This window comes from Chlorocebus sabaeus, chromosome 10 (genome assembly GCF_047675955.1).
Source record: "Chlorocebus sabaeus isolate Y175 chromosome 10, mChlSab1.0.hap1, whole genome shotgun sequence".
Lineage (NCBI taxonomy): Eukaryota > Metazoa > Chordata > Mammalia > Primates > Cercopithecidae > Chlorocebus > Chlorocebus sabaeus.
The window spans coordinates 21,303,433-21,364,891 of NC_132913.1; the positions used below are offsets into that span (position 1 = coordinate 21,303,433).

Here is a 61,459-nt window from a genome sequence, read left to right on the forward strand (position 1 = left end):
AGAGCAGTAATTCCCTAGTGCCACCCAAAGACAAGGCAGTGGCTAGGAATTGGGGCACTCTTGCTAATGAAGGACTGTCAGCAAGTGATTGGTCATAATGGACAGGAATGTCACTGCCACAGAGGCAGAATTCAGAAGGCCTGGGACTGATTTTCTTCTGCCAGAGTGCAAAACCCAAACTGAAGGTGTTTGGGTGTTAAGTTTTTAAACATCCAAAGTGTGTTTTTCAGCATTATTAACCTTGTTTCTCAACTATTTTTGGGTTTTCAGGGTCAGCCTGGCAGCAGGCATGGAAACCGAGGAAGGAGACAAGCTAAAAAAGCTGCGTCCACCGACCTTGGAGCAGGAGAAACAGGTATGTCTCTGAGGGGCAACTGGATATGGGTCTACAAACCGGTGACAGTCTTTAAGAACACACCACAGCACAGAAATGGGTTTTCCTCTCCCTAGAATCCTGCAAAAAGTCATAATAATTGTTGCTGTCTCTGATTTAGGATTCTTGGATATATTCCTATGACCCTATGTCATTTGAGATATGAGAGTATATATGGTAAGATGCAGGTAGGTTTAGGAGGGACAGAGGGGCCAAATAGAAATGTGTGAGAGGAACAAGTAGAGTGAAACTCTTAGCCTCTTAGTTCTTTGAGAAAGGGTTTGTCCTTACATCCATGTGGGAGAGAGTCTGAGTGAACAAATATATTGCCTCTCTGTGGTACAGTGCCTTCAAGTTTGTGCTTTAACTTTCTACTCAGCAGCCTTGTGGTGTGGTTAGGGCAAGTGCTTTTATTTTATTTTACAATGGAAATGTGAAGTTCAGAAAAATGTTTGAGATCACCTAATTTAGAGAAGCCACCATACAATGCTTCTTTTTATTTGTGCAACTACCAGTAAAGACTGACATCAGTAGCTTAATTTTACTTTATTTATGTATTATTTTTGAGATGGAGTTTCATTCTTGTTGCCCATGCTGGAGCACAGTGGTATGGTCTCAGCTCACTGCAACCTCTACCTCCCAGGTTCAAGCAATTCTCCTGCCTCAGCCTCCGAATAGCTGGGATTACAGTCGCCCACAACCATGCCCGGCTAATTTTTTGTGTTTTTATTAGAGACGGGGTTTCACCATGTTGGTCAGGCTGGTCTCAAACTCCAGACCTCAGGTGATGCACCCACATCAGCCTCCCAAAGTGCTGGGATCACAGGCACACCCAGCTCAGTAGCTTTAACACTATTAGCTCTCTACCCCTTGCCTACGGGGTAAGTAGGAATGATTTAAAAGATGGATGTCCCTGGCCGGGTGCACTGCCTCATGCCTGTAATCCTAGCACTTTGGGAGGCTGAGGTAGGTGGATTGCCTGAGCTCAGGAGTCCGAGACCAGCCTGGCCAACATGGTGAAACCCCATCCGTCTCTACGGAAAACACAAAAAATTAGCTGAGCATGGTGGCGGGCGCCTGTAATCCCAGCTACTTGGGAGGCTGAGGCAGGAGAATCGTTTGAACCTGCGAGGTGGAGGTTGCAGTGAGCCGAGATCACGCCACTGCACTCCAGCCTGGGCAACAGAGTAAGACTCCATCTCCCAAAAAAAAGAACAGATAGCCCTAAAAGTTTTAATTTTGTGTATTCGCATGGTCATTTCCCATGTCATATTTGAGTCTGCAGTGCTTTTTTACCCAACTTTTTTGGTAACAGGAATGTGTTACTTCTGTACCTTTTCTATTCTAGTTGTTGGGAAGGTCTTGGAAATTACTGAACTACCAGATGGAATAACTCGCATGGAAGCTGAAAAGCTTTTTGGGGAACTCTTTAAAATTGGCGCCAAGATCCGGTGGCTCCGGGACCCCCAGTCGCAACCACGTCGTCACCCCCTCTGCTGTGGCAGCGGGGACAACACTGTCAACCCTGAACGCTCTAAACCCAGTGACTTGGCCTCCACCTACACCGTCTTAGCCACATTCCCCTCCATTTCAGCTGCACAGAATGCATTGAAGAAACAAATTAACTCAGTTAACAAGTTTAAGCTGAGAACAAGCAAGAAGCACTATGACTTTCACATTTTGGAAAGGGCAAGTTCTCAGTAACAGCCACCTTTGGACCCTTCGCCTTTATGGTTCCCCTGCCCTCTCCCATCTTTGATTGGCTTGGTGTTTGGAGCTTCTGTTAACATTATAGAGACTCCTAGGATGTGTGTTCATGGCGTTATAGCTTTTGAAGAAAGGCCAGTGATCCAGCAAAGGGGAAAAATATATGCATTTCACCCCACATGACTGTAGGAATCCACGTCAGAATGATACAGAGTTAGCAGGTTTTTCTAAGGAAATGCCGTTCAAATGCCTCCTAACTTTTATAGTTATTTTGTTTTATATTTCTAAATTCTTGTATCAGATCCAAAGCTCTATTGTACAGCAAATTATTCTTCAAAATGATTATAACCAGTTGCAACCTGTATTTCTTTTTGCAGCCAGCACAATGTGACCCAACTTAAAATTTGAGGGAAAAAGAATGCAGGAGTGAAATAACCAAGTCAAAACCATGTACTATCTCCTTCGGGGTTAGGGATGCTAAGAAGAGCCCACAAATAGAGGATTACTCTTCCCCCCAAATCTCTAAACTCAGAAACAATTGCCAAAAAATACATAACTCTTCCCTGTAGGACCCTTTCCTTATTCATTTAGGTAGTGTGAACATTAAGTATAAAATAAATTATGTTCTTAATGCCTCTTAAACCACTTACATTCAGAGGGGAACAGAAATCATTCTAAGCAGGAAAATACTTCCACTTTTTTTTTTTTTTTCAAGTATCTCTCTAATAACTAAATGCCACTTATTTGCATTCCCCTCCTTGTGGATTTTTTGTCACCTAAGGAAATGCATTTGATGAGTGCTGGAAACTTCTTAAGTGCTTAACAGTTTGTTTTCATTGTTTGCAGCGGATCACTGGACATCAAAGATTCATTGCACTTATGAACAAGGAACCTTCTTTTCAATTTCTGTGTAATTTGCAAGGCTGTACAATGTGTGCTGATGCAAGCCTTTTTCAGTTCAAGAGAATAAATGTTTACAAATATAGGCTCACTTTGTCTTTTTTTTAATTAAAAGCAGCTTCTAAATGAGTGTCAGCTTTGAAGACAGTAACCTTTTTGGAAGATTTAAGTCAATTTCAAACTTACAGAAGATGAAAAACAGTAAACCACCTCATTTTACAAATGTCCCAAACATCCCTTTCTCTGTGGCAGTGATTCCTGGTGGATATGATTCTTGTTACTGTATTCTCTATCATAAAGTTATTACAAACTATAGAAATTTAGAGTATGAACATACTTTATTGTCAGGCAGCTAAAAATAGAAGATTATGTTTGGTGAGATAAATTTGTTTTTAGCTTATATATTGCACACCCAATTGTCCACTTAGACTCAAATGCTTTTTAGACATCTTTTCCCTTTGGTAAGCCAAGCAAAGTCACCCTGTTGGGAAATCAAAAAGTTAGGGGTCTGCCAGCTGCCACTTGCCTGAAACTTGGTTATCTTCCAGCCCAGACTAGGGCTTTTACTATGAAATTGAAGAGCACTAGGTGTCACCAGACTCTGGTGCAGATATGCACTCACTTTAGCACATTTGCAAGGTCCCACTGGTCCCAGAGAATGCCAGGCTTCCCCACCAACTAGCATATCCCAATTGTGAATATTGTACTCCTGGGATCAAAAATTAGAGCTTAGAACCATTTTAGATTAAGGAGCCATAGTCAGGGGAAAGAGTAAGAGTGTGAGGTCTGTGAAAATCTCTTGCTTCCAAGTCTTGTTCAATTTTAATTATTTTTGACCTGCAGAGAATCAAAGATGGAGAGGACACATAAGTAAGGCTAGCATTTCAGCAACAATTCTTCAATCATACATGGGGATGGAGACCAAAAAAGTCACAACCTCCCATCCTGGCCAACATGTGAAATGCTGTCTCTACTAAAATACAAAAAATTAGCTGGGCATGGTGGTGCACACCTATAATCCCAGCTACTGGGAAGGCTGAGGCAGGGGAATTGCTTGAACCCGGGAGGCGGAGGTTGCAGTGAGCCGAGATCGTGTCACTGCACTCCAGCCTGGTGACAGAGCAAGACTCCTCAAAAAAAAAAAAAAAAAAGAAGTCACAACCTCATGGTTTCTTGCAGTTATTTTTTTTTTTTTTTTTTAGACCAGAGCCACTCTGTCACCCAGGCTGGAGTACAGTGGCACAATCCCGGCTCATTGCAACCTCAGACTCCTGGGTTCAAGCAATTCTTCCTCAGCCTCTCAAGTAGCCGGGATTACAGGCACCTGCCACCATGCCCCACTAATTTTTGTATTTTTAGCAGAAACAGGGTTTCACCATATTGGCCATGCTGATCTCGAACTCCTGATCTCAGGTGATCCACCCGCCTTGGCCTCCTAAAGTGCTGGGATTACAGACGTGAGCCACTACACCTGGCCTGCAATTAATTTCTCTTGAATATTCCCTTTAGACCAGGCACGGTGGCTCATGCCTATAATCCCAGCACTTTGGGAGGCCAAGGTGGGCAGATCACTTGAGGTCAGGAGTTTGAAACCAGCCTTGCCAACATGGCGAAACCCCGTCTCTACTAAAAACACAAAAATTAGCCGGGTGTGGTGGTGGGTGCCTACACAATCCCAGCTGCTCGGGAGGCTGAGGGAGGAGAATCATTGAACCTGGGGAGCAGAAGTTGCAGTGAGCTGAGGTTGCACCACTTCATTCTAGCCTGGCCAGAAGAGCGAAACTCCATCTCAGGGAAAAAAAAAAAAAAAAAAAAAAAAAAAAATTATCTTTAACTCCTGCAGTAGGAATTCTGGTAAACCAGTTTTTGCTTTAAACTCTTAGTATACTTTGTAGGAGTTGAATACCGTGCAAAGTAAATAGGTAAGACATTACAGCTAAAAAAGATCAGAGGCTATTGTAGAGTTAACACCTAGCCACCACCACCACATTCCCTGACAATCACATGGAAATAACAATGAAATTGCCAATCCCACCACCATTGCAAAAATATGCACATGTTCCCTAATCTGTACATTCCCCCCCCTTTTTTTTTTTTTTTTTTTGATCTTTTAAAATCTGATTTCACCTGTATAAAAATGGTGGCAGGTAGAAGTGCACACAGGAAGCATTTAAGATGTGATTTGGTCTAGACTGGTAATCTCAAAGACAGCTTCAGATGTCCCACAGCCCTGGCAATAATCCATATCATGGGTTTTTCCAGACCACTGACCATTTTTAGGGGCGGATACTACTTTTACCAACAAAGTGTTATTCTGTCTTGTGCCATTGTTAGCAGCTCCAGCAGTTCTTTCTTTGGGAATGATAGAGGTCAATTCATAACATTCTGTTTATGCTACTTAATATTAGAAAACAGAATATAGCTTATGGTTTGAAGCTCTTGGTTTGCAAAGAACATGGATATATTGGATATGTGTTTGTGATATAGAGTACAAGGTGTGTTTGCCATGGTGCCGCAGGTAATTAAAAATTATTAGATTGGCGTCAGAGCTGGCAACAAAATAGGGATGTGAGCCTTTCCCAAGCTAGCAAAATGTTATCCTGATCCCACTAGGGAGAATCTTATGGCCTATAAATAGTGTGGAAACACAGGCCTCTGAGTAGAACCCACAGTTCCGGATTAGCTTGGGAAGAGTAAAGAAAGCATATCTGCAGCTGCGTCAGGAAACAACTGAGTTGGATTCTCTACCTGTTATCAACAACAGAAAACATGCAAACTTAAGACTTAAGCAGAGGCAAGACCCCTAATCCCAGCCCACTGCCTGCCCAACAGATAATATGTTATCTATAGTCTTCAAAGGCTAAGGGCAGGAGTTCTGTCTTCTAGGGCCCAGTGAAGTGATAGCACAAAGGCATTATATACCAGGTGGGATTCACAGCTGGCCCCTGGTTGCTTGGGATTCTACAAGCCTTTAATAGCTGGTGCTAAAAGAACTTGAGGCTCTTGCACACACATTCAGCCCATGACCTTCACCAGCTTGAGAAACAGATACAGCTGCCCTTGAATCCACCCCCATGTCCACATATGCTCAGGCTACACAGTGCATATTTGTTCATTATTTTTCCCCTCAGGAATGTCTCTACTTGTATTCATTTTGGTTTGATTTCACCCACATAAGAATACTGGAGGGCTGTAAAGAAAAGGCAGTGGGAACTTCTGAATCAGAAAGAAAAATGATAAATGTTTGTTCTTTGGGGGTTGGGGAAGAGGAAGCATTGAAATAGATACATTAAATAATTTTTTAATTAATTAATTATTTTTTGAGACAGAGTCTTGCTCTGTTGCCCAGGCTAGAATGCAATGGCTCAATCTCAGCTCACTGCAACTTCTGCCTCCCAGGTTCAAGCGATCGTCTTGCCTCAGCCTCCCGAGTAGCTGAGACTACAGGCACATGCCACCATACCCGGCTAATTTTTTGTATTTTTAGTAGAGACGGGGTTTTACCATGTTGTCCAGGCTGGTCTCAAACTCCTGACTTCAGGTGATCTAGCCAGACTAGCTCATTTCTGCAAGTAATAAACTAATAAGATCCTGTACTTCCTCTTCAAAGCATTTATCACAATGGTAATTACATAAGTAATTGGCCAATTAGTTGCTTACTGTTTTTCTACCTATCAGAATGTAATCTTTAGGACAGGGAAAATGTCTAATGTAATAATTGCCACTTTTGATTTGGTTTATTCACCTGGATCTCTATGAGAAGCCAGGGAGGAGTGCCATCCTATCTTACATGTGAAAATTTGATTGTTGTGAGTGAAGCTTGGAAATTATTTATTTATTTAGAGATGGAGTCTTGCTCTTGTCACCCAGACTGGAGTGCAGTGGCACGATCTCGGATCACTGCAACCTCTGCCTGCCCGGCTAATTTTTGTATTTTTAGTAGAGACGGGGTTTCTCCATGTTGACCAGGCTGGTCTTAAATTCCTGACCTTGTGATCCACCCGCCTCGGCCTCCCAAAGTACTGGGATTACAGGCGTGAGCCACCACACCTGGCCCTGGAACCTATTTAAATGCTGCTTCTCTTCCTTTTTATTTTATGCGTACCCATGAACCTTATGTGGTAATTAACCTATTCTCCTACTGGTCTACAGGTGAGTGATGTTGCTCTGTATACTCTATCGTATTTAGGTTTTTTTTTTTTTTTTTTTGAGACAGAGTTTTGCTGTGTCGCCCAGGCTGGAGTGCAATGGCACGATTTCGGCTCACTGCAACCTCCACCTCCTGGTTTCAAGTGATTCTCCTGCTACAGCCTCCTAAGTAGCTGGGATTACAGGCGCCTGCCACCACGACCACTAATTTTTTTTTTTTTTTTTTTTTTTTTTTTTTTGAGACGGAGTCTTGCTCTGTAGCCCGGGCTGGACTGCAGTGGCCGGATCTCAGCTCACTGCAAGCTCCGCCTCCCGGGTTTACGCCATTCTCCTGCCTCAGCCTCCCGAGTAGCTGGGACTACAGGCGCCCGCCACCTCGCCCGGCTAGTTTTTTGTATTTTTAGTAGAGACGGGGTTTCACCGTGTTAGCCAGGATGGTCTCGATCTCCTGACCTCGTGATCCGCCCGTCTCGGCCTCCCAAAGTGCTGGGATTACAGGCTTGAGCCACCGCGCCCGGCCGACCAGCTAATTTTTTGAATTTTTAGCAGAGATGGAGTTTCACCATGTTGGCCAGGCTGGTCTCAAAACTCCTGACCTCAAGTGATCCACCCACCTTGACCTCCCAAAGTGCTGGGATTACAGGCGTGAGCCATCGCACCTGGCCATATTTAGCCTTTTTTACACTTCTCACTTTTACTCAAGAAAAAACAAGAACAGACAATAATATTTTTCCTTTACATGGTTTTTATACAACCAGCTTTGCAACATGTAAGTTATAAAGCCTTCTCTGGTGGTAAGCAGGTACAGGCTTCTGTGAGACAGAAAATGTTTTATTTTTTTTTAAAGCATGATGTGATACTTTATATTTCAAGGTGATGTTACCAATCCAGTTTCAGTAAGAAATGCCCTTTGATTTCTTTTGAATGACTACAGTTAAGAATTCAGTTTGTGGTAGATTTTTCTCTGTGCAAATTGAAATAGAACCTTAGTAGTGGGAAACCTTTGGCCTCAATGACACTAGTAACTCATTCATTTGGCAAAAAATACAAGACACTGAAAATAGAAAAAAGACTGAGGCTGGGCGTGGTGGGTCACACCTGTAATGGCAACACCTTGGGAGACCAAGGCAGGTGGATCAATTGAGGTCAGGAGTTTGAGACCAGCCTGGCCATCATAGTGAAACCTTGTGTCTACTAAAAAAAAAAAAAAAAAAATTTCCTGGTCATGGTGGTGCACGCCTGTAATCTCAGCTACTCCATTTCAAATAAATAAATAAATAAAAGAAGATTGAGTAAAGCTATTGTTTCTTTTTTTTTTTTTGAGACGGAGACTAGCTCTTGTCACCTAGGCTGGAGTGCAATGGTGCGATCTGGGCTCACTGCAGCCTCTGCCTCCTGGGTTCAAGTGGTTCTCCTGCCTCAGCCTCCAGAGTAGCTAGGATTACAGGAACCTGCCACCAGACCTGGCAACTTTTTTTGTATTTTTAGTAGAGACGGGGTTTTACCATGTTGGCCAGGCTGGTTTTGAACTCCTGACCTCAGGTGATCCACATGCCTTGGCCTCCCGAAGTGCTGGAATTATAGGCATGAGCCACCGCGCCCGGCCAAAGCTATTGTTTCCAAACTCTCTTCTTGGGGAAGGGAGAAGTTATAAACCCAGAACTTTAAGTAACTATATAAAATAAAATGTTCACAGGATATAAATGACCATGAGAAACTGCGCTCTTCCCCGAAATGCGATGGAAGCCAGTACTGAGCAGGTATGTGACACACCGGCCAATGCTGTGAGTACACTGATGCCTGCCTGGCCAATGCCAGCTTCACATGTACAGAAGGGACCGCAAACTCAAATACTCACTATAGCCTGAGTGTAAGTAAATGAGTGAAGCTTAGTAGTGGGAGGGGCTGTGGCAAAGGAGAATGCACATGACCGTTTTACAACCTTTTGCAGGCCCAGTAAGAACATCAGGAGACCAGACAGTTCATGGGCTCTAGCGCAAGTGGGGTCAAAACATCTGAACATCCCACGCTGCCAAGACATGAAGAGAGTTAGAGGCCCTGTGTGAGGTAAACAGCTGCAGGGCCTCCACGGAGCAAACCAGAAACAGCACACAGTGATTGGTCACAGAGGAAAACAGGGAGATTTCAAAGGTGGAAGGCCAGGGGCTTTGTGGCAAGCCACATGGCATGGTTCCCCATCTTGTCCTGGAACCACCATGAACAACCTCTCTGGCTTGGAAGACAAAAAGCAGGACTTTGAGAATGCACATTGGGGTCAAGCTGATGTGGTAAGGGTTCTTCCAACGGTCACAGAGACACCAACTGAAACCTGACCTTCCTCTTCAGCAGCTCTAGACCTGGTAACCAGCCTAAGATCCCAGACCCCTCAGAGAAGAGCTCATTGCAATGAAACCACTCATTGTGTATCAAAGAAGCCCACAAAACCTCGGGACTCAGCTCATGGGGAGTCTTTTATCTCTAGAATTAAGGGGTTGCACTGGGAAGGAAAATAACAATACAAACCCTGCCATATTTTTCCTGCTGCACAGCAGTGAACAAACTTTTGTGGTAAGGGCCTGAGTGTAAAAAGTTGCTGTAGTTTGTGATTCAGGTCTATTTGAAAAATAGCATTGATGCCACTTCCCTCAACAGGCCACCCCTCACCCCTCCTTTCCCTCTACAATAACCAGTACATGGCTCTTTCATTTTATCCAAGCCAAAGAATTATGGTTCTTATACCTATTCATGTATCAATCTCTCTCACTGACTAGACTACGGGTTTTTTGAGGACAAAAATAGTATCTGTCAATCAATCGACCAATAGTTCAATCCCAGAACCTAATCTATTGCCTGTCCCAAAAAGGCATTCAAATATTTTTTTAATAAGTGAAGAGAAAGGCTGGTCGCGGTGGCTCACACCTGTAATCCCAGCACTTTGGGAGGCCAAGGCAGGAGGATCACTTGAGGTCAGGAGTTCGAGACCAGCCTGGCCAACATAGTGAAACCTCGTCTCTACTAAAAATACAAAAATTAGACAGGTGTGGTAGCACACACCTGTAATCCCAGCTACTCAGGAGGCTGAAGCAGGAGAATCACTTGAACCTGGGGGGCGGAGCTTGCAGTGAGCTGAGATCACACCACAGTACTCCAGCCTGGGCAACAGAGCGAGCGTCCGTCTGAAAAACAAAATAATAATAAGTGAAGGGAGAGAATTCCATGCAAGAGTGGACCATGCAAGCAGCAGCATGGTGTGAACAAAAACAGAGTTGGCAAAGAGTATGCCCTGGTAGGTGAATAATAGTACTGTCGGTTTAGAGGACCCAAGCGGGAAAGAGAAGAAATGAATGTTGGAAAAGCAAGTTGGAGCCAGACTGTTGAGGATTTTGAATGGCTACAATTGTGTTCTTTGTTTTTGGAGGCACTACAGAGGCACTGAAGGTTTTTGGCTTTGGTTTTTTTTTTGTTTTTTTTTTTGAGATGGAGTCTTAGAGACGGGGTTTCACCGTGTTAGCCAGGATGGTCTCGATCTCCTGACCTTGTGATCCGCCCGTCTTGGCCTCCCAAAGTGCTGGGATTACAGGCGTGAGCCACCGCGCCCGGCCTTTTTTTTTTTTTTTTTGAGACAGAGTGTCACTCTGTCGCCTAGGCTGGAGTGCAGTGGCAGAATCTCAGCTCACTGCAACCTCCACGTCCTGGGTTCAAGCAGTTCTCCTACCTCAGCCTCCTGAGTAGCTGGGATTACAGGTGCACACCACCGTGCCCCGCTAATTTTTGTATTTTTAGTAGGCCAAAATGAGGCAAGGGGCCCAGGCCTTCGTGTCCTCAGTGGAGCACCACTCCTGAAAAGGACACAGCTTTGGATAGTCTCAACTGCTGGGGAGAGAGAGTTCAAGAGTCCTGAAGATGGGACACCACGGTATCCGTTACAGTGGAAATTAAAAGGATTTAAGACTAATACAAAACAACTGGAAAGTTGCCGTGACTGGTCTCATACAGGTAAAGGGAAGACTCTGGCTTCACTCTATGTGACAGAAGACAGAAGGGTGTGTTGATTCGAGAAGGGATATGTTCTTTTTTTTTTGAGACAGAGTCTCTGTAGCCCAAGCTGAAGTGCAGTAGTGCAATCTTGGCTCACTGCAACCTCTACCTCCCTGGCTTAAGAGATTCTTGTGCCTCAGCCTCCCAAGTAGCTGGGACTATAGGCGCCCGCCATCATGCCTGGCTAATTTTTTGTATTTTAGTAGACACAAGGTTTTACCGTGTTGCCCAGGGTGGTCTCGAATTCCTGAACTCAGGTGATCCACTCCCCTTGGCCTCCCAAAGTGCTGAGATTACAGGCATGAGCCACCATGCCCAGTCGAGAGGGGGTATGTTCTAATTGAATTTCATAGTATCAGACTTCAGGACTCAAGAATCTTCTCCATAATTTCTGACTGCTTTCCCTCCCAGAAAGCATAACATTTTGTTTTTTTATTTTATTATTTGAGACAGAGTCTCAGTCTGTCACCCAGGCTGGAGTGCAGTGGCAGGATTTCAGCTGACTACAGCCTCCACCTCCTGAGTTCAAGCGATTCTCTTCCCTCAGTCTCCCAAGTAGCTGGGATTACAGACATGTGCCATCACGCCCGGCTAATTTTTGTATTTTTAGTAGAGATGGTGTTTCACAATGTTGGCCAGGCTGGTCTCAAACTCCTGACCTCAAGTGATCTGCCAGCCTCGACCTCCCAAAGTGCTGGGATTATAGTTGTGAGCCACCGTGTCTGGCCACGTTTTATTTTTATTTATTTGTTTGTTTATTACTTTGAGACAGAGTTTCACTCTTGTCACCCAGGCTGAGTACAATGATGGGATCTTGGCTCACTGCCACCTCTTCCTCCCGGGTTCAAGTGATTCTCCTGCCTCAGCCTCCCAAGTAGCTGGGACTATAGGCGCCCACCAACATGCCCAGTTAATTTTTGCATTTTTAGTAGAGACAGGGTTTTGCCGTGTTAGCCAGGCTGGTACTGAAATCCTACTTCAGGTGATCCATCTGCCTCAGCCTCCCAAAGTGCTGAGATTACAGGCGTTGAGCCACCACACCCGGCCAACATTTTAAAACTCCATATTACTGACCTGTTTCCTGCCCACTCTGAACCCTCCAGGCCACTGCCTCCCCTGAACCATTTTGTTTGTTTTTTTCTCCTTTCTGAATTTCTTTCCCTCCTCAATTTATTGTATGTATGTATGCATGTATGTATGTATGTATGTATGTATGTATTTTTGAGACCAAGTCTCACTCTGTTCCCTAGGCTGGAGTACAGTGTTGTGATCTCAGCTCACTATAACCTCCACCTCCCGGATTCAAGTGATTCTCATGCTTCAGCCTCCCAAGTAGCTGGGACTACAGGCATGAGCCACCATGCCTGGCTAATTTTTATATTTTCAGTAGAAATGGGCTTTCACCATATTTGCCAGGCTGGCCTTGAACTCCTGACCTCAGGTGATCCACCTGTCTCAGCCTCCCAAAGTGAGCCACCGCGCCCATCCCCCAACCCAGTTTAGATTCTATGTTCCATCACATTGTTTGTTCCATTGCTAATCTCCTAAATTCCTTTATCATTTGTTCTTTTTCCCACTGCCTAGCACCTCAAACCCTGGATAAAAACAAGTCTCGGCCGGGCGCGGTGGCTCAAGCCTGTAATCCCAGCACTTTGGGAGGCCGAGACGGGCGGATCATGAGGTCAGGAGATCAAGACCATCCTGGCTAACACGGTGAAACCCCGTCTCTACTAAAAAAAATACAAAAATCTAGCCAGGCGAGGTGGCGGGCGCCTGTAGTCCCAGCTACTCGGGAGGCTGAGGCAGGAGCATGGCGGGAACCCGGGAGGCGGAGCTTGCAGTGAGCTGAGATCCGGCCACTGCACTCCAGCCTGGGCGACAGAGCGAGACTCCGCCTAAAAAAAAAAAAAAAAACAAGTCTCCACTTTCTCCACGCCTGCCCTCAGGGATTAAGTGACGGCTGAAGAAAATTACACAATTGGGCAAATTCAGGACCACCAATTTCACAGCCCCTTCTGCACTTTCTGGCACACTGTTTCCCTAGTCCACTTGCCCTCCAACACTCAACAACATTACTTCAAACCTTGTTTCCTTGTACTCAAGGCACCAATTTCCTTACTTCCCCCCTTACTCTCAGCAAATAACCTCTCCTTCAAAGAAAAAAAAAAGTTAAAGCTTTCACATAAAATCTTCCTCAAATTATTGTTTTGAAATGTATACACAGATTTATATCTGTTTTTTTTAAATAAACTTATTTATATCTGAAGTTACTTTTTTTGGCCGGGAGTGGTGACTCACGCCAGTAATCCCAGCACTCTGGGAGGCCGAAGTGGGTGGATTGCTTGAGCTCAGGAGTTTGAGACCAGCCTGGGCAACATGGTAAGACCCTGTCTCTACTAAAAATACAAAACAAAACAAAACAACAACAACAACAAAACCCAAAAATACATAAATAAGTATTTTTTCTTTCCTCTGTCTGTTAAAATGGGAAGGGTATCTCTTCTATCCGCCTGTGTTCTGGATCCCACCCCAGATTGTTTAGAATGGTGGCTATTACAAGAAGCCAGATCCAACTTCCAGTAGCCTAACTAGTGAGGACAGTTACTATCTCACAAAACAAGATGTATGGAGGCTGAGTAGTCCCAGGGTTGGTTCAGGAGCTCTGTGAGGTCATCATAGACACAAGTGCTTTCTAGTTCCATTCTGCCATTCTTAAAGCATAAGCAGCTGGGCACAGCAGCTCACGCCTGTAATCCCAGCACTTTGGGAGGCCGAGGCGGGCAGATCACAAGGTCAGGAGATCGAGACCATCCTGGCTAACATGGTGAAACGCCATCTCTACTAAAAATACAAAAAATTAGCCGGGCGGTGGTGGTGGGCGCCGGTAGTCCCAGCTACTCGGGAGGCTGAGGCAGGAAAATGGCGTGAACCCGGGAGGCGGAGCTTGCAGTGAGCCGAGATGGCGCCACTGCACTCCAGCCTCGGCAACAGAGCAAGACTCTGTTTCAAAAAAAAAAAAAAGAAAGTGAACTCTGTCAGGAGGGAATAAAAAAGCATGGTAGAAGAATGACTGCTGGATCGGCCATCAACAGAATGTGCTATGTACTCCATTTTCCCTCCCATCTCCAGAGGGGCCTTCTGTCTTCTCATTTGTTTAATCTAAGACCAGCTCCTTTCCACCAGCATTTAATTTTGTGCAACTCTCACCCATCTTTAAAAAGGTTGTCTTTCCCAATCCAAATTCCTGTCCAGCTAATGTTCCTTTCTTCCTCCTCACCTTCACACTCACTGACTCTTTACCTCCCCTTACTTTTCAACCTTCTGCCATCTGGCTTCTGTAAACAAGAACCATGAGAATTGCTCTTGCTAAGCTTAAAATGACCTCTGTGTTACTAAAAACAATGGACATTTTTTAGTCTCTCATCTTAATTGACCCAACAGCAGCATTCCACACCACTGCTTCTCCTTTCTTAAGACTCTTTCTACCCTTGGCTTCCTTGATATCACACACTCTCCCATTTTCTTCCACCACCCCACACTCTGCCTTTCCTGCTAAGTCTCTTTTACTGGTTTATACTTTTTAATACAATCCTATAAACGTTGGAGGCCCTAAGACCTCAATCATGCTCTTACCTCACTTTGCACCATCTCCCTACATAATGGTATCGTTATCCTCCAGCGCCTCACTGATCCCCTGTATATAGAGAAGTCTCAGTTTTCTATCTCTACTTAAGAACTGTTATCTGAGCTCCAAGACTAATAGCTATCTGCCTACTTAACACTTCCATATGAGTATCTCTCTAGTAGTACTCCAAACACACGTTCAATATTGAACTCACACCTTCATGAACAACCTCCCCACCATTCTGCGCTTCTTTCAGTGTTGCCTATCTCAGTACCATCTTCTTTACAATTTCTCAAGGCAGATACCCCAAATTTCTCTCTCTCTCTCTCTCTCTTTTCTTTAGAGACAGGGTCTTACTCTGTCGCCCAAGCTGGAGTGCAGTGGTGCAGTCAGGGCTCACTGCAGCCTCAAACTCCTGGGTTCAAGCAATCCTCCTGCCTTGGCCTCCCAAAGTGCTTGGATTATAGGCACGAGCTACCACACCTGGCTGCAAAATCCCTTCTTGAGTACTTCTTCCTCAACCTCCACATGGAATCAACAAAATATATTGGGTCTGTCTCCAGAATATCAAAAGTATCCACTTCACTATCTCCCTCATGTTAATACATGAATAAGTGCCTCTTATCTGGTCTCTTCACATTCAGCCTCTCCACTTCAAATCCAATCTATTCAATTGCCATGCTACAATTTAAAAATGGAAGTCTTATATGTATCTGTTTAATTTTGTTTTGTTTTTGTTTATTTTTTGAGATGTAGTCTTGCTCTTTCACCCAGGCTAGAGGGCAGTGGTGCGATCTTGGCTCACTGCAATCTCCGCCTCCCATTCTCCTGCCTCAGCCTCCTGAGTGCTGGGATTACAGGCATGCGCCACCATGCCTGGCTAATTTTTGTATTTTTAGTAGAGACAGGGTTTCACCATGTTGGTCAGGCTGGTCTCGAACTCCTGACCTCGTGATCTGCCCGCCTCGGCCCCCCAAAGTGCTGGGATTACAGCCGTGAGCCATTGTGCCTGGCCAGCTCTTCTGTTTAAAAATTTTCAATGGCTTCCTGTAATCCTTAGAAAAATGTCTTAAAATTTTTAACATGATTTTCAAGACTCTGTATCATCTGATCCTTGCCTAGCTTTCCAGTCTCACTTGTACCACACTCCTCTTTCTATGTTATAGCCACACTGGGCATTTTTTAGTTCTGCAAGTGCACTGTGTTTGCTTGCTTCAGAACCTCACACTGCTGCTTGCTCCATGTGGAATGGCTTTCTCTTTCACCTACCTAGAGTTCCCCGACATGTCTTTGCCTCACGAAGGCCCTTTCTGATTCCATTAGTCCGTGTTCGGTCCCATCTTCATACACTTCTGTAGCACTCTGAGTTACCCTTCTGTGACATTCATCATCACTAATAATCACTTATTCAATGTCTGTCTTCCTTACTAGACTGCACAGCCACAAAGACAGGGCCTTTTTCTGACTCCCTCACCTCCTTATCAGCGCCAGGCACAATGCCTCGCTCATAATAGATGAGCGATAAACACTTGACAAATGAATATAAAACTATGAAGGATTCTTATTTAATTCTAAAATTAGAGATAATTAAAGACATAACTCTATTGGAATAATTTCTAGATTGATTGAATGTCAAGAAGTCCGTTAAAGTTGATGTTAAAGGTCAACTCTAATTTTTCTATAGGACTGGTGTCCTATAGAAGCAACTGTCCCTAATCAGCATTATGTCTCAGTTTATAATAACACTATATATGAAAGGCCTGATTGGGAGAAAAAGTACAAAAATCAAAGCTCAAATAATTAGCTATTTTTAGGGAAAATATCTGTAGGAAAGGTGGTATATTCAGATGTATCACTTCCTTTATCTTGCAAAGATTGTCAGATAGTTGTACTGCTGGAAGATAAATTTAACTGATGTAGAATTTAACATAATAGTATATGCAACTGTAAATAAACCATGCAAGCCTTTAGCTAACAGTTATTACGGACCATGTCATTTCATGAAAGAATTAAATATGGATCAGTTTTCATTTAATGGCAGCCAACCACAAAGCGCCACATCTTGATTATAGGACATGCTCCCAGAAAATTGGAAAATAAATCACTATCTAGTCTCTTTTGTATTACCATGGAAAGTAGCTGGAAAATAATCTATTTTCTGCTTTTGTGTTACTTTAAAAAGTAGCTGTGGCAATAGCCTAACGGGTTTTGAAGTTTTGGAATGATCTCTATCCAGTGTCTAGGAAATTGCTGGAGGCCTGGGTGCCACCAATTCCTCCGCTTAGGCACATGGACTACAGGTTATTACAGAAGGTGACTTGCGGTTTTTATCCTGTGTTTGTACAAAGTTGGGCTACGTTCAGAAAAAATCAAAGCCTCGGAGTTAATCCCTACAAAGCTCATTTAGTTCCATGCGAGGACGATTTCCTCCACAGTGGGAGTCTCAACGAGGCCGAGAATAGCATATGCCAGTCGGAGTGACACTTCTCTTTCTCCCTCTCCCCTTTATAGACTGTGTAGTGGCCCTCACTACTGCCCCCTTTAGCCGTGCCTCAGAACCCACAGTTACATGCTCCACAATATGGAGGCGAATAAGTCTAAGTGGACTACAATTCCCATCATGCCTCACTGCAGGCGCCGCCGACGTGTCGTAGCGGTTAGTCATCCTTCCCACTGCCTTCCTCCACTTCCTGGACTGCGCGCCCGGAGGCCTAGCGGGCGCGCGCACGCACCACCGACTCGCCAACGAGAGAAGGCCCTGGGGCACGAACAGCGACGGGTTGCGTCATGTGACGTGGGGTGTTCTCGCGTGCGCTAGCGCGCGTCTCCGGTTGCCGCTGACTGGCCTGCGCGCTTGTGCTGAGCCGGAGGTGGGGGCCGCACCAGCCGAGGTTGCGGGGGCCGCAGAGCCGGACGAGGACGGAGGGCGGAGCCGGTTCCGGGACTGCGGAGACTATACACCGAGCGAGCGCCTGGGCCCGAAGGGAGCGATGCTGTGGTTCCAGGGCGCCATTCCGGCCGCCATCGCTACGGCCAAAAGGAGCGGCGCGGTCTTCGTGGTGTTCGTGGCAGGTGAAGGAGGCAGGGGCTCGAGAGGCGGCCGGGACACCCTTCCGGCCTACCTTCATCTTCTTGTATACCTCAGCCGCTGGCCCGCCCTCCCCGAGACGCGGGCGCCTGTGGGCTCTCACAACTGCCACTACTGCCCCGCGCCCCAGGGACGGCTGCGACTCCGCCGCCAGATCCCCCACAGGGGCCATGCAGACCCTCAGCGCCCTGTTCCTTCAGGCCCCAGGCGCCCCCAGCCTTTCCTCCGTGCCTGAGAGGCCCGAGCTGCCGGCCCGTGGCTGTCCCCGGTCCGTTTGAGATACAGCGGGCCTTGCCCCACCGCTACCTCTCCCGGCACCCGGGCTGGAGGCACTGTCTGGCCCTGGTCTTCAAAGCGCCCCGAGCCCCGCCAAAATCTCTCCGCTCGGGGCGAGGGACGCGGCCAGCAGGCCCCAGCCCCCCAGCCCCGCTCGTCGCCCCGAACCTCTCCCCTGCGCAGCCAGACCCTCGCGACCCTCTGCCTGACGCCCCTCTCTGTATGCAAGGACTCTCTGGGCTGCTTGTATCCCCGTTTCTTTACTACTGTTTAGGTGGAGGTAGGAACGGGCCATTAGGCAAGCAGTTGGGTTGTAATTAGTTGTGGACGGTCGGGAAGAAAGCTGTGTCATCGATAAGCAACAAAGAGAAACCACCTGATGTTCACGGTTACTGGTGTTAGTATGTTCCTGAAACGGAAACTTTTGATCCGAATAGAGGTTTAATTTTTTTTAGTGGCAGTCTTGGTAAGGGATCTAGTGTGTAATAATGTTGCAAGTTTAAAAAAAAATCCATTAGTTTCAAAGAAATAGATGTTCAGTCCTTGGTTTCTTCCGTTTATTGTCTTCCTAGGCTAAAAGCTACACGACTTTGAGATCCTCTGTTAACTCATTTACTCTATGTTGATCTGGGCTGTTTTTCTCCATATTCTCCTGTTTTATTACTGAAATCTTGTAGATTTACAGTAAACTCCCTGCCTCTACGGTTCTGCTCATTCTCATTACATGGATCAAATCAATGTTTGTGGCTATTGTTAATTTGAGGTGTATTTCTTCAACTATTTTTATTTAATAACGATTTATTCATAATTCACGTCTTTTAATAGCTCTATAACTTTACGCACTGCAGCGAAGAACGAATTACTGAAACGTGAATGTCATTCAGCATTAAATTTGGAATTTATAATTGTTTTGTTACGCTAAATTTTTAGCTCAATGCTGTTTATTAGAAGAGCTTCAGTAGTTTAGATTCTGTTATGCTGTCTGGGGTTTATATTATACTTTACATAAATTCTGTAATCCTGTAAGAAAAAAATGGATTGAAAATGGAAGGAAAAGTAAATGACACTATGCTTATTGTGTACAGTAGTAGGTTTTTGACTACAGTAGGTTTAAAACCTACAGTAGTAGGTTTTAAATTGTTTTTCTCCTAATATCTCAGTTGATCCTTGCAGTAAATGGAACAGGTTTAATTATCCCCATTTTATAGATTAGGCACTTAGGTCAGCAGTCATAAAGTGACTTGCACTAGGGTCACAAAAAGGATTTACATGTTGTCTTAATCCAATTTTTGGTAGCTTCAAAAAAACTGTCCGCTTTTTTGTTTCTTAAGGAAAAAACTGAACAATTTTAAATTGGTGATTTAAATTGGTATAGAAATCAGAAATCTAGGATTATGGTAGTCATGTTTTTGAACAAATGTCCAAACATTCCTAGAAGGCACTCTTGAGGTGAATTAGTTAATTTAAAAAAAGAAATGAGAGATTTTTATTAACAAATACTAATATTTGGAAGCTCTAGTACAAATTATTGGACTAGTTAAATAAAGTTATAGGTCTTGCCTTTCGGGGCTTTGTGTGTATATATACTTTCTTCAATTAACTTTTTAGTGATGATTACATGGTATTCATTATTGTAATGATGATTACATTATATTGTAATTCATCATTGTGATGATGATTACATTATATTCTAAATACATGTAATCTTGAATGTTTGCAGGAAGACTGTTAGCAGTCTCACAAAAAAGTCTGTCCCTTGACCTGTTCCAAAATACAGCTAGATTTTTTAGAGTTTTAGCCTACTTAGTTCCCAAGACTAAGTAGGATTAGTGTCACTCTAGGAATATGTAGATACTGGACTCTTGAAACCAAAACGCTTACAGATTGCTTAGAGCTTTCTTCATGACTTTGAAGCCAGAACTCGTGATTTTCTTAGGTCTGAGACCTCAGTAATAATATACCAACTTAATAGAAAAAATTGAAAGATATCTTTATAGCTGGAAGAAGTGATCTCAAGAGTACACTTCAGTTCATAGAACTATTCAAGTGGGAAATGTTTCAGGCAAGTTTTCTTTAGTTAGTGACATTTTGATGGATGAATTAAAGAATATTGTGGAGTTGATGTTTGGAGACTGGAGTGATTACTACTACTTCAGCCAACAGATTAATATGATTTTCAAAGTATTGTGGCTGTGTAAAGTAAGTGAAACAGAACGATTTTCATTTAATACCTGGGAAGGTGAAATAATCTGACAAGAAGACTGAAATAAAGGTATCTGTTCACTGGCTAGTGTTGCTAGGTAGGTAGGCTGAACTTTGTTAATGACAGACGCCATTGACAGCCTTTTCTGGTGAATGTAGACCACAGAAGCCTTTAGGTTTTGAGCAGTTGAGATTTTGTTTTTGTTTTTGTTCTTGTTTTTGTTTTGAGATAGTGTCTCACTCTGTCGCCTAGGCTGGAGTGCAGTGACACGATCCGAGCTCACTGCAACCTCCGCCTCCTGGGTTCAAGCAATTCTCTGCCTCAGCCTCCCGAGTAGCTGGGATTACAAGCACCCACCACCACGCCCAGCTAATTTGTGTATTTTTAGTAGAGACTTGGTTTCACCATCTTGGCCAGGCCGGTCTTGAACTCCTGACCTTGTGATTCCCCCGCCTCGGCCTCTCAGAATGCTGGGATTACAGGCATGAGCCACCGCGCCTGGCACAGTTGAGATTTTTTAACGTCGGAAAGACTGTATGAGGGTCTGCAACTCTTTGCTTCTGAGTTCCTGTTGCTCTCTTTAAGTGCCTTCACTTAAGATACTGCTGATACAAAGGATACGATGTTTTCTCCTAAAATCTTAGGCCCACCTAACTTCATGGTTGATAATTTGATTAAAAATAGGAAAAGAAAGATACCAGAGTTAGCTGACAATCATCCCACTCAGTAGCATTAGGAAAGTTGTCATTGAGCATTGAGTAATTCCGTTCGGCTTTCCACCACTGCTGATCAAGCAGCGGTGGCCACCACTAGGCTGAGTCTAGGACAGACACTGCCAGTGGGGTTGAGACTTTTGGGACAGTATAGGTGAAGGAGTGACACACCAGCCTCACAAGAAGCAAGATGTGTACTTTCAGCTACTTACATGATATCCCTGTTTAGATTCTCCCAGGATTCTCAAGCTTAAACATGTATGTACTGCCTAAACCTGTGTTTCTCTCCCAGTGTTCTGCATCTGAGTGGCACTACCATACATCTTGTTGGATAAACCATAAATGTGAGACAGTCATCTTTGAATCTTAACTCTTCAGTCTTGTCTTGAGCTCGGTTGTTCACAACGTTGCCAATCACATAGGCCTTTCCCTACACACGTGTTCCTTCTGCATGGTGAACTCTTCTGGCTCTTGGCATGGCTGAACTCTTTCATCCTTTAGATTTTAGCCTAACTGTCACCTCAGAGAGGGCTTCTCTGACCATTATAAAGAGTTCTCTTGTTACTTTCTCTCATAGTTTTCTTTTTCATAGCATTTATTACTGTAATTGTGTATAGTGTCTATTTGTTTAAAAATTTTGTATATCATTAGATTTTAAGCCCTGTTGAAGGCAGACAGTGTGTCATTTGGTTTATATTTAGTATACAGTTCAATGCCTAGAACAAAATAAATGTGCAATAAAATAGTGAACATATAAAAGAATGAATGGAAAGAATTTCTCACTCTTCACAGCCTTCTCTGAGAAGTGTTTGTAGTAAGAATGTTCCCATACAGTTATTTTTCTTTGGTAGGTGAGTCATTTATTTGGAATCTTACAACTCTCCTCATCCGATGGTTTCTGAAGATGCATTCAGAGTGATCTCACTTGCAAATAGTAACTTCTCGTTATTTTGCATCGTCAGCATCTGGGAGTCTGCTAATGGAGCATTCTTAATGGAGCATTTGATCTGTGGATGCATTCTAGGCCTGTTTACTTTTTTTTTTTTAAGATGGAGTGTCGCTCTGCCGCCAGGCTGGAGTGCAGTGGTGCAATCTTGGCTCACTACAATCTCCACTTCCCTAGTTCAAGCGATTCTCCTGCCTCAGCCTCCTGAGTAACTGGTACTACAGGCATGTGCCACCACGCCCGGCTAATTTTTTGTATTTTTAGTAGAGACGGGGTTTCACCGTGTCAGCCAGGATGGTCTCAGTCTCCTGACCTCATGATCCGCTCGCCTTGGCCTCCCAAAGTGCTGGGATTACAGGCGTGAGCCACCGTGCCCGGCTGGTCTAGATCTCTTGACCTTGTGATCTACCCACCTCGGCCTCCCAAAGTGCTGGGATTGCAGGCATGAGCCACTCCTCCTGGCCCCGTTTACTTTTACGTGGCCAAATTTCTCAAAACTCCTATTTCTGGTATTCCTGAATCTCATCTCGCAAAATATATTCAGATAAACAGCATTAGAGGCAATTATTATAGGCATGCCATCATACTTAACTATATTAGGCATTTAGCGACTCCACAGAGTACTTACTGAGTGCCTACTGTATTGTTTTGTAGGGATTTTAGTCTTATCACTAAATAAAATGGAACCAATCTTTGCCTTCATGGAACCTTCATTCTAGTTAGGGGAGACAGATGCTAGTAAACATAATTAAAAATGCATAATATATTGGAAGGTAATAAGTAATACAGAAAAACAGAACAGGAGATAAGAGAGCTTTGGGAATGTCTTGAGTGTAATTTTAAAGTGAGTGATTAGGGAAGTTGTAATACTAAACTTAGTGATTAAGTATCAGCTTTATTGAGCTGATATTTGAGCAAAGTTTTAAGGGAGTTGGAAGTTAACCATGTTGTTATCTGGGAAAAGAACATTGCAGGCAGAGGAAACAACTAGTACAAAGACCTTATAGCTGGAGTGTCTTTCGTATTTGAGGAATAGAAGGAAAAAATAACAAGAAAGGAAAAAGGGATGAGGTCACAGAAGTAGTTGGAGGCCTGATGTGTGGGGCTTGTAGCCCCCTGTAAGGACTTTGGCTTTTACTCTGAGGAAAATGGGGAGCCATTGTGTGATCTAAGCAGAGAGATTATATGATCTTTTTTTTTTTAAGAGAAGGTTGCTGTATTAAGAATAGACTTAGCAGGAAGACCAGTTTGGAGGCTTTTACTAGGCTTCTAGGTGAGATGTGATAGCTTGGATCAGGGTAGCAGTAGTGGAGGTGGTAAGAAATAGTTACATTATTGATGTATTTTGGAGATAGGTCAGTTACAATCAAGGAAAACTAAAGTTTTTGGCTTGAGAACTGAAAGGATGGAGTTATGATAAACGAATAACTGCAGTGAAGAAGGCTAAGGTGCATTAAATTGGCCTGGCCAACATAGTGAAACCCCGTTTCTACTAAAAATACAAAAGATTAGCCGGTCGTGGTGGCGGGCACCTGTAATTCCAGCTACTCAGGAGGCTGAGGCAGGAGAATCTCTTGAACCCGGGAGGCAGAGATTGCAGTGAGCCAAGATTGCGCTGTTGCACTGCAGCCTGGGCAACAAGAGTAAAACTCCATCTTAAAAAAAAAAAAAAAAAAAAAGATACAGAACATTTTCAGCATTCCAGAAGGCTCCTTCATGCTCTTTCTCAGTTGGTGGTACCCTTCCCCTCTATCAAGGTAGCCACTATACTGAATTCCATCACCATAGATTAGTTATAGTTTACCCTACCTTTTATAATTAGTATACCTACAATAAAAGGCAAGTCTAAAATTGCAAACAGAATTGTACTTGCCTCTGTCTACATTGGAGGAATTTTGGAGTATAAATGCTGTGGAGTGGAGATGTTGAACTCAACAGAAAGGTGCCACATAAAGGACAGATAACAAACTTTTTTTTCTGTCTCTGTATAGACAGTCTCACTCTCTCGCCCAGGCTGGAGTGCAGTGGCGCGATCTCAGCTCACTGCAGCCTCCACCTTCCGAGTTCAAGTGGTTCTCCTGCCTCAGCCTCCCATGTAGCTGGTATTACAGACACGTGCCACCACACCTGGCTAAGTAGAGACGGGGTTTCACCATATTGGCCAGTCTGGTCTCGAACTCCTGACCTCAGGTGGTCTACCCGCCTTAGCCTCCCAAAGTGCTGGGATTATAGGCGCGAACCACCGCACCCAGCCCGCAACTTTTAATTTTCTAAAATCTCATGTACAAAAGCCCAAATAGGCACTGCACATTTCTGCCTATGACTACTTACTGTTGTGGTACTTTTCACATCATAATTTAGATCTTTTATGAAATACTTTGTGTCATTTAAATAGTCCAATGTAGTTTGTTTTCATTGCTCTTCATGATGTGAACTATGTATGCAGTCACACTTTTCATTTAGTGGAAAATTCAGTTTTCAAATTTGGCAGAAAGTAGTATAGGTGGGATTATATTTTATTTGAAGTTTTCATTTTCCAGGGAAAAAGAATTTGCAATCAGCAGATCCTGGCCTGGTATAAGAATTTTTTAAATGTTCTACAGGTGATGATGAACAGTCTACACGGATGGCTGCAAGTTGGGAAGATGATAAAGTTACAGAAGCATCTTCAAACAGTTTTGTTGCTATTAAAATCGATACCAAAAGGTTTGTTTATGTTTTAATATTTTATTAGTTTTAAAATTTATAGTATTATCTTTGATTTATAGTGATACTCTTGGACTGTAAGAATGTTGATGTTGGGCTGGGCACGTCTAGCACTTTAGGAGACTGGGGTGGGAGGATCGCTTGAGCCCAGGAGTTAAGAGACTAGCCGGGGCAACATAGTGAGACCCTGTCTCTACAAAAAATAATAATACAATTAGGAGTGTGGTGTGTCCTGTGCTCCCAGCTACTTGGGAGACTGAGGGGAGGATCGCTTGAGCCCAGGAGTTGAGAGACTAGCCTGGGCAACATAGTGAGACCCTGTCTCTACAAAAAATAATAATACAATTAGGAGTGTGGTGTGTGCCTGTGGTCCTAGCTACTTGGGAGGCTGACGGGAGGATCACTTGGTCCCTGAAGATTGGGACTACAGTGAGCTGTGATCATGCCACTGCACTCCAGCCTGGGTGACAGAGTCAAACTCTGTCTTAAAAAAAAAAGAGAATGTAGGCCAGGCACAGTGGCTCACGCCGGTAATCCCAGAACTTTGAGAGGCCAAGACAGGCGGATCACTTGAGGTCAGGAGTTTGAAACCAGTCTGGGCAACACAGTGAGACCCTGTCTCTACTAAAAAAAAAAAAAATACAAAAATTAGCCAGGTGTGGTGGCACATGCCTGTAATCCCAACTACTCGGGAGGCTGAGGTAAGAGGATCACTTGAGCCCAGGAGGTTGAAATTGAGGCTGCAGTGAGCTGTGACTGCACCACTGCACTATAGCCCGGGCAAGAGAGCAAGACTGTCTCAAAAAAAAAAAAAAGAATGTTATGTTTTTGGATATCTAAGGCGTATTAGGAACTTAAATTCTAACTGCCATTTGCTAAATGCATCATGAATCCTGCTGAAAAAACTTCAAGCTTTCCTACTCTACCAAGCAGCCATCTAACATGTACCAGGAATGCAAAAAGAACAATGATCTCCAGCTTCTAAAAACTTGGAAGTAATGGTAAATCATACATTGAATATCTCTGAGAGGTTGATCACTCACTGTTTTGAATCCTATTTTTGGGAATGGAGTCATTCAGTCAATAGAAATAAGGACATTTCTATGTTCCTCACAGTACCTGATGTCCACAAGTCTGTTTTGTTTCTCCATTCCTCCTCTCCATCTTTTAAAAAAATTTTTATTACAGGAAGTTTCAAACATATATGAAAGTAATGTAACAGTGTAATGTACCCCATGTACTTGTCTACTAGCTTTGGTAATTAATTCATGGTCAGTCTTGTTTCATCTATACCCCCACCCATTTCCACTCAATCCAAATAATTTTGAAACAAATCACAGTCACTGTATCACTTCATCTATAAATATTTTAGTATGTCTCCAAAATACAAGGATTGTGAATTTTTTAAACATAACTATAATATTAATACTTCACAAACTAATAATTCTTTAATATCAGATAACCAGCCAGTGTTCTACTTTTCAGTTGTCTCTTCAAAGTCATAGTTTTATTTCTTTATTGCAGTTTTTTAGTTCAAAATTATTCAAGGGCCACACATTGGGATGCATTGATTTCTCTCAGTATGTAGGCCTCTCCTCCAACTCCCCTGCTCTTTGGAATTTGTGTTTTAAAGACACCAGATCATTTTTTCTATACATTTGTTCTGTGGTTTCCTCCCGTCTGGATTTTGTTGACTGCATCGTGTTAGTGTCAAGTTGATTCTTTCCTGTTTTCTGTAAATTGATAGGTAGATTCAGGTTTGTTTCCCCTCCCCCATCCTGTCCTAAGACTACTTCATAGATAGTAATGTGTCTTCTGTCAGAAAACAGATACCCTCTTTTCTCTCTTTATGACGTTAGCAGCTATCAGTGATCATTACCTAAAAACATTATTATTTATTTTTTTCTTTGAAGCAAGATTTCACTATGTTGCCCAGGCTGGTCTTAAAATATTGCACCAAAGAGATCCTCCCATCTCAGCCTCCCAAATAGCTCTAGTTACAGGCATGCTTCACTGTGCCTGGTGCTGAAAACATTAATTCATTAGCACTTTCAAAGTGGTATTCCTGTCCTTTTGATTTTGATAATAGCAGAATGAATAATGTGTTTGAAAATCACTGTCAAGATTAAAACATTCAGAAATTTCTACTTGGGAGGCTGAGGCAGGAGAGTACTGTGAACCGGGGAGGCAGAGCTTGCAGTGAGCCAAGATTGTGCCGCACTCCAGCCTGGGCAACAGAGCAAGACTCTGTCTCAAAAAAAGAAAAAATTCAGAAATTTGCCTATAAGTTTGTAAACTTTATGTAAAAATGTTCTATATTTACAAAAACATCAAATCGTAGTATAGCCTGTCTTACAACAGTTACTGAAATATGTATTTACTGAGTAGTTTTTAAAAAACAGAATCTGTCAACTTAAATACATCATTTTTTTTTATTGTCCATCACCTTATTGAAGCACCTTCTAGAGTTGGCAATGGCAAGAAGAATATAGGGATTTATAGGGAATGTGGAATACATGAGAATTTTAGAATTCTTGAGATTGTACAGACTGATGTGTCTGGCATTTTTAAAAACAAATTTCTTATTTATTTATTTATTTTTATTATTATTATTATTTTTGAGATGAGTCTCACTGTGTCGCCCAGGCTGGAGCACAGTGGCATGATCTCGGCTCCCTGCAACCTCCACCTCCCGAGTTCATGCCATTCTCCTGCCTCAGCCTCCCGAGTAGCTAGGACTACAGGTGCCTGCCACCACGCCCAGCTAATTTTAAAAATATTTTTAGTAGAGATGGGGTTTCACCCTGTTAGCCAGGATGGTCTCGATCTCTTGACCTTGTGATCCACCCGCCTCAGCCTCCCAAAGTGCTGGGATTACAGGCATGAGTCACCGCGTCTGGCCTTAAAAACAAATTTTTGTTAGCAGATGCAGGGATACCTGTGTATAGTGATGGTTCATGTTTGTTTCACTGTAGACTGCGTGCTGATAGACTCTAGTGTGCCTTTAAATTATGGAAAATAAATTTCCTTTATTTATTTATTTTTTTATTTTTGTTTTTTTTGAGACGGAGTCTCGCTCTGTCACCTAGGCTGGAGTGCAGTGGCAGGATCTCAGCTCACTGCAAGCTTGGCCTCCTGGGTTTACGCCATTCTCCTGCCTCAGCCTCCCGAGTAGCTGGGACTACAGGCGCCCGCCACCTCACCCGGCTAGTTTTTTGTACTTTTTAGTAGAGACGGGGTTTCACCATGTTAGCCATGATAGTCTTGATCTCCTGACCTCATGATCCGCCCGTCTCGGCCTCCCAAAGTGCTGGGATTACAGGCTTGAGCCACCGCGCCCGGCAATTTCCTTTATTTCATAATCGCTAAGTCACCCAATGTTTTGGGAACATTTTAATGTACATATATTTTTGGAGATAGCGTGCATTGAAAATAGATTAGTAGGAAATGCGTTAAAAGTTTACTATTATTTCTGAGATAATAGGATTTTTGGTAATTTTTTTTCTTGATATTTTACTCTGTTTTCAAGATAATCCTTTATATTCAGGGGGAAAAAAGCAAAGTCTAGTTCTTAGAAGCATTTGTTTGATTATTGGAAGCATCTACATCATCTCTTACTGGTCTTAGAAATTCTGTCTCCCATCCCTGACCACTCAGCTCCCTTCTCTGGAAGGAAAATGTATTTATGTTTGTTTTCCTTCCATGTTTTACAAAAATAGTATTAATAACATTTTGACATACTTTTCTATGCCTTTTTCTTTCTTTTTTTTTTTTTTTTTTTGAGACAGAGTCTCACATTGTCGCCTGGGCTGGAGTGCAAAGGCACGATCTCGGCTCACTGCAACCTCTGCCTCCCAGGTTCACGCAATTCTCCTGCCTTAGCCTCCCAAGTAGCTGGGATTACAGGCGCACACCACCAAACCCAGCTAATTTTTTGTATTTTCAGTCGAGAGGGAGTTTCACTATGTTGACCAGACTGGTCTCGAACTCCTGACCTCGTGATCCACTTGCCTCGGCCTCCCAAAGTGCTAGGATTACAGGTGTGAGCCACCATGCCAGGCCAATTTTTGTATTTTTAGTAGAGACAGAGTTTTGCCATGTTTGCCAAGCTGGTCACGATTTCCTCACCTCGTGATCCACCTGCCTTGACCTCCTAAAGTGCTGGGATTACAGATGTGAGCCACAGTGCTGGCCTGCCTTTTTTTATGATTGCATAATTATTCAGTTTTTATAGGTAGGTAGATTGTTTTTAATCCTTTGTTATTATAGACTGTTACATGATCACACACCTAAGTAAGTCGTAGGCCTTGTATCTTCATGTTCCAGGTTAAGATACTGTATTCAGGTATACTTGCCACTGAGGAAGCAGCATGGCAGATACCAAATTAAATTTTTAGCCACCAGATGCAGCCACTAGCTTGTGGGTTGTAAGAGCAAATAGTTCTTTCTTTTTTGAGACGAAGTGTCACTCTGTCGTCCCAGCCAGAGTGTAGTGGCGTGATCTCAGCTCACTGCAACCTCTGGCTACCAGGTCGGTTCGAGAGATTCTCCTGCCTCAGTCTCCTCAGTAGCTGGGATTACAGGTGTGCGCCACCACGCCCGGCTTATTTTTGCAGTTTTAGTAGAGACTGGATTTCACCATGTTGGCCAGGTTGGTCTCAACTCCTGACCTCGTGATCCACCCACCTTGGCTTCCCAGAGTGCTTGGATTACAGCTGTGAGCTTTGAGACAGACTTTTGCTCTTGTTGCCCAGGCTGGAGTGCAATGATGCGATCTTGGCTCACTGAAACTTCTGCCTCCTGGGTTCAAGCAATTCTCCCGCCTCAGCCTCCCAAGTAGTTGGGATTATAGGCACTTCCCACTGCGCCCAGCTAATTATTGTATTTTTGGTAGAATGGTGTTTCACCGTGTTGGCCAGGCTGGTCTCGAACTCTTGATCTCAAGTGATCTGCCTGCCTCGGCCTCCCAAACTGCTGGTATTATAAGCATGAGCCACCATGCCCAGCCACAAATAATTCTTTATAAAACAAACCAGAAAGTCTTAATGAAATAAGAATTATATTTTTCTCCTTCTACCTGATTGCTGTGAAAGACACTGGTAGTTTCAGGAAAATACTTGTGATTGGTACAGTAAATTTTATTAAAACAACTCAGTATTTAGAAAATACTTTGATTCATCTAGTAATTTTTGTTTGATTTTGTTTTACAGTGAAGCCTGCCTACAGTTTTCACAAATCTGTATCCTTTTGTAAAGAATTGCTTATATATACACATTTATTTACCTTCCTTTTGGTATTTATGAAATTTAGAAATTATTCATTTTATTTAGGAAATCATACGTTCTTCTTTATGGAAACTTTATTACTAAGTGTCCTCAGTGTAGAAAAATATTTTAGAAAATTTCAAAGATATATAAAAGTAACTCAACAGTGTAGTGCATCCCATACATTGAGATAATACATTGTAGCTAAAGATAGGCTAGGGAGTTTTAAAAATGTGAATATCTGAAAAAAAATATAGAGCAGTTGGGTTGGAATGTTACAAGTAGTTTGCAAGAGTCAGCTGGCAGCAAGATGGATGGGCAAGGAAGTTATGATAGAGGAGAATGTAGTAGATTCTTCACTTGAATATACCTCATAAATTAACGTGTCACATGTATTAATACTACAGTTATAATGATGCGGTACTTGAAATTATTTAATAAATATGTTAGATTATGTTGTGAAAATCACAAAGATTTGTTTTCCTTTGTTACCAATAATATTTCATAAAACTATCCTTTTGTTTCACATGAATTGTTAGACTTAATTAAACTGTACAGATCCTGTAGTGTGTGTTCCATCCAGTTTCTTTATTGGAGACAGTGGAATTCCCTTGGAAGTAATAGCAGGAAGTGTTTCTGCAGATGAACTTGTTACAAGAATTCACAAAGTCCGACAGGTAAGAAGGAACAGAACTGTTATTTCCGTAAATGGTAGGTCAGGAATTGGATTTTTTTTTTTTTTTTTTTTTGAAATGAAGTCTTATTCTGTCACCCAGGCTGGAGTGCAGTGGTGTGATCTCGGCTCAACTGCAGCCTCCACCTCCCAGGTTCAAGTGATTCTCCTGCCCCAGCCTCCCAAGTAGCTGAGATTACAGGCACCATGCTGGGCTAATTTTTGTATTGTTAGTAGAGATGGGGTTTCACCTTGTTGGCCAGGCTGGTCTCAAACTCCTGACCTCAGGTGATCTGCCCACCTTGACCTCCCAAAGTGCTGAGACTACAGGCGTGAGCTACCGCACCCTTCTCACATTGGAATATTTTTGGAGCCCCTCTGTATATTCAGGAAACTGCCGTGCCAAAAATTTTAAAAGGTAGTAAGTACTGTCTTCGTCACCTGTTTTGTAAATAGCATGAAGTTATAGGTGCCAGTAGCCAGTACTTAATACTTGACTGACTTCTTTACCTTTTTTTTTTTGAGACGGAGTCTCGCTTAGTCACCCAGGCTGGAGTGCAGTGGTGTGATCTTGGCTCACTGCAAGCTCCGCCTCCCGGGTTAATGCCATTGTCCTGCCTCACCCTCCCAAGTAGCTGGGACTACAGGCGCCAGCCACCATGCCCGGCTAATTTTTTGCATTTTTAGTAGAGACAGGGTTTCACTATGTTAGCCAGGATGGTCTCGATCTCCTGACTTCGTGATCCGCCCACCTCGGCCTCCCAAAGTGCTGGGATTACAGGCTACCTTTTTTTTTTTTTTTTTTTTTTTTTTTTTTTTTTTTTTTTTTTGAGATGGAGTCTCACTCTGTTGCCCAGGCTGGAGTGCAGTGGACTGATCTCAGCTCACTGCAACCTCCACCTCCCAGGTTCAAGCGATTTTTCTGCCTCAGCCTCCCCAGTGGCTGTGATTACAGGCACGTGCCACCATGCCCAGCTAAATTTGTGTATTTTTAGTAGAGATGGGGTTTTGCCATCTTGTCCAGGCTGGTCTCGAACTCCTGACCTCAAGTAATCTGCCCACCTTGACCTCCCAAAGTACTGGAATTACAGGCATGAGCCACCATGCCCAGCCATCTTTTACCCCAATCTCAACACATAATGAACATCACCATAACTTTGTTGAAAGAGAAAATTGCTGTCATATTAAGGCTCTAACTGTATATTGCTTAATATATTTTAAGGACTTTATGCTCAGTAATTAATCATTTCTATCTACTTTGGACAAATGGCTAATAGGTTTGTAACTTTTTTCTTTGAATTCTAATTTGAGGGAAAATCAATGGTGTGCTTTAACAGATCTTTTTATGGTCTTGCCAGCTTGCAGGTAAATTCCATAATGTGATTATATCATGCTTAGGATTATACATTTTGGACTCATCTGTTTATGAGCATTTCATATTTCTCTTTTTATAGAGTATAAATTAACCTGTATTTTGGTCTCTACTGCCATGGTAAGTTTAGATTCTTATCTATTAATTAAAATCCAATTTATTTATTTTCTCCCTAGATGCATTCGCTAAAAATTGAAGCATCAGTAGCAAATGGCAGTCAGTCCGAAAGTTCAGTGTCTACTCCATCTGCCTCATTTGAACCTAACAACACTTGTGAAAACTCTGAGTCCAGAAATGCAGAGCTTTGTGAGATACCACCCACTTCTGATACAAAGTCAGATACTGCAACAGGTAACTTTTAATATACCTTTTTGAGTACAATAGAAGCTCCTTCACTGCATTTTAATATTTAAATATTAATATTTTAAAAATAAATATATTGTATGTATTTTTCTTCACATTTATGTAGCTTAAAATTTAAGGATTGTATTAAATACACATGTCATTTAGTGGCAGAAGACGATAAAGTCAGTGAATGTCAACTTGACTCCCAAATAGTCAACAATCCAGAGCAGTTGATTTATAATTTCTGCTATTGCACTATATGCTTCAAGGAATGTCATGACACTGAGCAGTTTTATAAATCTCTTGCCTAGAGAATTCTGAAAGGTTCAAATGAACTAATGTATTATATTTGGAATTGTTTTTATAGCATGTAAAAAGCTATATAAATTTAAGAAAATAGTATTATGTGTATATTTTTTAATTAGAGGTAAAAGATAATTATGAAATAGAGCTTGTAGAAGTAAGAGGTGTGACTGTAAACTCATTGATAGAAGAGGCAAAAGAGAAATTTTATACTGAATTTTTGGGATTGTGGTTGGAGTTGTTTGGTGTAATGTAGCTTTGTATTAGGCTACCCAGGGGTAGATAAATCAAGGTGTCAGAATATTAGTGTCCTAAAAGATGATTCTACTCCAGCATCCCACACAAATAATCATCAGGCTTTTATCTGAATGCATTCAATGATGGGAAGCTCATTACCTTGCTAGGATGCCTGTTCTGTTGTCGAACAGCTCTAGTTTTTAGAAAGAGTCTTCCTTATATTGAGCTGAAATTTGATGCCCCATAACTTCCTGTTAACATTAATGCTGCCTTGTGGAGTTACACATGACAGGTTTTGAGTATTTGAAGTACAGCTGTTTATCTCATTTTGAGGTTTTACATCCATGGATCATTCAACTTCTGGATGTGTACGGACCTGAGGGACTCTATTATGGATGTTCATTTAGGTCTACAACAGAATAATTACTTTAACTATATTTACCTGGATATATATCATTTCCAAAATTCTTCATTCCGTTTTGAAGATAGATTCGTGTTTCCCTCTGGTATAATATACCTTCAGCCTGAAAATTTTCCTTTAGCATTACTTATTGTACAGGTCTGGAGTTTTCTTTATGTGAAATGACTTTGTTTCATCTTCATTCTGGAAGGATGTTTTTGCTGGATATAAAAATTTTGTGTTTACAGTTACAGGTATTGTCCACCATGTTCTGGTCTTCATAGTGTTCTATGAGAAGTCTTCACAAGTTCTGATTGTTCCTCCCTGTAAGGAGTATGTTGGTTTTCTCTGGCTGCTTTCAGTATTTCTTTCTTTCTTTGGTTTTTAGCAATTTGACTGTGATATGCCTAAGTGTATTTTTCTTTGTATTTATCCTGTTTTTGGTTTGCCTAGTTTCTTGCATCTGTAAATGTGTGACTTTTACCAAGTTTGGGAAGTTTGGTCCATATATCTTGCTGGAATGAATTACATGTATATTAGGCTTCATGATGTTGCCCCACAGGTTTATTTTTTTCACTCTTATTTTTTCTTCTTCTTTGGATTGGATAATTCTGTTGATCTACAAGTTCACTGACTCTTTATCATCTCCATTCCGATGTTAAGCCCATCCAGTGAATTTTTTATTTTCGATAAAATTCTGTTATACATTTTTTTAGTTCTAGGATTTCTGTTCTATGTTATTATAGAGCTTTTTATTTTGAAATAGTTTGACTCATAAGTTACAACAGTTGTGCAGAATGAGTAGTCGTAATCTATGTTTTATTCTTTTAATTCATTTCAAGTGTATTTCCCTTTTCCTCATTTGAGTTATAATGGCTGCTTTAAAGTCCTTGTCTGACAGTTTCAATATCTAGCTCATCTGAGGATTAGTTTGTGTTGATCACCTTTACCCTTTAGAATGGGTCACATTTTGCTTTTTGTTTATATGTCAAAAAATGCTGGATTATGTCTTGTACATTGTCGTAGACACTCTGGATTTCATTGTATATTCCTGCAAAGAGTGTTGTTTTTGTTTTAGTAGACAGTTAACTTGGCTAGACTAAAACTGCAAGCTCTGGCTTATCTGAGGTGGGTAGCAGCTCTAATCTCAGTTTTTTGTAGCTTAAAAAAAATTTTTTTTTTTTTTTTTTGGTCAGTTGTGATTGTTCACACCTATAATCCCAGTGCTTTGACAGGCCAAGGTGGGCAGATTGCTTGAGCCCAGGAGTTCGAGACCACCCTAGACAACATGGCAAAACTCTTGTCTCTACAAAAATACAAAATTAGCCAGGTGTGGTGGTACATGCCTGTAATTTCAGCTATTTAGAAGGCTGAGAGATGGGAGGGTTGCCTAAGCTGGGGAGGTTGATACTGCAGTGAGCTGTGATCATGTCACTGCAGTCCATCCTGGGTGACAGAGCCAGACCCTGTGTCTAAAAAAAAAATTTTTTTTTTCTTTTTGGGACGGTGTCTGGCTCTGTCTCCCAGGCTGGAGTGCGGTGGCACAAACACAGCTCACTATAATCTCCAACTCCTGGGCTCACGTGATCCTCCTTTTTCAGCTGCCTGAGTAGCTAGGACTCCAGGTGTGCACCACCACACCTGGCTAAATTTTTTTTTTTTTTTTTTTTTTTTGAGACGGAATTTTGCTCTTGTTGCGCAGGCTGGAGTGCAATGGTGCGATCTTGGCTCACCACAACCTCCACCTCCCGGGTTCAAGCGATTCTCCTGCCTCAGCCTGCTGAGTAGCTGGGATTACAGGCATGCGCCACCACACCCGGCTAATTTTGTATTTTTAGTAGGGACAGGTTTCTCCATGTTGATCAGGCTGGTCTCAAACTCCCGACCTCAGGTCATCTGCTTGCCTTGGCTTCCCAAAGTGGTGGGATTATAGGTATGAGCCACCATGCCCAGCCTAATTTTTAAGTTATATTCTTTGCAGAGATGGGGTCTCACTGTGTTACTTAGGCTGTCTCAAACTCCTGTCCTCCAGTAATCCTCCTGCCTTGCCCTCTGAAAGTGCTGGGATTACAGGCATGGGCCATTGCATCCAGGCCTGTAACTTTAAAAAAAAAAAAAAAAATTATTATGGAAAATTTCAAACATATACAGAAATCGAAAAAAAAATAATATAAGAAAACCTCATTAATCCATTGCCTAGCTTCATGGCCAATATTCTCATCTGTGCCCTCCATTCCTCTTCTTTTTCCACTTATTTAGAACAAATCTCAAGTGAAATATTTCAGTATGTATCTCTAAAATATAAGGAAGGAATATAAATCTTTTAAGATTATATATAGTTGCCTTTTAAAATAATTTTTTTTTTTTTTTTTTTTTTTTGAGACAGTCTCTCACTCTGTTGCCCAGGCTGCAGTGCAGTGGTGTGATCTCGGCTCTCTGCAACCTCCACCTCCCGGGTTCAAGTGATTCTCCTGTCTCAGCCTCCTGAGTAGCTGGGATTACAGGCATGCACCACCACACCCAGCTAATTTTTGTATTTTTAAGAGAGACGGGGTTTCACCGTGTTGACCAGGCTGGGCTCAGGTGATACGCTCGCTCGCCTCAGCTCCCAAAGTGCTGGGGTTGCAGGCGTGAGCCACCGCACCTAGCCAAAATAAATTTTAATTATGTAAATTTGCAAGCATTTCTAGAGAGAGAACAGAATAACGAACTCGAGGTACTCATCCTGCGTGAGTGATTCCTGTTATTCGGTCGGTTTTTGTTATCTGTCTCCCCGTATGACCATCTCTCCCAGGTTATTTTGAAGCAAATCTCAGGCATTTATATGCTTTCATCTTTTAAAATATCAGTATCTAAAAGATAAGAAATTTTAAAAAATAACCACAGTACTATTATCAAAGCCAGAGAGTTTAATAGTAATCCTTTTTGTCATCAATTATCTAGGCAATATTTATATTACACTTTTTTTTCTGTTCGATATATTGCTATTGGTTGATGTGTTTTTAAATTTAATATGTAGATTTCTGCTCTCCCTGGTAGTTTTTCCTATAGTTTTCCACATTCTGGATTTTACTGCATCCCCATGGAATTGTGTAAGATGTTCCTCTGTCCCCTTTATTCCTCTAAATTTGTAAAGCTACAGATTTGGTCAGGTCAGCTTCATTATTCTTTCTGACAAGACCACTTTATAGATGATGATGTATATTTCTCTCAGGAGATACATTACGCTTGTTATTCCAGTTGGCTTTTTAAGCCTAAAGGCAGAACTTCTCTTAATACATTTTTATTATTTTTATCAGTTGTTTTAGCTTATTGAGGGTTTTTTTCAATCCAGAATTTTTTTTTTTCTTTTGAGACAGAGTCTCGCTTTGTCACCCAGGCTAGAGTGCAGTGGTGCGATCTTGGCTCACTGCAGCCTCTGCCTCCCAAATTCAAGTGGTTCTTCTGTCTCAGCCCCCCAAGTAGCTAGGATTACAAGCACCCACAACCATGCCCAGCTAATTTTTGTATTTTTAGTGGTGACGAGGTTTCATCATTTTGGGCCAGGCTGGTCTCAAACTCCTGACCTCAAATGATCTACCCACCTCGGCCTCCCAAAGTGCTGAGACTACAGGCGTGAGCCACCAAACGCGACCTAGAATTTTTCATTTAGGAATTAGCAGTTAAATATGAGTGTTAATAAGCTATTTCACACAATTTTGGGTCACCCATGAAGTTACACATGGGCCAGGTACAGTGACTCATGCCTGTGATCGCAGTACTTTGGGAGGCCAAGATTACTTGAGCTCAGGAGTTCAAGACCAGCCTGGGCAGGGTGACAAAACCCAGTCTCTGCACAAAATACAAAAATTAGCCAGGCATGTTAGCATGCACTTGTAGCCCCAGCTACTAGGGAGGCTGAAGTAGGAGGATGACTTGATCCCAGGAGGCGGAGGTTGCAGTGAGCCAAGATCATGCCACTGCTCCCCAGCCTGGGCAACAGAGCTAGACCCTGTCACAGAAAAGAAAAGTTACAAATTTATATTTTACATCTTCAAGTCACTTATAAAAACACCAAAGGCAGAGAACTCTGTGACATACAATTGGAAATCTTCCTCTGTATGACATCTATCCATTTCTCATTGAGTATGAGTCGTAGATTCACCTAACTGTACTCCTGTTAAACACTTTTCCCCCATCTTGTCCACAAGTTATCTTCATAAGATGTTAAATTTTTGCTGATAATAAGACATGTCCTCAGCATTCATTTTATTTGCTAAAGAAAGGTGGTTAATTTCCTGTTGAGCCTCTACTGGCTGCTAGTGGTTACCACTTCTTATCCAAGAGCTGCATTCGGTGATACACTGGTAAACGTTTATCAGAAGTCTCTGTGGAAGCAAAGGTCCATATTTGTAGTATTTGCTGATTTCCAAGGTGTAAATACTCTCACTTTGTTGATTTCAAGCTACCTAGGTTATGCCCCTCAATGGGGAGGGGGAAGAGATATGCACCCTCATCTCTACTTAGTCCTACTAATTATTTTTACTACTACTGTTGTAACGAAAATGCTTACCATGTGCCAGTCTCAGTTAAGTTCTAAGCATTTTACTTGTATTAACACGTATTTCTTATAGCAACTGTGTAAGATTACTATCCCCATTTTACTGATGAGGTACAGAGGGATTAAGAAACTTACTGAAATGACTTTGTGGCTCCAGGGTCCTTGTTCGCCAAAGACTGTAAAGAGGAATCAGGTTGGTGGCAAGTTGTAAGGAAGGGAATGATAGAGGTCTTCTAGAGCAGGCCAGGACAAAAGTCTATCTTTCAGGAAATCCTTCAAAGAAAACTAGCATAAAGAGGCTCTCTAAGGAACCACTCTAGTCAGCAGAAGCAGATTCCTTGGACCAGTGTAAGTCCAGAGCCATACTCAGGATCAAACCTGGCCTCTATTGCTCACTGCTCAATAGCCCAGCCACATTTTAATTAAAATTAGTTACAATTAAAATTTGTCCCTCACTTTCAGTAACCTCATTTTAGATGTTCAGCAGCCGCGTGTCTAGTGGCTGCTGTATTAGACAGTATAGATACTGGACAGCACTGCTCTAGAGTGAAGCCTACCCGTAGCCAGGCATGCCTCCTGCCAGACTGGTATTTCTTCATGTTTTACATCTGACCTTTACCTTGGTGATCTTAACTCGGTAACTGCCTTATTTCTATTTGTGAACAATTTTATCCATGTCTAAACTTTAGAATTACTAATAGCATATTTAACTCCTCCATTTTTAGGGAAAATATATAATGTTTAAGATACAAAATTATTAACAGATGCTATAACCTAGATTTATTCCTTTAAAAAGTTGCTTTAAATGCAGTATTCTTATTTCTTTTTATTTAATAATTAAGGAGGAGAACGTGCAGGCCATGCCACTTCCTCTCAGGAGCCTAGTGGATGCTCAGATCAGAGACCTGCAGAGGACCTCAACATCAGAGTGGAAAGGTTTGCTCTTCTTTTTGCAAATAGCATTTTGTTTAAGAAGACAGTGGTTTTCAGTTATTTCATTAATTTGAATTAAAACTAAAGTTATACAAATGAAGTTTTAGAATTCTGAGTTGAAATTTTTGATCACCTAACTAATTTGTATCCTTAAACATTACACTCTAAAACTTTTTATATGTCTGAAGTCACCAGTCAACTTTTGGTCTGATCATTCTAAGAATCCCCTTTTTAATGGTATTTTGGTACGTGGGTGTTTCCATCTGTCACTTCTGCTTTTATCTCTTTATGCCATAAGGATAATAAGCTCCAGATGGGCAAGAACTTCAGCTCATTTTATGACTATGTACTGAGCTTGAGTTCTGCATAAGTAGGTGTCTACTAAATGGCATTTTTCATTAGTTGGTCTAATAATCAGATACAAATTTCTGGCTCTTTGTAGTTTCTAGTATTTTTAATGATACAATAATTGTCAAATCGTAGTCTTTTATTACAGACGTGCACCACCACACCCAGCTAATTTTTTTTGTATATTTAGTAGTGACAGGGTTTCACCATGTTGGCCAGGCTGATCTTGAACTCCTGACTTCAGATGATCTGCTTGCCTTGGCCTCCCAAAGTGCTGGGATTACAGGCGTGAGCCACCGCACCTGGCCTGTTATGGCTTTTTGTTTGTTTGTTTTTGAGATGAAGTCTGGCTCTGTTTCCAGACTGGAGTGCAGTGGTGTGATCTCGGCTCACTGCAACCTCCTCCTCCCAGTTCAAGTAATCTTCATACCTCAGCTTCCTGAGTATCTGGGATTACAGGTGTGCGCCACTGTGACTGGCTAATTTTTGTATTTTTAGTAGAGATGGTTTTGCCATGTTGGCCATGCTGGTCTCGAACTCCTGGCCTCGGATGATCCACCGGCCTTGGCCTCTCAAAGTGCTGAAATTACAGGCTTGAGCCACCATGTCCGGCCAGGATATGCAATGTTTTATTAAAGCTAACAGATGTGAAATAGGAATCTTTTAACGAATCTTTAGTTAAAACGCATTATTTTGTTTATTTCATTATAGTTCCCTCCCCCCCACCCGAGACGGAGTTTTGCTCTTTCCCCCAAGCTGGAGTGCAGTGGCACAATCTCGGCTCACTACAACCTCCACCTCCTGGATTCAAGCGATTCGCCTGCCTCAGCCTCCCAAGTAGCTGAGATTACAGTTGCCCACCACCACGCCTGGCTAATTTTTGTGTTTTTAGTAGAGACGGGGTTTCACCATGTTGACCAAGCTAGTCTCGAACTCCTGACCTCAGGTGATCCTCCCGCCTCGGCCTCCCAAAGTGCTGGAATTATGGGCATGAGCCACCATGCCCAGCCATGTCATTATGTTTAAAATGGGCAGAATTATCTGGCAAAGATAATACATAGTACCATGAATTCCAGTCTTTTTATTTGAATAAGTTTCAAACCTCAATGTTGAAGAAATAGTGTAATGACCACCTTTCAATTTTTTTTCTTTTTTTTTTCTTCTGATTCATTTGAAAGTTGCAGACATAATTTCACTTCATGCCTAGATACCTCAGCATGCATCTCCTAGGAAGACATTGGCTGAGGGTCTGTGGGCCTTGAGCAAGGACTCCAGCCTAGGCCAGGATCTGGGGATCTGTGCTCACAGACCCATGTCCTGCCCCTTCTGGCACCCAGGCAGGCACAGTGACCATTAATAAGTAGATGCCAGCCAGGCACAGCGGCTCACACCTGTAATCCCAGCACTTTGGGAGGCCGAGGTAGGTGGATCAACTGAGGTCAGGAGTTTGAGACCAGCCCGAGCAACATGGTGAAACCCTGTCTCTACTAAAAATACAAAAATTACCTGGACATAGTGGTGGGTGCCTGTAATCTCAGCTACTCGGGAGGCTGAGGCAGGAAAATTGCTTGAATCCAGGAGGTAGAGATTGCAGTGAGCTAAGATTATGCCATTGCACTCCAGCCTGGGCAACAAGAGAGAAAATCCATCTCCAAAAAAAAAAAGTCAATGCCCAAATGTAGAAGTTATGGAACAGTCAGTTTGTTACTAAATTAGATGCAGTGTAGCTTTTCACCCAGATTAAAACAAACTTGCATTTGTATTTCTCAGAAGAAAATTCTACAAATGGTCTGTAAATACATTTATACACCATTTTCAGATGGTGTATATTTTCAGATATAAACACAATACCATTATCATACTCGAGAAATTCTAAATTGATACAGTAAGATTATCTAATTTGTTGTTTAAATTCAGATTTCCCAGTTGCTCCAATAATGGCCTTTTTAACTTTTTTTTCCTTGATTCAAGATCCAGTCAAGGATTGTTCATTGCATTTAGTTTAGGCTCTAAATCCAAGGCATTTCTATTCTTGTTTAAATTTTTGATGATTTAGACATTTTGAAGAGTCTAGGTTAGTTGTTTCTACAGTGTCCTTTGATCTGGTCCCTGTTCTATCATTAGATTCAGATTAAACTCTGATAAGAACATTACCAAGATAATGTTTTGTCCTTTCCATTACTCATATCAGGAGACAAGTAATATCAGATGTATGCGTTATTGGAAATGTAAAGTTTATTTGGTTAGGATAGTATCTGTTGGGTACCCTTTTCTTTTTCTAATATATAAGTTGTCTATGGGGTGATTCTTTGAAACGGTAAATATCCTACTGCTTAAAAACTTTCACCCACTAGTTTCGGCATTCATTGATTTTTGCTGTAATCACCTATTTCATTGATGTTTAAAAATTGTGGTATTTTTCTCATTCAATTTTTTCTACGTTATCAGCTAGCATTCTTCTGTAGAGAAATGCTTTCATCTATCCCCTCTACTTTCCATCTGCTCACCCCCGCTGCCTTTTTCCAGTCTTACTGGACACCAGCACCCAGATGAAGGAATAGAAAATTACCAGTGCTCGTCTGGCGCAGTGGCTCACGCCTGTAATGCCAGCACTTTGGGAGGCCGAGGTGGGCGGGACACTTGAGATCAGGAGTTCGAGACCAGCCTTGCCAACATGGTACAACCTTGTCTCCACTAAAAATACAAAAATTAGCCGGGCGTGGTGGTGTGCATCTGTAGTCCCAAGCTACTGAGAAGTCTGAGGTCGGAGAATCACTTGAACCCGGGAGGCAGAGGTTGCAGTGAGCCGAGATCATGCCACTTCACTTCTGGGCAACAAAGTGAGACCTTGTCTCAAAAAAAAAAAAAAAAAAAAGAAAATTAACGGTACCTAACCAGCTTTCCTTATGCCCCTTTCCAATTATGGATTCCCTCTGTAAAATGATCACTATCCTGAATCTAACACTGTAGGTTAGTCTGTTTGTGAACTTTGTGATGGAATCATCCAACATGTATTTTTGTATTTGATCTCCTTTGTTTAGCTTTGTATTTTGAGGCTTATCCATGTTGCATGTTGCAGTAATTGGTGCACTCTCACTACTTTATAGTATTCTATTTGACTCTACTATGATTTATTAATCCATTCTACTGTGGTGGGTATTAGGATTGTTTTCTCTTTGGGGCTATTTGAATGGAACTGCCATGAGGAACATTCTTGTATATGTCTTGGTGAACATGTGTACACATTTCTTCTGTGCATATCTATGAAAAGCAGGAATTTCTGGGTTACAGATACTGATCAAACAGCTTTCCAAAGTGGTTAAGCCAATTTACAGTTCCTCTTAGCAGTTAAGACATGTCACAGATGCTTTTTTTTTTCTCTCATGTGTTACTATCCATTTCTCTCTTCTTTTTGGTGCACAAATTGCCCCAAATTTGACTTGTTGGAATCCCCTTCATATTGGGTCTTCTGGCTTTTTGACATGTCTCCAACATTCCTTGAGTACTCACTCCTTTGATTGCTGGCACACGTTCAGCTGAGTTCTAATAAATGTATATACCAAACACTTGTAGAGAAAATACCATTTTTTCATTTAAAAAAATGAAATATAATTCACTAGCATGAAATTGAAAGTGTACAATTCAGTGAGTTTTAGTATATTCACAAGGTTGTGCATCCATTACCATTGTCTAATTTCAGAATCATTATTTTATTTTTTAATTTTTTTACTTTTTTGAGATGGAGTCTCGCTCTGTTGCCCAGGCTGGAGTGCAGTGGCGCCATCTCGGCTCACTGCAACCTTCACCTACTGGGTTCAAGTGATTCTCCTGGCTCAGCCTCCTGAGAAGCTGGGATTACAGGCGCACGCCACCACACCCAGCTATTTTTTGTATTTTTAGTGGAGACAGGGTTTCACCATGTTGATCAGGCTAGTCTCAAACTCCTGACCTTGTGATCTGCCCAGCTCGGCCTCCCAAAGTGCTGGGATTACGGGCATGAGCCACCGTGCGTGGCCTATTTTTTAGTTTTTGAGATGAGATTTCATTACATTGCATGCTACCATACTCAGCTAATTTTGTATTTTATATATATATTTTTTTTTTTTATTTTTTTTTTCCTGAGGCAGAGTCTCACTCTCTCGCCCAGGCTGGAGTACAGTGGCATCATCTCGGCTCACTGTAACCTCCGCCTCCTGGCGGTTTGAGCCAGGTCTGAGCCACCGTGCCCAGCCTAATTTTTTATTTTTTGTAAAGATGGGGTCTCAAGTTGTTGCCCGGACTGGTTTCAAACTCCAGGGCTTAGGCCGCCCTCCTGCCTCAGCCTCCTGCAGTGCTGTGATTACAGATGTGAGCCACCACACCCAGCCTCCATTTGTTTGTTTGTCTATTTCAGACAGGGATCTCCCTTTGTCACCCAGGCTGGAATGCGGTAGCGCGAACGTGGCTCACTGCAGCCTCGACCTCCCGGCTCAAGCAATTCTCTCACCTCAGCCCCGATAGACAGGGTTTTGCCATGTTGCTCAGGCTGGTCTTTAGCTCAAGAGATCCAACCACCTCGGCCTCCCAAAGTGTTGGGATTACAGGCGTGAGCCACTGTGCCCGGCCTCCATTCATTTTTAATTGATGAACTTCTTACAGTTGAGAATCAAGTTGGTGTTAGTAATTTAGTATTAATAATTTGCTGGCCTTAAGTTTTTGTTTTTATTTTTACAGTTTTTTTTTTTTTGTTTTTTTTTTTTTTTGTTTTGTTTTGTTTTGTTTTTTTTACTATAGTGCTGTTTACTTTTATATAAGGAGTAGAGCATTTATCAGTCACTGATTTATATATTTGCTTGAAAATGTATTTGTAGATTTTAAAGTCAGTATCAGGTAAATCAGAAGGAAAAAGGGAAACTAATCATAAGTGGGAAGTGAGGCATTTAGACTGAAGCTAGGCTTCTGATGGGCTCTCGTTGACTCCAGGATTTCTGTAGGAGCCTGAAGCCAGGCAGATAAATTGTTGCTTGCTTTTTGTTTGTTTATTTCTCCAATTGTTTTAGCTAAATCCATCTCCTAAATATGTTTTATATTAATATGATGTGTCTCAATTAGTGTGGTGTTTTTTTGCTTGTTTTTTTTTAAATACAGACTAACAAAAAAACTTGAAGAAAGGAGAGAAGAGAAAAGAAAAGAGGAAGAACAGGTAAAGTTCATGCAGTTAGCATTGTTTTATCCTGTCATTAACTGAGGTTATGATTGATTATTCTATTCAGTGTGGCAGGCCTAGGGTGACTTCCTAGTTTTAGTTCAGTGTTGCAGCACTACGAAGATAATTCCTGTTTTCTCTAGTAGAGTCATAGGATATACATTTTTTGTGTTCTTTTCGTAAATTGCTACGAATAAATTAAACCATGCTTTTTCCCTCTGCAATGATTTTTTTATACTAAGAATGAAGGGACGAGAGCGAAAATTGTTTGGCTTGAGGCAGAACAAAGTTTTAGTTCATTTTTGTGAAAAAATGTGTAGACATTTTGCTGAATTTTTCCTCTCCTGTTAAGCATTCTAGCACATGGTTCATTTTTCTCACCATGTGTACCTAACTGTGTAGCATTTCTTTGGAGTTCTAATGTAGGAAGGTTACCATTTCATTCAAGCCAAATACATGACCGCCATCTTGTCCCTGAAGGGTAATATATTTAACTTCATGACTAAAGGCCTGTAATTATGCTTGCCTTCAACTTCCGCTGACTACATTATTATCTTAACAGACCACTGGCAATGATTTGTAGATTGATAGACATTTGACCATTAACCATGCCATTAATAAACTTGTCTAGACTTACATTTTATGAAGTTTTATTTTTTTAACTGCAGTTTTCCTTACATTCAAAATATCTGGGGCAGATTTTCAAGTTGTTTTTGGATCATAAAACTTTTTCTTTAATTCAGAGAGAGATTAAGAAGGAAATTGAGAGGAGAAAAACTGGAAAAGAAATGTTGGATTATAAAAGAAAACAAGAAGAAGAATTAACAAAAAGAATGTTGGAGGAAAGAAACAGAGAAAAGGCAGAAGATAGGGCAGCTCGAGAACGTATAAAACAGCAGATTGCATTGGTAAGTCTTAAGTTTCCAGACATTCATGAAATTGTTTTTCTGTGCACAGTAGTTTTAGATTACTACCAGACTGTGCACACAAAAATAGTAGTTTTTAGTGTCTCAAAGACTACCAATGATGAGCTTCCTTTTATTAGAAATTGTAAATGAATTAAAATAGTTAAGATTAAAATTGAGTTGAGTTTTTTCAAAGTGATTTTTATTCATATTTTTTTAATTTATAACTTTTATCAACATTCAGAAAGCAGCTTTTAAAGATTCCCTGGAAAATAAGCTAAGTGCCTGGTAGTCTTCTCTAATCACAGGCACACTTTTTTGCAACATTCAAAGGATTTAGGCACATCATAAAGCTTACTTTGCAACAATTGCTTTTAGAATTCATCAGCTGCAATACATATTAAAACCATCCCGCCAGGTGTGGCTCATGCCTGTAATCCCAGCACTTTGGGAGGCCAAGGCAGGCTGATCACTCGAGGTCAGGAGTTCAAGACTTGCCTGGCCCATGTGATGAAACTCGTCTCTACTAAAAATACAAAAATTAGTCAGGTGTGGTGGTGGGTGCCTGTAATCCCAGCTACTTGGGAGGCTGAGGCAGGAGAATCACTTGAACCCGGGAGGTGGAAATTGCAGTAGGCTGACATCGTGCTATTGTACTCCAGCCTGGGCAACAAAAAGCAAAACTGCATCTCAAAAAAAAGAAAGAAAACCATCCGTACCTTAATATTTTTTGTTCATTTGGTCAGTCAACAAGTTTTTGTTGAGCATTCATTATTTATTTATTTTTGAGATGGAGTTTTAGCCTTGTTGCCCAGGCTGGAGTGCATTGGTGCAATGTCGGCTCACTGCAACCTCCGCCTCCCGAGTTCAAGCAATTCTCCTGTCTTAGCCTCCCAAGTAGCTGGGATTACAGGCGCGTGCCAGCATGCCTGGCTAATTTTTGTATTTTTAGTAGAAACGGGGTTTCATCACATTGGTCAGGCTGGTCTCGAACTCCTGACTTAAGGCGATCCACCCACCTCGGCCTCCCAAAGTGCTAGAATTACAGGCCCAGCATTTATGATGTGCCAGACCTCGTTCCAGTCTTGGAGATACAATAGTGAGCAAATTCCTGTCCTTGTTTCTTTAATAATAATTCTGGTCTCCCGACAGTTGATAAAACTAAAAAATAACAGTTCCAGAATGTTAAAGTTTGTGTATAGTGTTAGAGATTTCAGGCAGCAAGGCACAGTGGCTCACAACTGTCATCCCAGAATTTTGGGAGACCGAGGTGGAAAGATTGCTTGAAACCAGGAGTACGAGACCAGCCTGGGCAACAAAGCGAGACCCCACCTCTACAAGAAAAGAAAAAAATTAGCTGGGCATGGTGGCATGCACCTATAGTCCCAGCTACTCTGGAAGCTGAGGTGGGAGGATTGCTTGAACCCCAGTGTTCAGAGGCTGCAGTGAGCTATGATTGTGCCACTGCACTCCAGCCTTGATGACAGACCAAGACCCTGTCTCTTAATAAAAAAAAGAATTCCATGCATATTTGTGTTTGGAATTGTGTGAATTGACCATTCTGGCAGTAAAGCTAATTGGTTTTTAATGATGTTTTAAAGGACCGTGCAGAGAGAGCTGCTCGTTTTGCAAAGACAAAGGAAGAAGTAGAGGCTGCCAAAGCTGCTGCCTTGCTAGCCAAACAGGCAGAAATGGAAGTCAAGAGGGAATCTTACGCAAGAGAAAGAAGGTACTTTATTTCATGCTGAAATATCTCTCCACATAGGGGCTGAGGAGAATGATTACAGGCGGTTTTTAACACTAATGTGTACTGTGGTTATAAGCAGTCAATTCCAGAGGGACATATTGATTAATTTGACAGCTCCCAGTGATATTTATCATTTCGTGTTAGTGTACACTAAAAAAGTACTACATAAATAACTTTAAAAGAGGGCCCAATAAATATCTGTTTTCCAAAGACAGAAATGATTTGTAACCAAACAAATATAATGTTTATCTCATACGTATTAGGATTCTTCAGTTGTCAGAATCCCCCATCAGATAGTTTTAAGCAAAAGAGGAAACGTGTTGGCTCTGCAGTTCAGAAATCCAAGGGTGAATTTGGTTAGGCATGGCTGTTTCCAGTGATCTAAAGGATATCATTAAAATTTCTCTCTCTCTTTTTAATTCTTGGTTTCTTCTGTTTTAGCTTCATTCTCAGAGAAACTCTCCATGGTGTCAGGAGAGCCCAGCACCTCCTGGCACTTTCAGGACCTTGAATTCACGATCCCAGACAGAAGAGATTAACCTTTTCTCTCTCATGCTTGTATTGAGAATGAGAATTCCGATTGCCCCTGTTTGGATCATGTGGCCACCTTCAGACTAGTCAGTGTCCTCATATGTGGGCCCTCTGGTTGGAGGAGGTGACATGTCCAACCTTGTGGCGAAGGAGGTGGGGGAAATGTTACTGATAATTATACCAGAATGAATGACACATAGCAGGGTAAGAAGGCAGTTCCCAAAACAAAAATATGTTGAAAAGACAAAAAAAGTTTAGATTTCCAGTACACCTTGCTGGTTGGATTATGGTTAATACTTATTGTCTTCTCTGCCTTTTCATATTTCCATATTGGACAGTTAACAAGTAGTATTTTGTAATCAGAAAAATTACTTTTTAAAAATAATTTTCCAAAAATAATGAAGTAATAAATTTAACAAAAGTGTAAGATTTGTGTGCTAAAAATGACAAAAACATTGTTGAAAGATTTAAGACCTAAATACATGGAAAGTATCCTATGTTCATAGATAAGAATACTTAATATTGTTAAGATGATAATCCTCCCCAAACTGATCTATAGAGTCAACATTCCTACCAAAATTCCAGCTGGCTTTTTTCCATAAATTATAAACCTAAAATTCATATGGAAATGCAAAAAACACAATAGTTAATCTGGAAAATGAAGATGGATGACTCATACTTCCTGATTTTCAAACTTACTACAAAGCTATACAGTGACGTAATGATATAAGATGAACGTATGGACCAGTGTAATAGAATGGAGTCTCTAGAAATAAACCCTTACATTTATGAACTGTTTATTTTTGAAAAGGGTACCAAGACTATTGAGTGGGAAAGAAGAATCTTTTCAACAAAACGTGCTTGGACAACTGAATAGCTACATGCAAAATAATGAATTTGGACCTTTACCTCACACCACGTACAAAATTAACTCAATGGATCATCTACTAAAAAGTAAAACTGTAAAAAATATATATTCTTAGAGGAAAAAAGAGGAGTATATTTTTGTGATTTAGGAGTAGCCAATAGATTGTTAGACATGGCACTAAAAGCACAGGAACAAAATTTAAAAATAGATAAATCAGACTTCATCAAAATTTAAAACTTTTGTGCTTTGAAGGATATCATCAAGAAACAACTGACTGGGTGTGGTGGCTCACGCCTGTAATCCCAGCACTTTGGGAGGCCAAGGCGGGTGAATCACGAGGTCAGGAGAGCAAGACCATCCTGGCCTACACGGTGAAACCCCGTCTCTACTAAAAACACAAAAATTAGCCGGGCGTGGTGGCACATGCCTGTAATCCCAGCTACTTGGGAGGCTGAGGCAGGAGAATCACTTGAACCCGGGAGTTAGAGGTTGCAGTGAGCCAAGATTGCCACTACACTCCAGCTTGGCAACAGAATGAGACTCCATCTCAAAAAAAAAAAAAAAAAAACTGCAAAGAAGCTGGGCGTGGTGGCTCACGCCTGTAATCCCAGCACTTTGGAAGACTGAGGCAGGCGGATCACTTAAGGCCAGGAGTTCAAAACCAGCCTCGCCAACATGGCAAAACCCCGTCCCTACTGAAAATACAAAAATTAACTAGGCATAGTGGTGCACACCTGTAATCCCAGCTACTCAAGAGGCTGAAGCATGAGAATCGCTTGAACCAGGGAGGCAGAGGTTGTAGTGAACCGAGATGGTGCCACTGCACTCCAGCCTGGGTGACAGAGTGGGACTCTGTCTCAAAAAAAAAAAAAAAAGAGTGCAAAGAACAACCCATAGAATTGGAGAAAATATTTGCAAATCATATATTTGATAAGAGACTTGTGTTTAGATTATAAAAAGAACCTATGACTCAATTATAAAGACACCCAGTTCAAATATGTGGAAAGGATTTGAATAGACATTTCTCCAAGGAAGATATACAAATGGCCAGTAAGCACATGAAAAGATGTTCAAGATCATTAGTCACTAGGGAAATCAAGTGAAACCCACAATGAGATACTGTTTCACACCCACTAAGTATGCCTACATGTAAAGAGAAAGTAATAAGTGTTTGTGAGGATGTGGATAATTGGGAACCTTTCTGTGTTACTGGTGGGATTGTAAAATGATATAGCCACCTTGGAAAACAGTTTGCTAGTAACGCAAAATGTTAAACATAGTGTTATCATAGGACCCAGCAGTTCTACAGCAGCAGTTTATACAGCAGTTTATATCCAAGAGAATTGAAAACGTCCACACAAAAACCTGTACATGAGTATTCCTAGCAGCATTAGTCAAAATAGCTAAAATGTGTTAATAACCCAAATGTCCAGCAACTGAAGAATGTGTAAATTGTATCTCATACAACAAAGTTTTTCAGCAATAAGAATAAGAACTGATACATGCAACAACTGAACCTTGAAAATACAATTTCCATGAAAAAAACAAGTTACAAAGGTCACATACTGTATGATTCTATTATATGACATACCCAAAATAGACAAATTCATAGTAGATTAGTGGTTGCCAGGGTCTGGAAGAGGGAGGTATGGGGAGTGACTGCTAATGGGGTTGGAGTTCCTTTTTGGCATGATGCAAATGTTCTGGAATTAGATGATGATGATAGTTGCACAAGTCTGAATATATTTAAAAACCACTGAATTGTACACTTTAAAAGGCTTAATTTTTGTTTATTTGAGATGGAGTCTCACTCTGTTGCCCAGGCTGGAGTGCAGCAGCGTGATCTCGGCTTACTGCAACCTATGTCTCCCGGGTTCAAGCAATTCTCCCTGCCTCAGCTTCCTGAGTAGCTGGGATTACAGGCATACACCACCATGCCCAGCTAATTTTTGTATTTTTTAGTAGAGAGAGGGTTTCGCCACGTTGGCCCGGCTGGTCTTGAACTCCTGACCTCAGGTGATCTGCCCGCCTTGGACTCCCAAAGTGCTGGGATTATAGGCGTGAGCCACAGCAGCCAGCCTAAAAGGGTTAATTTTTTAAGATGAATCTCAGTAAAGCAGTTATTAACAAATAAAAAGATCTGATATGGTGGAAAAAACTATTGTCATTTCACATTTCCACTTCCATTTTCTGTAACTTACTGATATTGTTAATATACAGAGGTGAAGATTGTGACTTTAATTTTCTTTTTTGATAGCACTGTTGCAAGAATTCAATTCCGTCTTCCTGATGGTTCTTCCTTTACAAATCAGTTCCCTTCTGATGCTCCTCTAGAAGAGGCAAGGCAGTTTGCTGCACAGGTAAATTTATGTCTTGAGTTGTAGTAAAAATAGATGTATAGGTTACTAAATTGTAGGAAGGGAAAATTTCAAAGCAGAAGTTGAATGTGAATAAATTGTGACCTCTCCAGGAGGGAGGCACAAGACACCTCTGAGATACTGTGGAAATTCTGTTGTGTGTTAGTGTATATGGGAGCAACATATCTGCTTTGTGTGCAGAAGTGGGAATTTGCTGATACTGTACAGTAGGTCCTGGGAACTTTTCTTTTTTAAAATTTTTTGAGACAGGATCTCACTGTGTTGCCTAGGCCAGAGTGCAGTGGTGCGATCACAGCTCCCTGCAGCCTCGACCTTCTGGGCTCAAGCGACCCTCCCACCTCAGCCTCCCAAGTAGCTGGAACTTACAGATACTGCCATGCCTTGCTAATTTTTGTACTTTTTGTAGAGACAGGGTTTCACCATGTAGCCAGGCTGGTCTTGAACTCCTGGGCTCAAGCATTCCTCCCACCTCAGCCTTGCAATGTGTTGGGATTACAGGCATGAGCCACCTAGCCCAGCCACTGGGAACTTTTTTCACTGATTAGTAGACTCATTGGAGGAGTGACAAGCAAGTAGATTTCCCAAAGGTCTAATGTGAGGGAGTTGTCCCACTACCCTGAAATGGAAGCAATTTTTCTCAGTCCTCTCTCCATTTCCACAGATTGCTTAAGGGCTGGTCATTTTCCTACGATCTACCTGTTGGCTAAACAAAAAGAGGCAGTAAACTTTATTGACAATAGTATCTTCTTCAGGAATTTACTTCCAAAAGGTGGCTTTACTCAAAATCTGAATGGAATGTCTTAAGATATAAGTAGTTTTCAATTTGTTTTTAGTTCCTGATTGATTCCTTATTCAAAATGGATTCTGAGTATCAGATGTCCTTTGAGTTCTAGGCTCATTATATGTATCAGTATTTTTTTCATATATATAACTTCAAGGTTAAAATTAGGGAGTTGGATTCAGATCTTTCCGCCAGACCTTTTCTCCCCATTTTGGGCTTCTTACTTACAGGTTTCAAGAGAAGGACACCTCAAAAGCTGTTCACCTTCTTGCACTGGTGAATTAGGGTAGACCATGTAAACATTGATTTTAAAAACTGTTTCCCCCTAAGCTTTATAGTAGAAACAGTCCCAAATAGACGCTTTCATTCCTCTTTTGTCTTGGAGCCTCCCACAATGTGTCCCCTATCCTGAGTTTCACTGCTTTTACCACAGGTAAATGAAGAAGTGACTACATGGGGAAAAGAGATCGTTGATCACATTTGTCCTATTAAAACTCCACCTCAGGCCAGGCATGGTAGCTCACGCCTGTAATCCCTGCACTTTGGGAGACTGAGGTGGGTGGATCACTAGGTCAGGAGTTCAAGACTAGCCTGACCAACATGGTGAAACCCCGTCTATTCTAAAAATACAAAAATTAGCCGGATGTGGTAGTGTGCACCTGTAATCCCAGCTACTCGGGAGGCTGAGGCAGGAGAATCGCTTGAACCCAGGAGGCAGAGGTTGCAGTGAGCTGAGATTGCACCACTGCACTGAAGTCTGTGCGACAGAGCAAGATTCCATCTCAAAAAAAAAAAACAAAAAGCAGGCCGGGCGCGGTGGCTGACACCTGTAATCCCAGCACTTTGGGAGGCTGAGGCAGGCGGCTCACGAGGTCAAGAGGTCGAGACCATCCTGGCTAACATGGTGAAACCCCGTCTCTACTAAAAATACAAAAAATTAGCCAGGCGTAGTGGCAGCGCCTGTAGTCCCGGCAACTCGGGAGGCTGAGGCAGGAGAATGGCGTGAACCCGGGAAGTGGAGCTTGCAGTGAGCCTAGATCGTTGCCACTGCACTCCAGCCAGGGTGACAGAGCGAGAGTCTGTCTCAAAAAAACAAAAACAAAAAACTCCACCTCAGTACAGTTACCAAGGTTTGTATTTTTATATGTCTTTAGAACAGTGAGGGGTATGTGTGATCTACGGTAAAAAAAATAAATTAAAAAAAATAAACTACAAAAAAGTTAATCTCCTTCTTTGGAATCTTCTAGGGAAAGATACACAGATGTCTAAGATTTTACAGTGATCTTTGTATATAGAGACTTAAAATTGTGAGGGTAATTATGGTGCTGTCCATTGTATGTTCCTGGATCTGGGATTGTGTGTATCATGTAGGTTAATTATGGACCATTTGTGCCTTGAGACAAGGAGGAGGCTACATTTCCTGAAGGTATATATGAGGGAAATACTGATCTAGTCCAGATTCTTAATAGGGATTACCTGTAATCCAAATGAGTGTTCATGAGACATTAATGTAAGTTTGCCAAAGGATAGTGAAAACCTAATGATGAACTGCAGCAGTACTTAAAGGAGATACACAATTGTCCATTTTTACTCAATTTATTTGTGTTTTTAGGAACTACATTTTGCTATTTTGTGGTCATCTTTGAGTTATAGAAGCTTTTAAAAACTGTTTGGATTTGATAGCTTTTCAGCTGCTTAGGAGCTGGAAGCACAATTTTATACCTTTTTTTGAGTTTACATGTAATGAACTTTTAAAATTAAGGCAATTTTAATTAAAGCAGTCATTTTGGATTCATCTGAGTAATGTAATATCTTACTTTTAAAGGCACCCTTGTAAGTTTTTAAAACTTATGTTACAGACTGTTGGCAACACTTATGGTAATTTTTCGTTAGCAACCATGTTTCCCAGGAGGGAATTTACCAAAGAAGATTATAAAAAGAAGTTACTGGATTTGGAACTTGCCCCAAGCGCTTCGGTGGTACTGTTGCCAGTATGTATATACAGATGCATTTTTTTCTCTTCTTATCATTATCTGTTTATCATACTCTTCATTTCCTACAGTTAGGGGAAAGGAAGTGCAGAAGTATACTGTGGGTAATTAAAATTCAAATTATCCAATAATTGGATGAATTTATGATTCCATTATCCTGTGCTTTATTTGTATTGCTGATATTACTTGTGAGACATGAAATAGTTTAATTTTCAACTTTTTCCTCACATATTTTTGTGTACGAAAAAATGACCAGTAGAAGACAATAAGAAATGCAGATTATCAGCCTAATCCACACACTTAGTGTCTTTTATTTATATACACTCTACTCTTTGCCAAGTTTTTTAAAAAAACATTATTTTAACATAAAAATAACATGAATATTCAAACAGATTATCCCATTTGATCTGCACAACAATATTTTAATCTCTGGTGAAGAAAAGAAGTTAAGACAGCTTAAATGACTGCTGCCAAGGTCCTACCTTAAGTGCCATAACTGGGATGAGAGCCTGGGTCTTCTGTGTCCTGGTTAACATAATTTTCCTTGCTCTATACTAGACATGTCCCCCACCCCAAAACAGCTCTCCAGTAATCAGGATTTCGTTGTTTAAACCTTTTTTTTAATCAGCAAGAAAGACTTTTCTTATAAAAGTTTAATATTCTTAAAAAATGGTTGGCTCATTTCACTGAGAACTACTTTCTAGTTTGTCTATTACAATTTCTCTTAAACAGAGCTCCAAATAATTATAACATACAATTACATACAATTGTATATATAATATACAGTATTATACAATTACAATATTGTATATATAATGTACAGTATTATACAATTATAACATTGTATATGTAATATACAGTATTATGCAGTTATAATATATATAATATACAGTGTTATGCAATTATTGTATATATAACATACAGTATTATGCAATTATATGGTATATATAATACATAGTATTATGCAATTATAATATTGTATATATAATACACAGTATTATGCAATTATAATATATATAATACACAGTATTATGCAATTATAATATTGTGTATATATAATACACAGTATTATGCAATTATATTACATATATAATATACAGTATTGTGCAATTATATTGTATATATAATATACAGTATTGTACAATTATATTGTATATATAATGTACAGTGTTATGCAATTGTATATATAATATATAGTATTATGCAATTATAATATTGTATATTATAATTTATCTTTAAAAACTTCTGGGAGTCTTCAGAAGTTTATATATACCTGAAAAACAGCAAAAGATATCATTTCACCCTCTTGAAGTAAACTAAAATCAGTAGGACCTCCTTTTCCAGATAAAATTTTGTCTGGAACCTTGGGTATGATGTGATTGTACTAATGTAGTCTTTATCTAGGTTTGTTTATTTCTTAATTTCTAGGCAGGAAGACCAACTGCATCCATTGTACACTCTTCCAGCGGAGACATTTGGACCTTGTTGGGAACAGTACTTTATCCATTCCTTGCCATCTGGAGATTAATTAGCAATTTCTTGTTTAGCAGTCCACCTCCCACACAGACTTCAGTGAGAGTAACATCGTCAGAACCCCCAAACCCTGCATCATCTAGCAAATCAGAAAAAAGGTATCTGTGTGTGTTTTCCCCATTTATAAAATATGTAAGTCATGCCCAATATCTTTTTTAAAGTAAAAAAATTGAGTACTTTGCCTTTCTGTATATGTCCTTTCCAGTTCCCACAGTGGAGGAGAAAAACTCAGATGCTCTGAAACTTTATTATATCATCTCTCCTCAGCTTTGTAAAACCAATTTTATGGAAAGCAGCTTCACCTCTGCTGGTTTATTGTTTCATTCATTGAAGTTTCTTTATCCCATAACTATCAAGGCAGATTTTTTTTTCTAGTAACTTCTTTCTTCCTAACCATGGTTTTGCTTGACAGGATATTTCATTCCATTAATTGTTCAGGGTCATCTTGCATAATTACTGTAGATGAATTACTCTGCTTTGATAATTTTAACCCTATTGGTTATTTTATATACTGGCTGATAGCCTTGTCTGGATCATTCAAAGAAGGACCAAATTGCAGAAACAGGTTATTCCTTTGAAAATTCTCCTTCAGAGAATTATTTTGGACTAATCCCTTAACCAGGAGGCCAGGGCCTGATGCAGTGGCTCACGCCTGTAATCCCAGCACTTTGGGAGGCTGAGGGGAGAGAATTACGTGAGCTCAGGCATTCAAGACTAGCCTGGGTAATATAGTGAGACCTTGTCTGTATTAAAAAAAAATTTTTTTTTTTTTTTTTTTTTTTTTTTTCCTGAGATGGAGTCTGGCTCTGTCGCCCAGGCTGGAGTGCAGTGGCCAGATCTCAGCTCACTGCAAGCTCCGCCTCCCGGGTTCCCGCCATTCTCCTGCCTCAGCCTCCCGAGTAGCTGGGACTACAGGCGCCCGCCACCTCACCCGGCTAGTTTTTTGTATTTTTTAGTAGAGGCGGAGTTTCACCATGTTAGCCAGGATGGTCTCGATCTCCTGACCTTGTGATCCGCCCGCCTCGGCCTCCCAAAGTGCTGGGTTTACAGGCTTGAGCCACCGCGCCCGGCCAAAAAAATTTTTTTAAATTTGCTGGGCACGTGTCTGTGGTCCTAGCTGTTTGGGAGGCTGAGATGGGAAGATCACTTGAGCCCTGGAGATTGAGGCTGCAGTGAGCCAAGATTGTGCCATTGCACTCCAGCCTTGGTGACAGGGTGAGAGTGAGATCCTGTCTCAAAACAAAAACAAAACAAAATTTATAGTAGATAGCATGCAATGGTTAGCATAGTAATACAACACTGACAATTTTAACTCGTATCTTTGTTAAGCTTTTATTGAAACAGGTTAACGGGAAGTATTTTCCTAGAAAGTAAGATTATGCCCGTTTCTAATAATTACATAATAATGTAACTTACTGTAATGGACACCTCTGTTAAGCACTCTGTGAGGCCTTTTATAGGCATTATAGCAAATCTTCACACCAGTCCTATGTGATAAGTAATAGAAATTCTTCCCTCTCTGCCTTCAGTCATGTGTTTATGGATTCCATAGGTAATGACTTATAAAAGTATTGGGCTGCTTTGTCCTTTATTTTATTTAATAACTATTAGGCAGAAAGACCAGTTATCTACTAAGTATATTACTCTAGTGAGGACACAGGGAAACTCAAACAAGGCTGAATCTTACAACTCTTAACTGAGCAATGGGTGGGAGCATTTAATACTGGATTACTGTAATACAGGATAGCTTGTTGTGTGTATTTTTTTTTTTTTTTTTTTTTTTTTTTTTTGAGAAGGAGTCTCGCTCTGTCACCCTGGCTGGAGTGCAGTGGCGTGATCTCGGCTCACTGCAAGCTCTGCCTTCCGGGTTCACATCATTCTCCTGCCTCAGCCTCCCAAGTAGCTGGGACTACAGGTACCCACCACCACTCCTGGGTAATTTATATTTTTAGTAGAGACGGAGTTTCACCGTGTTAGCCAGGATGGTCTCGATCTCCTGACTTCGTGATCCGCCTGCCTCGGCCTCCCAGAAGTGCTGGGATTACAGGTGTGAGCCACTGTGCCCGGCCTGTTGTGTGGATTTTTAAAACTTTTTTCAGGCGAGTGTGGTACCTCATACTTGTAATCCCAGCTCTTTGGGAAGCTGAGGCACAAGGATCTCTTGAGGCCAAGAGTTTGAGACCAGCCTGGGCAACATAGTGAGACTCCATCTCTACAAAAAAAAAATTTTAATGAGCTCTGTGTGATGATGGTGTGTGCCTTTAGTTTCAGCTGCTTGGGAAGCTGGGGCAGGAGGATTGTGTGAGCCCCGGAGTTTTGAGGCTGCAGTGAACCATGATCATGCCACTGCACTCTAGCCTGGGCAACAGAGGGGTGACCCTGTCTCAAAAAAAAAAAAAAAAACAACACATTTTTCACATAAGAGAAAGGTCTTAGATTGGAACAGTGGATGGAATAAAAGTTGTGTCAAAGACAGGGTGAATGAAGCTTTGTGTTCCACTGTTATTTTTCCTTTTTTCTCTGCCCCCTCTAGCGTTACAAAAGTCTGTTGGCTTAAATTTTATCCTTATACCTTTGTATTTTCAGATGAGGAAGTCCTCTTTGTTCTTAATTGTTTATAAATAAGTCATTCTTAAAGATTTTGTGAAGGATTAAAAATTGACCCTTTCTGTCAAGCTGACTGGAGCTTTGGATAGTCTCTAGGGTGCTAAGTTACAAATGTTTTAGTAGATATGTCAGCTTGCATAAATAACAAAGGAAAGATTAGTTGGCAAATGGTCACACTCCTCTAAAGCTTAGTAAGTCACTAAGAAACACAATGGAAATGGAATATATGATTTGGCTGGCTGGCTTGACTTAGAGATCGGATAAAGCTACACTACCAAAGACTACTAAAGTCTAGTACTGTGTTAGTAGATATAATGGTCTCCCATGGACTTTCCTTAGTTTAGATGGCATTAAAAGTAAAACTTAGTTGCCTGTAGTGATGGAAGTTGGAAGGAAACAGCTTATATTACTGTTTTTATTTTATGACATCTTCCCTTTGCTCCCTCTTTTGTCGTATCAGGGAACCAGTGAGAAAAAGAGTGCTGGAAAAACGTGGAGACGACTTTAAAAAGGAGGGGAAAATATACAGATTAAGGACTCAAGATGATGGTGAAGATGAAAACAACACTTGGAATGGAAATTCCACTCAACAGATGTAGTGTGACAAGTATAATATGTGCAATAATCATTGTTTCTCTTATGATTTAATTCAACTAAAATTCTACTGGAGAAGTGGGACTACTTTATCGTTTCCAACTGGTCTATAAAATGTCTCTCTATTCCTGCTTAGTGGGTGTGGGTTGAAGGTGTTTAACTCAGAAAAGTAAAGACAGGAAATAACTGTCTGCTAGGTCCTTGCTTATACGGCAGCCACTGCTAGAAGCCTAAAAGAACCAAAAAGTCTGCCGCAGCCTGCCTCCATCAGCTTCTTACTCAGTATTTCATATGCCCATTAGCCCTGTGCTGTCAGATGACACGTTTTGTTTAGAGCTACTTTGCGCCAAGACTCTTAAGCCCAAAGTAACTGGTATGTCACTGAGTAATTTGACTCTGTGTCAGAGCATTTTAACTAGCTAATCAGATGAGAATTCACGTTTAACTTCTCTTTTTGCTCATCAGCTGCAAGCAAAATCTTGTAGTTTTAATCTTACTTAAACACTGAATAAAAAAACTTTCCCAAAAATTGGAATGATCTTGTTTTTGCTTTGGGTTTGTTATCTAGCATCTTTTTGTTGCACAGGGCTCTGTTGAGGTCCTGTGTCTGTTTTGTTTTCTCCCCAGTATTGCCCTGGAGCTGTCTCGGGAAAGTCGCTGGCTATGTTACCTTAAATATCACTGAAGAAAGAAATTTTCTGACACAAACTGCTGCCATGTGACTTGTCTCCTAAGTCAGTGAGGCATCGCTTTGTTTGCATAAAGTTGATGCAAAACAGCTGCTAGTCTGCAACCTAGCTTTCCCTCTCACCTTTAATTGAAGTTTTGTCCTCAATAATTACACAAGGACCTAGAGTATCTATAGGACAAGAAGTATAGACTAAAGATATGCCTTTAGTCATTTGGTTTTTCTTAAGTTGAGATTCTTATCTGACTTACATGTTACTTTATCCATATGTCTTTATTAGTGGAGACCACTGAACTAATGATATTTGAAAACGGTTCCTCTGTTTTAGATTGGAAGATAGCACTCTTGAGTGGACATATGGAAAGACTTTGACTTTATTTTGTAATGGGAGAAAGAAATTTTCTCAGAGCAAACTTTCTATTTTTTACCTGTGAAATAACAGCGACTTTAAAAAATGGTGACAGTGTTGGCAAGGAAACAGCAACACAGGCTGCGCTGTTGGTGGAGTGAAAACCAGTATAATTCTGAAAAACATGTATCAGAAACTTAAAATATTTCATACTGTTTGATCCAGTAGCTTTTTCTAAATCATAAATGCAGACAACGTTTAGGTATAGACATATTCATTAAGTGTTATTTATTTTACTCAAGAACTGGAAACCAACTAAATGCCTTCTATGGAAGTAATTTTTGATGAGGAGAAATGGTACAATACTAATTAACAACTTGGTTTAATATGTTTACTGAGCATCTGTTAAGTGTTGGGCAAAAGAAGCAGGATCCAGAGCTGTAGGTACAGTGTGATCTCAGCTTTGCAAACACATTTTCTACATAGGTAGTACTAGGTATTAATATATATGTAAAGAAAGAAAACACACCTAAACATTAATAATGGTAAGATTGGTTTATGTGATCTTAGTGGTATTTTTGGCACCCTTACATGTTTTCCAAATTTTCAGCAGTGATATTATTTCCGTAACTTAAAAAGCGAGTTTGAAAAAGAAAATCTCCAGCAAGCATCCCATTTAAATAAAGGTTTGTCATCTTTAAAAATACAGCAATATGTGACTTTTTTAAAAAGCTGTCAAATAGGTGTGACTTTACTAATAATTATTAGAAATACATTTGGAAAAACATGGAGTACCTCAAGTTAGTTTGCCTTGAAAAATATCAAATATAACTCTTAGAGAAATGTACATAAAAGAATGCTTCGTAATTTTGGAGTAGGAGAATCCCTCCTCAATTTTGTATTTTAAAAAAGTACATGGTAAAAAAAAAAAAAAATCACAACAGTATATAAGGCTGTACAATGAGAATTCCTCCTCACCTCTTACCCCAGTACTATTCTCCAGAGGTAATCTATTAACAGTTTCTTATGTAATTTTCAGAAAATTTGTATGCGAATATAAGCAAATATGTAATCTTTATTTTTTAAATAAATGGGATCATATTATATATTCTACCCTGCATCTTGCTTTTTTGCTTACATAGTCTTGAGATCTTTTCCTGTTGACACCGAGCTACCTCATTCTTAATGGTTGCATAGCATTCTGCTTGATGAATGTTACTGCACTCAGCTTACTGTCCATGTTCTGGTGACATTCAGTGGTTATTAAACATGTTTGTTCTATTACAAAAATTGCTACCGTAAGCAACCTTGGGTGGGAGGTATAGTCTTACTGTGAAAATATACCTTTCGACTATGTTTGTATAACTTGCTAAGTGAAAGAAGAGTGTTTGCAGTTTGGATTATTAAAGATGTTGTTGCATTGCCTCCTCTACAAACTGTGAATTTGAACCCGTACCAGCAGTCGAGAATGTCCATTTCCCACACCTTTGCCAACACTGCGTTATCACACTGTTAGCTTTGTCAAAATGGTAGATGAGAAATGATACGTATCTCGTATGCATTGTATTTATCATGAATGAAGTTAGCATCTTGATGTTATCGATCAGTCTGACTTATTTTGAGAACTCTGTGTATTGCTTGCCAATTTTTTTGTTTTCATATTTTTCTTACTGATTTATAAGACTCCTGTGTACATTAAAGCCATTTGCTAGCATATGCGGTAAACATTTTCTCCTCTTTTTTTTTTTTTTTTTGAGACGGAGTCTCGCTCTGTCACCCAGGCTGGGGTGCAGTGGCGCTATCTGGGCTCACTGCAACCTCTGCCTTCTCCTGCCTCAGCCTCCTGAGTAGCTGGGACTACAGGCGCCCGCCACCACGCCCAGCTAATTTTTTGTATTTTTAGTAGAGAACGGGGTTTCACCGTGTTAGCCAGGATGGTCTCGATCTCCTGACCTCATGATCCGCCCACCTCGGCCTCCCAAAGTGCTGGGATTACAGGTGTGAGCCACCGTGCCCGGCCAAGGAATGTCTTTAATATCAATTTTAGAACCGCCCCCACCCCCATCTGACAAACTTTTCCAGTCGATTGATGGAGAAAAATGCTTGTGCACCACAAGCTCCTGACTGCCAGGTTGGGACTCATGGCGTTGGAACGTTTTGAGA

At 41.1% G+C, this 61,459-nt stretch overlaps 2 protein-coding genes across 20 annotated transcripts in view; both read left to right on the forward strand.

Moving 5' to 3' along the window:
* R3HDM1 (R3H domain containing 1) overlaps window positions 1-3,066 on the forward strand; it is a 195,412-nt gene extending 192,346 nt beyond the window's left edge. For 18 of the 19 annotated variants that reach the window (XM_037988052.2, XM_037988054.2, XM_007964825.3 and 15 more), the window contains 2 exons: window positions 271-355; window positions 1,722-3,066. In XM_037988052.2, coding sequence (XP_037843980.1) covers window positions 271-355; window positions 1,722-2,077 — 441 coding nt within the window. In that variant the 3' untranslated portion in view covers window positions 2,078-3,066. The remainder of the gene's footprint in view (window positions 1-270; window positions 356-1,721) is intronic. The other variant, XM_073019640.1, reaches the window with a different exon arrangement.
* Window positions 3,067-17,538: 14,472 nt separating this feature from the next.
* UBXN4 (UBX domain protein 4) lies at window positions 17,539-60,409 on the forward strand. The gene is made up of 13 exons (XM_007964853.3): window positions 17,539-17,864; window positions 24,622-24,724; window positions 29,935-29,963; window positions 30,547-30,665; window positions 32,210-32,384; window positions 38,701-38,794; window positions 44,267-44,321; window positions 45,068-45,232; window positions 46,831-46,958; window positions 50,633-50,735; window positions 53,394-53,525; window positions 54,954-55,156; window positions 58,126-60,409. Exons 1-13 carry the CDS (start codon window positions 17,783-17,785, stop codon window positions 58,262-58,264), a joined length of 1,527 nt encoding a protein of 508 aa, XP_007963044.1. The 5' UTR covers window positions 17,539-17,782; the 3' UTR covers window positions 58,265-60,409.
* The last annotated feature ends 1,050 nt before the right edge of the window (window positions 60,410-61,459 follow it).

What these genes read in the sequence shown, in the direction of transcription:
- UBXN4 (XM_007964853.3), top strand. Translation starts at nt 17,783, where the DNA reads ATGCTGTGGTTCCAGGGCGCCATTCCGGCCGCCATCGCTACGGCCAAA. An exon ending in ATTAAAATCGATACCAAAAG is followed by an intron (nt 24,725 to 29,934) that starts GTTTGTTTATGT and finishes TTTGTTTTACAG; the next exon opens with TGAAGCCTGCCTACAGTTTT. An exon ending in TCTTACGCAAGAGAAAGAAG is followed by an intron (nt 46,959 to 50,632) that starts GTACTTTATTTC and finishes CTTTTTTGATAG; the next exon opens with CACTGTTGCAAGAATTCAAT.